This window comes from Heterocephalus glaber, unplaced genomic scaffold (genome assembly GCF_053883595.1).
Source record: "Heterocephalus glaber isolate CG9 unplaced genomic scaffold, H.glaber_assembly_v1.0 deba00001662, whole genome shotgun sequence".
Lineage (NCBI taxonomy): Eukaryota > Metazoa > Chordata > Mammalia > Rodentia > Bathyergidae > Heterocephalus > Heterocephalus glaber.
In genome coordinates, this window is record NW_028258403.1 from 543,010 (window position 1) to 615,098 (window position 72,089).

At 35.0% G+C, this 72,089-nt stretch overlaps 3 protein-coding genes and 2 pseudogenes across 3 annotated transcripts; all 5 read left to right on the top strand.

Moving 5' to 3' along the window:
• Positions 1-1,680: 1,680 nt before the first annotated feature.
• On the top strand, positions 1,681-2,607 carry LOC101698951 (olfactory receptor 4K15). Its single transcript, XM_004865097.2, has one exon. The coding sequence runs from the start codon at positions 1,681-1,683 to the stop codon at positions 2,605-2,607; it is 927 nt and encodes a 308-aa protein (XP_004865154.2).
• A 9,022-nt stretch (positions 2,608-11,629) lies between these two features.
• On the top strand, positions 11,630-12,651 carry LOC101699313 (olfactory receptor 4K5-like; annotated as a pseudogene).
• A 7,758-nt stretch (positions 12,652-20,409) lies between these two features.
• LOC147822305 (U2 spliceosomal RNA) lies at positions 20,410-20,499 on the top strand (annotated as a pseudogene).
• A 4,826-nt stretch (positions 20,500-25,325) lies between these two features.
• Positions 25,326-26,261, top strand: LOC101699672 (olfactory receptor 4K1). The gene has a single exon (XM_004865098.2). The coding sequence runs from the start codon at positions 25,326-25,328 to the stop codon at positions 26,259-26,261; it is 936 nt and encodes a 311-aa protein (XP_004865155.2).
• A 38,360-nt stretch (positions 26,262-64,621) lies between these two features.
• Positions 64,622-65,644, top strand: LOC101715893 (olfactory receptor 4K15). Its single transcript, XM_004865012.3, has one exon. The coding sequence runs from the start codon at positions 64,670-64,672 to the stop codon at positions 65,642-65,644; it is 975 nt and encodes a 324-aa protein (XP_004865069.1). The 5' UTR covers positions 64,622-64,669.
• Positions 65,645-72,089: the final 6,445 nt, after the last annotated feature.

A 72,089-nucleotide genomic window follows, 5' to 3' on the forward strand; every position in this document is an offset into this window, starting at 1 on the left:
AATGGTTACTTTCTGACTGCAGATTTCACAGCTGCCTGGCAAGAAGGACACAATGACTTTAGATTTCTAAGATGGAACAGTCAAAAGGGGAAAAGTCCACTAAGTTGGTAAACAAAGAAATTTGGAGAGACAAGGGCACGATGATTATCATGATGATTATTTTGTTCATGGTAAGAAAATATTTTTCTGTCCTATCAAGATTTCCTGGCTCTCTTCCAGATCTAGGGTACTACATGCAATGAATTAGGTCCATCTACCTTCCTCCAGGCCAATGTATGTGCACTTTCTCAAGTAGGTGAGGTGTTTAAGTGTGGAAAAAAATATTTAAGAGCTCACTCTACATATATGAAAAATGATTATTTCTCAAATTTCAATTGTATTTTATATTTCATATTTTAATGAAGTGCTATTTGTACACAATGTACAGGTCATTAAATAAATGGTAACAACCTTCTGCTGGTGGAGGAGTGCAATGATAAAAAGTGTGAAAACTACTTTTTTAAAGGTAAATTTTCATCTAGTGCTGTATTCAGGCATTCTTTACCATGCATCCTGTTTAATTCCTTCACAGCTATTTTTAGTGAATTAATTTTCATACTCAATTCAAAATTTGAAATTTATCGAAGCAGAATGATTTCTTACAAAAAAGAATCACAGCCTCTTAAAAAGTATTTTAAAAAGGGTTTATCTAAAGTACAGTTGGAAACATCTTTAAAGTAAAATCAGTTCACTTTTAGTTAATATAAAACTAAAAATATATTTGGATCAATAAATATTACTTAACAACATCTATGAACAATAGATTGTAAATAAAATAAAAACACTTCTTTAGAATTATACCATGTGTTTATATGAAATGATAGAAAAGGTATATTGATAATAGAAAGTATGATATTCTGTTTTCTACTTGATTCTGACTGAAAATTACACATTAAATTCACACAGATCCTTTATGGATTTACAAAGAGCCTAAATTAAGAACCATCTAATTAAAATGTAAAAATGTTATATTATTAACTCACACTTATGCAATTAGGTTGCACTAGTGCACACAAAATAACTACTTTCTTTAAATTGAAGACACACTTTAATATTTTCATGTACCATGTTATCTTACATATGCATATTTTCCTCATAGACGAGTCAAAGATAATGTAACTAGCATTTATTGCATACCTATTATAGGTCAGGCATTGTCTTAGGTATTTCACTCATTATAATTTTAAATCCTCACAATAATCTTGTGAGGCATATATCATTATTTCATCCAAACTGCACATTCAAAAACTAAAGCAGATAGTTTATTTAACTCACTCAAGGGCACATCACCAGGAATTACAAGCAGTAGAATGTAAATCCTGTCACTATGATTTAGGAGCTTATCTGTACTATTTATCAGAAATGTCAAAGTTGTGAAGGTAAGTTTGGAAACTGGTAGTTTTAGACTATGTCTCTCCTGTTGGGTTATACAGATGAAAGCCATGGATATTCAGTCTCTACAAAAGAAGTGTTTGTATGCTACATGAATTTTACATGCTTGTGAGGAACTAAAGCAAATGTTGAGTTGCATTTGAATCCAGGCTTGGCTTTTCTCAGCACTCTCACAATCTTATAATATTCTTTCCATTTCCACTTCATTTTATAGGAAAATTTCTGATGTGATCTCAGAAATTTGAAATCATGGACCAATCCAATACATCAGGAGTGACTGAGTTTGAATTGCACAGTCTTTCGGGCTCTCGAGAGTTACAAATTTTCTATTTTGCATTTTTCACACTGTTCTATGTAACCATTGTATTGGGAAACCTCCTCATTGTGCTCACAGTCATTTCTGAACCAGCACTGCACACACCCATGTACTTCCTACTTAGTAATCTCTCTTTCATTGATGTATGTCTATCCACATTTGCTACTCCTAAAATGATTATTGACTTCCTTATGGAGCGAAAGACCATCTCTTTTGAGGGCTGCATGGCTCAGATATTCTTTCTGCATGTCTTTGCTGGTGGTGAAATGATGCTTCTCGTGGCCATGGCTTATGACAGATATGTAGCCATATGTCGACCTCTACATTATGTGGCTATCATGAATGCACATAGGTGCATAGGGCTTGTGGTGGGGTGCTGGCTCATTGGAGTTCTGCACTCCATAAGTCAGTTAGTCTTCACAGTTAATCTTCCATTTTGTGGTCCAAATAAAGTGGACAGTTTTTTCTGTGACCTTCCCCTGGTTATCAAACTTGCTTGCACTGATACCTATATTCTTCAGGTACTGATGCTCTCAGACAGTGGTCTAATGGGCATGCTGTCCTTTGTGGTTTTGCTCATCTCATACATGGTCATCTTGCTGACCATGCGACGTCGTTCCTCATCCAATATGGCCAAGGCACGGGCCACCCTGACTGCTCACGTCACTGTGGTTACCCTCTTTTTTGGGCCCTGCATCTTCATTTATGCTTGGCCTTTTAATGACTTACCAGTGGATAAGGTTCTCTCAATATTTTATACTGTTTTTACCCCTCTCTTAAACCCTCTGATCTACACCTTAAGAAATAAGGAGGTGATAATAGCAATGAGAAAACTGAGGACTCGGCAAGTGAGTTCTTAATTTTCTCCCAACACTCTCTTGAGATAAATCATGGCCCATGATGAAAACCACATTGGTGGACTTCCTTCAATGAATTAGTGCTATGTCTGAAATAACATAAGACACATTTTTCTTTTTTTATAACACCTATTTTAATAAAAGTAAATAGTAAGCAAATCATTATGGATAACTTTCTTGGGACTCACTACTTTATGAAGGAATTGTTACTTAATTCAAAATAAAATTATTTTAAATAATGAAATTCATTTTTTTCATATAAAGTGTCTATTTGTTGATTTTAATTACCTTGATAAATATGAACACATAAAATGCAAAAATAATCTAAGATATTTTAATCACATTTATTCTTAAAGTTTCAAAATCATAATTAAAGGGGAGGGGTTTGTACCTCACTGGTAGAGCATGTACCTAGCATGCATGAGACTCTGGGTTTGATCCCCAGCACTGTAAGCATATGTGTATATACATATAATATACATACAATTTACTTACAGTTATTTTGATATCACATATTAGAAGCAAGTACTTGTGGAAATTGTACAGATGAAAAATTTAGCACAATTCTAGCCATTTTTAGGTGATAGGATATGTTTATTTTAATAACAGATCTCATTCTTTGTCTCCCTTCTCTCTCTTCATATATATATACTTACTATTCAAATTATTTCTATCTGAACTAAGAAAGTCAATATATTAAGATAATTCCTTTGTATAGTATAATAGCTTTCTTTGTAATCTGAAATCACAGTATAAAGTACTCAAATTTAAAAACTAAAAAGTGAACATATGATGCTGATTTTATCTGAATTCAGTAATTAAATAGATTTATATTTACAGTAACCATGCTATAAATACAATCTAAAATACATACAATGGTTCATTACACCAGTATATTCCATTGAAATTTAGAGTTGATCCTCAATCTTCTTGGCTTAATGACCACAATAAAAGTCATATTTTTCCAAATGAGAGTGGATGGTTCATCAACTAGCTTAAATACAAATTTTTGTTCTATATATTCTCCTGCCTATCTCCAGTGCACAACCTTTTAATCTAAATTTACAACAACGCAAACACAGTTGAGAAGACATTTTTTTAAAGCTCTCTAAAAATATAAAATGTTTGTTTTCACTTTTAAAAGAAGGTTACATCTTCACACTTAAAAATATTTATCACTCATAAACTCCAGCTTCAACAGTTAGAAAACTGAGAGAGTCATGTACTGTTACGCCCCGTGGGTCTGGGGGTCTAGGTTCCCCAGACTCACCCTTGGGGGCTCTCTCTCTCTCTCTTTCTCTCTCTCTCTCTTTCTCGTAGAAAGAGAAGTCAGAGAAGGCCAGTGCAAAGCAGAAAGTTTATTGCAGGTATTACAAGAAGCAGTACAAAGCCACTGTTGCAGAGGTGTGGGAGTGCTCAGAGCTGAGACGCAGCGGAGTATGGGCCAGCAATTCTGTTCTTATACAGTTAGGATCCCATTCCCACTACTCCTTGGAGGGTCACTGCTTGATTAGTTAGTAGAGTCACTGCTAGGGGCCAGGTTAGGTGGATGACTAGGGGAATTTGAAAGGGGAAACATTGTTTAGGTACAAGTAACTTATTTAACGAGAGGCTTAGGTGGAACAGTGTAGCTACACAAGAGAGAGGGTAAAAACTTCATACTGCCAGCTCAGTGTAGCTACACTACATGCTGTCAGCTAAGCTGCTGCTGCTTGCTGAGATGCAGAGGCCTCTTCCTTTCTACCTCTTAAAGGAGCCCAATCCTCTAATCTAATCCTCCCTAAGGATCCCAACTGTCCCACAATATCATTCAAGGTAACTTAATTATACACTGCTCTTGATTGAATATATGTCCTTCTAAAAATTACAGATTGAAACAATTTGCAGTATTTAGCACTTGGGAATCTGCTCTTTGGCAGTGATTAGAACAAGAGGGTTGAGCCCTTAGGAATGTATTAGTGAATTTGTAATTGCAGTCCAACAGAGCACTTTCCCTGGGATTCATCTCAGGGTCCTCAGCCACCCAGGCACACAGAAGCCTCTGGAGCTATGATCAAAGTGGGCCAGACTACTGCTTGAGCTGGTAACAAAACTTGGCCTAGACTTTTTTTTCCATTTTTTAATTTTCTCATAATTTTTCCTTTCCCTTCTTTCCTTTCCCCTTTCCCTTCAACTTCCCTTACCCCTTTGGATCTTTTCTTCCTATTTCAAATTATCAATTAGTCTATGTAAATAGGGAACAGTGGATGGGATGAAGGGTGCACAGGTAATGGGGAAAATAACTAAGATACAGGATGTACAGGTACAAGCACCCAACGATAAATGTAAATGTATTGTATACCTAAAATGTACCAATAAATCAATTTAGGCAAAAAAGGAAAAAAAAACTTGACATCATCCATATGGTATCAGTTTTTCATACATGTGGAATACAAAAGTTGCAGGGTCATGACAACTGCCAACCAGACATTAGAAGAAAACCAAGCAGAACACCCTTGAAGGGACAGTTCATGAAGATATGAAAGCAAAGTCAGAAATACAGTGGAGATCCCAGGAAGTTGGAAATGTCAGGAATGTGGAATGCCTGTTGAGGAAATCTGTAGGCAGTGAACAGAGCTAACCCAAGACAGAGGCCATGTGTGGTGTAAGCTGCAAGGCCATAGGTGAGGGCCTGTCCAAACACTTTGGAGTTCACATCTTACCACAACCTGCACTGGATGCTGGACATGGAACTCCAGGAATTAATGTTTGCTTTGCTGGGTTTCAGTCTTCCTTTAGTCTGATTGCTTTCTATCTCCCTATCTCTCCTTTCTTGTATGAGAATATTTAATCTGTGCCATTATTTGTTGCAAGCATTTAACCTACTTTTTATATTTACAGAAGCTTGCAGCTAAGAGTTTGCCTTGAGACTCAGTAGTGACTTTCAACTTGGACTTTTCAGCAATGCTAGAACCATTAAGACTTTGACCACTCTTAGAGATTAACTAAATTCATTTAGCAAAATGAGATGATCACTAGCATTTTGGAAGCCATGGCTTATGTTTAAAATTTGAGCCAAAATGTTTGAAAGGTGATTAGATCATGGAAAGCGATCCTAATCAGTGAACTCATCCATTGATGAGCTCAATAGCTGAATGGACTGTTAGAAGTGGGGCCTAATCAGGAGAGGTTAATCACTAGGAGTGTGACCTAAAAGGATGGATTCCTATTCCTGGCTTCTCTCTTCCCTTCTCTTTCTGGTTGCCTTGAAGTGAGTAGATATCCTGCACCATTACATCTTCCATGCCATTTATTCCATAAAGCCAGATGCCCATGTATTGAATCTATTGAAACTGTGAGCCAAAATAATCCTTTCCTCATTTCAGGTTGTGAAAGTCTGGTATATTGTCGCAGTGATGGGAACATGACAAGTACAAATGAGTAGCATAAAGATACGATTACTTTTAGACTTATGTCATGTATGCATATTAAAAATGTGAGGATGCCATTAAAAGAAGAATAAGAGAGGACCTGGAAGGAAACTCCCAGCCTCCATCCCAGGCTCCTAGTGCAGAGAAACTGAGCCAGTCCCAGAACCCAGAAGGAAGCTCCCCCGCTGCAATCCCAAGCTCCTAGGGCAGAGAAGGTGAGCTGCATGGGCACCAGAAGCACCTCCCCGCCATGGAAATGAGAAAACACTTAAACAAGCCTCAAAAACAGACTTCCATATCACCTACAGCAAACCCAAAGGGAAATGAGATGGAACAATCTAATACTCAACCAGCTGGACTCTCTGAACTGGCAACAAAAGAGGATCTGGGAAAAATGAAATCAGAAATAATTACTCAGATAACAGCAAAGATTTTGCTCATGGAGCAAGACATGATTAATAAGTCTAGACAGGACACAGATAAAAAAATAGAGGATCTGAGGAACATGATGGAATCCCAACATAGGAAACAAATGGAATCCATAAAACACATACAAACAGATCTCTAAGAGATTAAAAACTCCATCGAAAGTCTGCACAGCAGAATGAACCAATGTGAGGATAGAATTTCACATATAGAAGATAAGATTGCAATTAGTAACCAGGAAAAGAAAAAATGTTTTAAAATTGTAAGGGAACAGGAGAAATCAATACAGAAGCTGCTAGATGATGCAAAGAAGAATAACTTAAGACTAATTGGAGTCGATGAAGAAACAGGAGAGAGTGCAGAGGACATAAAAAAACTGCCCACAGAAATGATGGCAGAAAACTTCCCAAGGAGGGGAAAAGAACTTGACATACAGATAAGTGAGGCATATAGGACTCCAGCTAGCCTTAATCAAAAAAAAATCTACACATAGGCATATAATAGTTAGGATTCCAGAAATCCAACAGAAGAACAAAATTCTGCAAGCAGTGAGAGAAAAGAAACAAATCACATACAAAGGAAAGCCCATCAGAATCACAGAAGACTTCTCAATGCAAACCCTCAAGGCAAGAAGAGTTTGGAGTGATGTATTTCAAGCCCTAAAGGAAAACAGCTTCCAACCCAGACTGATGTGCCCTGCAAAATTATCTTTCAAAATTGATGGAGAAATAAGATACTTTCATGATAAAGAGCATCTCAGGAACTTCATGAATAACAAACCACCACTCCAAAAAATTTTAGACAATACCCTAGGAAAAGACAATGAGGATCACAACCCCAGGAAGCCCAGCAGAATGAATCCATTGAGCATGACAAATTAAACGCAAAGGGGGAGAATCCAACAAAAAGAAAAAGTCATGACAAGGCTCTTAAAACTTTGACCTTCATCTCCCTAATGAGTGTATAATTCAGTCTTATTATTGTACTGATTAGTATTTTTCTGACTCTAGAGTTGCACACCATTCCTTGTGCTATACTGGCTATTTATCATCTTCTTATGTGTACATTTTAATTGGGTTGTCTATTAATGAGCTGTAAGAGTTCTTTATATATTCTGGTCATAGGTTATATGCTTTGGAAATATGGTCTGTTTAAGGAGTACTTTTCATTTTAATGATGTCATTTAAAGTTTGAAACATTGATGGAATCTCATTTATCAATGTTTTTCTTTTATACATCATGTCTTTTGTATCCTAGGTAGTTCTTGCCTACCCTGAATTCATAAACATTTTCCCTTATAATTTCTCCTTAAAGTTTTATACTTTTAGGCTTTCTTATTTAGGTTCATAGATCCCTTCAAGTTATTTTCATGTATGGGAATAAAGGGTTGAGGTTAATTTTTTATATACAGATACCAGGTGTTCTAGTGCCATTTGCTGAAAACACTATCTCTTCCCGAGCTCTTGAATTGAGTTTATATTCTATAAAATGCTAATGTTAAATAATCTTTCAAAACTCAGTGGACCATATATGTGTGGTTCTATTTCTAGATTCTCTGTTTTATTCCAATGATCTATATGTCTTTCCTTACACCAACACTGCCTTGATTACTGTAGCTTTAGAAGAATTCTTAAAATCAGGTACTAAACATCTTCCAACACTGTTTTTGTTTTTTTAACTTTTCTAGGTCCTTTGTACTCCTACATAACTTTTAAATTTCAATATCCAATTCTTCATTTATAGCAAGTATACACAGACCTGAATTTTTATATATACCTTGTGTTTTCTGATTCTGCTAAATTCAAGTACAAGTTCTAGGGGCTCCTAGAGATTTCTTATTATTTTCTCTGTAGATGATCATTTCATCTACATATAAAGATTTTGCTTCTGCCATGCCAATCCTATCCTAGTTGTGTCATTTATTGCCAGACTATTTTGGTGGGGACTAGGTTTCAAAGTTTAATGGACAGGCAAAGAGTAAGCATATCTGCCCTTGTTCCCCACCTTAAGGAGAAACCATTGTATCTTCACCATTCATATAAGGTGTTCTCGCTGGAAGCATGGAGTACATGTCTTTAATCTGTTGAGAAGGTTCTGTTCTACTTCTAGTCCCCTGATAGCATTTACCATGAACAGCTGTAGAATTTAGTCCAATACTTTTTCTCTAACTAGTGATAGGATCATATGGCTTTTTCCTTTCCTCTGTTAAAATGATGACTTTTGGGGGTGGATCTTCCAATGCTGAACCAACACTGCCATTCCTATAACAAAACCACTTTCTACATCCTGCCAGATCTGACTTCTAGTAGTTTGTTTTGTTAAACAAATTTCTATCTATGTTCATACTTTTTTCTTCTCTTATCTTTATCCATTTTTAGGATTAGCACAAAGTTGATTTCCTAAAATGAGGGGAGAAGTGTTCCTTCTTTTTTCTTCTCTAATTGTTTGATATAATTTATCAGTTAAAATGTTTATGAGCCTGCTGTTGTCGTATAGGTAGGTTTTCATGCTAGGAATATATTTTCTTTAATAGATGCTATTCAAATTTTTTATTTCCTCCAAAGTTAGTTTCATTAATTTGTCTTCCAAGGTACTTCTTAGAAGTTGTCAAATTTATTTCAAAACAGATTTTTATAATATGCTTTCTATATCCTTTTAAATTCTGTAAAATCTGTGGTAATGTCTCCTAGATCTTAATATTGTAATTTCAAAAATGTATAACTGATATTGTGTAACAAGAAGAAAAGGTCTAAAAGAGCAGGGGAATTGAGAGGGGTAGGGGAAGGGGAAAAAAGGGAAAGGAAAAAATATGAGAAGAGGCAAAAAATGGAAACAAGGTCTTTGCAAATAGGGAAGGATGGAGGGGGTTAAGGGAGGGCAAGTGAATGGAAAAATAATAAAAATGAAGAGACTCATATAATGGTACAAGATCCCAATGATGAATGTAACTGTATTTTATACCTAAAATGTACCAATAAAGTTAATGGGATAAAAAAATAAGATATCTGATTTCCTAACCAGTATAGGAAACAAAATTGAGACAAAACAGTCCACTTGATAGAAAGAAAAGATAAAGGGGGAGAAACAGTAAAGATAAAGCATAAGGTATTGAAAATAAGATCTAATTGAAAAGGGAAAGAGAATTACTAAGTGAGATTTAATTTACTGGCTTTTATTTTTTATGTTGTTTTAAAAAATTAGTCCTAATTTTGGTTTCTCATATAAAAGAGTCCATGCAATATTTAAGCCTGTATGTCTGATTCATTTCACTTAACATTATACTTTCAGGATACTTTCATTTTCCTACAAATGACTCAAGTTGACTTTTCTTTACGGAAGAGTAGTGCTCCATTGTGTGTAAATATCATACGTTCCTTATCAATTCATCTGTTGATGGACACATAGACTGATTCTAAGATTTAGTTGTAAATATGGGTATGTATGTAAGTAAGGAGATAGATCTTTCTCAAGTTTAAGGGGATTAAGAGACAGGAGGAAGGACAGTGTAGAGGTAAAGGGAATAAAAAAGGAATTAAGATGTGTTATGTAGACATACAGTTTCTTACAAGGAAAGTAAGCCTTATAAACTGCCACCATGCAGTTAAAAAAAAATCCATACTGAGCAATATGAAAACTGAAAGCTGAAAAAGTTTATGAAGAAAGATAATACAGTAACAAAAGCCTTACTAATACCAACCCAAAGCATTTTAATGTGAAAAGCATTGTTAGTTATCATTTAGGTGAAACGTGTTGTTAAAAATGTTCTCCGAGATTATATTATTTTTCTAAACATATAAAAGTGTTTCTTGATGTACATGGTGGTCACATCCTGAAATTCATCGGAAATCAAAATGTACATGGTGGTCACATCCTGAAATCCATCAGAAGTCAAAATGTAAACAGCACTGTTTACCTAACATCATAACTTAGCAACACAGAGCTAGAGAATATCAGGTGGTTATCTGCCTTTTTACATGGCTGATTGTGAACTGTGGCTAGCTCTCACAGCCTAGTATGGCAAGAGGGTAAAACCCATATCACTGGTCTGGAAAAACATCAAAATTTGAAGTATGTTTCTAATGAACATATGGTGCCTTTCCCCTATAATTAAGTCCATAAATCATAAGTGTAAAATTACATTGTACTCCATAAATAATCATAATATTATAATAAAATGCTATGTCTATAGAATAGTGGAAACATAATAATCTATTTCTAATGAACATAAGAAAAGAAAGATGTATTGTAATTGCCATAGTTATCACCTTAAAAAACTTCATAAGTGAAATATGGTAAAGGTACAAATTCCCAATTCTGAATGTCATCATATTGTATACCTAAAATGTATCAATAATCTTAATGAACAAAAAATGAATTTGACCATAATCAAGGTAAGTTATTATATATACATATACATATATACATATATATATGAAATTATAGGGATGATTAATTGATACACTGTGTTGGTGATATAGACCTTGATAATATGGATTTAATAGTATCTTATTAGTCAAAATTGTCTAAATTGTGTATGACTCCTGCAGCAGTAGTGAGGTAAATTATCATTCAGACACTTAACATATAAAGAATATCTACTACAAAAAAGAATATCTACTTCAATTTGATTATTTTCATAGTAGAATGGCTTTAGTTACCTCTGTATGGTATATATTTTTATGCTATCTTTTTAAAAATGAAAAATTAAAGGTCTGAAAAAAATTATTAGCCAAAAGTTATACAATTAGTGTGACTTTATACAATATACTTTAAGCATATGTCTCTTAGAGAATTAAAGAAAATGTTGTATTTGCAAATTTGTTTAAATTAATGATGGAAAATGACCATATGACCAACAGACCTGAATTGACTTTACCATTCTACAAAACCAGTGGAATTGGAATTTTAAAGTGTTTCTTTAGTCTTCTTCCAAAAAAGTTTATGAGTGAGGTTGTTTATGATTGTGTAGCAGATAAAGACTACCCAGAAACTCCAGGGGTTCTGCTGAGACTGATAACATTATTAAGCATTGTTTAAACATTCTGGTAAGCTCTTTCCTATTGTCCAGATATAGTAACGTGGTCTTTTAAAATTTCCTCTCCATTTTTAGTAGTATATGTTTGTGAAACAATGAATATCTTCATCATGGAGTATTTGTACTTACATATATCACATCGTGATCCCTTTCCATGCCCAAGTTTGCAGCCTGGATCCATGGGAAGTCCAATTTTTCAGTGGTGTCTGAGTTTGTGTTGCTGGGACTCTATCTCTCAGGAACTCCAATTTTTCTTTTTTCTTTTCTTCTCCATGTTGTATGTGGTCATTGTGTTAGGGAACCTTCTTATTATCATCGCAGTGACATATGATGCCAGCCTCCATTCTTCCATGTGTTTCTTCCTGGGAAAACTTTTCTTTGTTGATATCTGTCCGGTTTCTTTTTCTGTACCTAACATGATTGCAGATTTTCTGAGTGAACACAAGACCATATCATTCAGTGACTGCATAGCCCAAATTTTCTTCATTCACCTTTTTACAGGAGGAGAGATGGTGCTACTGGTCTCCATGGCCTATGACAGGTATGTGGCCATATGTAAACCCCTGCATTATCTGATCATCATGAACCAAAGGACATGCAATATCTTGGTAATAATCTCCTGGGCTGTGGGTTTGGTGCACACATTAAGCCAATTATCATTTACTGTGAACCTGCCTTTTTGTGGACCCAATGTAGTAGACAGCTTTTTTTGTGACCTTCCTCAAGTGACCAAACTAGCTTGTCTGGACTCTTCTGTCATTCAAATCCTAATTGTGGTTAATAGTGGCATTCTTTCCCTAAGCACTTCCTTGGTCTTGGTAAGCTCTTATATCACTGTTCTTGTTGCAGTCTGGTTCAAGTCTTCATCTGCAATGGCCAAAGCATTTTCTACGCTGGCTGCCCATATCACAGTAGTGATATTATTCTTCGGACCATGCATCTTCATCTATGTGTGGCCCTTTACTATCCATCCTGTGGATAAAGTTCTTGCTATCTTCTACACCATTTTCACTCCCACCCGAAATCCCATTGTTTACACCCTAAGAAATAGAGATATGAATGCTTCCATGTGGAAAATTGGAACCCATTGTCTGAACCCTTCAAATTCCTGATATGCCTCTAGTAGTGAGGAATTCCTTTTGTTATAGTGAAAGTCTTTCAAATTCCTCAAATTAATGATCTTCAAATATCTACAATGTATCCTGGTGTCATATCTCAAAAGTTGGAAAAGTAATAAAGTTCTTAATGGGTACTGACAAGTTTTTTTCCCCTAGGTATCACTTAAGCAAAAGTTCAATAGTGATAATTGAAAAAATATCCATGGTGTATATGAGTACTATTTATATAAATATAATTTTAAGAAATTACTTGAGAAGTATATATGCATTCACTGCTGTGGTTATGGAAATGTTAATATGATGGGAAAAAAGGAATGGGGATCCAATTTTTTGTGGGCATACATTTCAGCCTTTTTTTTTTTGGTTGTATGAGTTTCTTTACTGACTTTCCTGAAAAATCTATACACATGCATAGTATTTAAGAATATGAAATTTAATTTTCCAAAGTTCAGTGGATAGCCAATCTACTGTTTTAATATTAGTGCATGGGCTTAAGTGCAGATTGTCAGGTTATGAGATCCCTTACCCAACATCAATTACATATTTCTCATATAGTTTGTGCCACTAGCAGTGCTTTCAAATATGGAATATTCCATATTCAGAAGCTTCCATTTCAAACATTTGGAATTAATGGGGTTTTTTTTCTGATTACTTAGGATATTTTCAATTTCCTTTGAAATTTAAGTGTTAGGATTAAAAAGATGAGAATTTAGGTGAACAATTTCAACATCAACATTTTAATCAGTGATATTAATGAGTAGTTTTGCTGCTTTGAATTTGAGTCAAATGTGAACCACATAGCAAGGAAGAACCAATGTTAAATATCCATTTAGTTGGTGACCTGGAATCTACAGCAAGATCTCTATCCTGGATTTATGGATGATTAGAGAATTGATTAGTGCATTTTACGTTTCTGTTTCAAAATCTTTCAACTAATAAAAGTCAAATAGACTAATGTTTACATTAGCCTTCCTTTCTGCCAAGAATAAAACCACTAGCTTTGCTATTTATTATTGGCCTTCTCACCTTCTCAACTCCAGTTAATTGTTTTCTGAATTCATCCCTAACAAATAAAACGTTAAATAAAATATTGCAGAAATCTTGATGATTTCCTTTTCTGCCACATCATTTACTTTTTGCTCTCTCTGTACTATTTTGATTCTAAGATTTAATGTGATATGTTTTTTCTTATTCTCAAAATGTACTTTAGAGTAAGGGTAGCATAAAATTACTTTAAATTTAGTGTAAATTTATATACATCAGTTACTTCTCTAAGGAACTTAAACACATTCATTTCTTTCTAATTTTGGAATTTCTTCACTGATAAGAGAGGAAACTTGGCAGATTGAATCTCCAAGGAGGGCAGGAAGAAAAGATCTTGCCAGAGTCATGGGTCTTTGATCAGGTAGACTGCCTCATGTTCAGTTCATGGATTGAAGCTTTTCTTGAATGAAAGAATATATACTGTATGATTTATTCTAGTCAATTTAGAGTACCAAAGCATTAGAGAAGGGGATTTATTTCAATGCTAAGTGAATTACTTACTTTAATTTGAAATTAGCCTTCTTTGTAGGTGTTTCATAAAAAGGTTGTATTAAACTTATTAAACTATGAGAATCAGTGTACTACGAAGTCCAGCAATTATGTAATCTTGTGCACTGTGGTATTATTTATTAGTCAGGCATTCATAACATATTTTGGTTCAGCCATTTTTGAAAATTAGACAACTATCATAGCTGTCCTTCCCAAGAAGGAGCATGCACACTCATAGGATCTCATATATAGTATAGGTATGATTCAAAAATTTAGTTTCTTTGTATCAATCAAATATGAACAACTTTTTGTTTTTAAGTGTGTTACGTAAAATTAAAACTTGGTAGAAGACGAATATTGAAAAAAGTGATAGTAATTTCAGTTTTGTTCAGTTGTAAATTTTAAGGTGAAGGTAGATATTTTTAGTTTGAACAGGATAACATTTTACCGTGATGTTGGTAATAAAGTTACATATGGTATGATAGTGAATTGATCTTAAATCTTTGTAATACCAGAGACCTTGAGATATTATAAGCATTAAGCAATGCTCTAGATAGCACTGACAAGAAGGAAATATTTGCTTAAAAAAATCCAGATTTTCCCAGATTCCTTGAATTGTTTTCATATGTTCTCACTTGGGTTTCTTGTAAGCAAATGAATTACTTTTGCAAGGTATAATTTATTTACATAAAAATTATCTTCATGTATTTTCATAAAATGATTATTATCTATGTTTAAATAAAATTCTTCTAAAGATTATTTATCTAGAATCCTAGCAAGTTATTGTGTAATAGAAAAAAACCTCATTTTGAGGGCCTCCCCAGAGCTGAAGAGATGAGCTGCACAGGCAACAGCAACACCCCCCCCACCCCCACCCCCCACCATGGGTATGCTGAGCCAGTACCTGGATCCACCCCACAGAGGTTCAGTGGGTCATAAAGGATATTGTTCTGAGCTCAAGAAGATAGAGCAGAAGTGAACAACAGAAAGTGGGCCTCTCTGAGGCTCCTTGAAGAAAACTGAAGCTCACTGGAAAAGTGAGGAAAACCTCCGCATTGAAGGTACATCAGACCACCTTAGTTGGTAAGTTGGAGGGATATTCACCTCCCATCAGATGCTGCAATAACTTCAGGGTAAGGGTACCTGGAACCTGCAGTAGAACCTTGCAGTGTTCAACCCAGCAGGAAGTCAAGGAGCTCAATTTGGGCCTTGCAGCCAGAAATCAGCCTGAATCTCAGGGTGTGCTACTGGCTTGCTGAGACTCATTGACTTATATTGGTACACATGCCCACATTATCTATTGTGACAGCAGACACATTCCCTGAAGGAGTCCCTTTATTTTTATTTTTTATTTCCAAAGTTATTTTTTCTCTTATTTTAATTTTTTTCTCTTTTCAAATTTATTTTTTCTTTCTTCTTCCTCTCTCTCTCTCTCTCCCTCTCTCTCTCTCTCTCTCTCTCTCTCTCTCTCTCGCTCTCGCTCTCGCTCTCTCTCGCTCCCCTACCTTGTTCTTGATCTCTTTCCCTTCTTTTTTTTGTACCAGGGATCAAACTGATCCTTGTGCTTGTGAGGCAGGCAGCAGAACCACTGAGCTAAATCCCCAGCCCTCTCTCCCTTTTTGTTCATGTGACTGTCCTAATTCAGATTTCTTTTTTCTTTCTACTCTCTTTTTCCTTCTTTTCTATTGTCATTAGTTTTAAAGGAAAGTGAATACAGTTTCTAGCTTCCCCATTGCTATTAGGTTGTTCTATTCTTGTTTTTCCTTCATTTTGTTTTTTCCTCTTGTCTTCAACAGTTTCCTAGTGTTTGCACGATCTTCCTGTATCCTCTGGCCTCACTTCTAACCTTTCCCTATCCTTGTACCTAACTATCCCTCCCTCCTCAACTCCTTCTAAGCCCTCATCCATAGGGGTAAGGTTGTTATATTGAATAGTTCATTCACTATAAACATAGTTGGGCTGATCCTCAATTTTGATTTAAGTCACACAGTTAAAGGTGATAGATTAAACTACCACAAATTGTCATTTTCTAACCTGTGCTTGATGCTATTGTTTCTCCTGATTGTATCACTTGGGCTATGGTGTTATGATTGATCTAATCAGTTGTCCTTCCTGGTATACTAAAAACTAGATTGCCTAAGAGTCATTAGAGACTCAAAACCTAGAGACCAACTATATCTGGAAGATATCTCTGAGAAGCAATTATTCTGTAAGGGTTCTAAACAAAAGCAACAAGTATATTTACAATGAGCAATATTGAAGTATCAATCCAGGAATTAAAACAAAATCAGCACCATCAGCAAAATAGAAATGAGAAGCCACCTAAGCAAGGCGCAAACCCAGACTTCCAGCTCACCAAAGGCAAATTCTGGAGAAAACAAGGCGGAAAAATATGATAATCAACCACCTGGACACCCTGAACTGATAGCATGGGAAGTAACAAAGATGAATGAGGCTCTAGAAAAATTCAAAACAAATAATTTCCCAGATAACTACAGCGATGTTGAGCAGAATGAAAGAATGAGTAGAGACTGTAGAACAGAAACAGATAAAAAAAAGATGGACTCAGGGCCATGGTGGAAGCCATGAATGCCCAGCATAAGAAAGAAATGGAAACCATGAATGCCCAACATAGGAAAGAAATTAAATCCATGAAACAAAATCAAACAGATATCCAGGAGATTAAAAACTTCATTGAATGTTTATGCAGCATAATGAGCCAATGTGAAGATAGAATATCAGATATAGAAGATAGAATTATGGTTAATGACCCTGAAAGAAAGAGATCTTTTAGAAATAGTAAGAGATCATGAGAAATTGATTCAGCAGTTCCTAGATCATACAAAGAAGTATAACATAAGACTGATCAGAGTCAACGAAGAAACAGGAGAAAGTACAAATGACATAAAAATTTATTTACAGAATTAATGACAGAAAACTTCCCAAACAGACCAAAAGAATTTGACATACAGATAAATGAGGCATATAAGACTCAAGCTAGCCATGATCAAAAGAAATCTACACATAGACATGTAATAGTCAAGGTCCCAGAAACCCAAAAGAAGAACAAAACACTACAAGCAGTTAGAGAAAAGAAACAAATCACATACAAAGGAAAGCCCATCAGAATCACAGCAGATTTTCAAAATAAACCTTCAAGTCAAGGAGAGTCTGGAGTGAGGTATTTCAAGCCCTAAAACAAAACAACCTCCAACCTAGATTGATGTATCTTGCAAAACTATTTTTCAAAATTGATGGGGAAATAAGATACTTCCAAGACATAAAACACCACAGAACCTTCATGAATACCAAAGCAGCACTCCAAACTATTCTAAACAATACCCTAGAAAAAGACAATGAAGGTAACACCTCCATGAGGCCCAATAAAACAAAGCCACCAGGCAAGGCAAGGAATTAAAGGAAGAGGGGCGGAAATAAAAGAACCAACAACAGGAAAATAACATGACAAAGATAAGTGAGTACATATCAATTATAACCATCAATGTAAATGGCCCAATTCACTAGTCAAAACAAATAGAGTGCCAGAATGGATTAAGAACCAAAATCCAACAATAGGCTATATACATAAATACACTTAAGTCAAAAAGGAATTCACAGACTGAAATTCAAAGGATGGAAAAGAGTTCTCTATGAGACAGGAACCCCCCAAAAAGCAGGGATAGCTATCTCATTTGGAAACAAAGTAGATTTCAAACTAAATCTAATTAACAGAGTCAAAGAAGGTCACTACATCCTTGTAAAACAATAATCTAAGAGGAAGAGATGACAATCATAAATATATATGTACCAAATACTAATGCCCCCAACTATACAAAACAAATATTTATGGAAATGAAAAATCAAATAAGTGCTAATAAAATTGTAATGTGTCACTGTCAGAAATACAAAGATAATCTAGACAATAAACAAAAGCAAAATACTAGAAATGAACCGAATTTTTGAACAAATGGACTTAATAGATGTCTACAGAGTGTTCCACTCCAGATGAAAAGAATATACAATCTTTTTGGCTGCACACAGCCCATTCTCCAAAATAGATCACATGGTATTTCATAGAACACATTTAAGTAAATGCAAAGGAATTGAATTTATCCCCTGTATATTATCAGATCATAGTGCAGTTAAATTAGAGATCAATAACATAAGAAACTGCAAAACCCTTACAAACACATGGAAATTGAATAACACTCTGGTGAACAACCAGTGGGTCACAGAGAAAATTAAAGAAGAAATTAGACAGTCTCTACAAGTAAATATTAATGCCAGTACAACATACAGGAATCTATGGGACACAATGAAAGCAGTTCTAAGAGGGAGAGTCATAGCAGTGAATGTCCATATTAGGAAAACAGAGTGCTTAAATAAACAGACTAATGCTGAACCTCAAGTTTCTAGAAAAAGAAGAGCATGACAAACCCAAAGCTCATACAATGGAGGAAATTAAAAAGATCAAAGCAGAAATCAATGCAATGGAGACTATGAGAACAATACAAAAAGATCAACAAATTGAACAGTTGGTTTTTTTAAGGAATAAAAATCAATAAATCTTTAGCCAGCCTTATCAAAAATGAAAGAAAAGGCTCAAATCCTTGCAATTAGGAATGAAAAAGGTGAAGTCACAAAAGATCCAGCAGAAAGCCAGAGGATCATCAATACCTACTTGGAGAAACTATACTAATAAAATGGAAAACACAGAATAAATGGATAGATTCCTAGATACATATGAATTACCAAAGTTGAATGAAGAAGATATAAAATTCTGAATATCCCAATTACAATCAGTGAAACTGAAAATGTAATTAAAACTTTACTAACAAAGAAGAGCCGAGATACTGACTTCATTGGTGAATTCTATAAGATATTTAGAGAAGAAGTACTGCCACTACTCTTTAAACTCTACAATGGAATTGAAAGGGAAGCAATACTTCCAAATTCATTCCTGGAAGCAAGCGATACTTTGATTCCAAAAGCAGAGAAAGACCCAAGGAAAAAAAGAGAACTACAGACCAATCTCCCTAATGAACATAGATGCAAAAATCAATAAGGTACTGGGAAACAGAACACAGAGGGTCATCAAGAAGATCATACACCCTGACCAAGTTGGATTTATTCCAGGAATGCAAGGCTGGTTCAACATACATATATCAATAAATGTAATAAACTATATTAATAGAGCCAAGGAGAAAAACCATATGATCATCTCAATAGATGCAAAAAAAGCATTCGACAAATCCAATATCCATTCATGATAAAAAAAAAAAAACCCTAGAGAAAATTGGAATAGATGGCTTTTATGTCAACCTGATAAAGGCTATCTCTGAAAAATCAACAGCCAATATCATACAAAAATTCTAAAATGAAAGCTTTCGTGCTAAAATCAGGAACAAGACAAGGATGTCCACTATCACCACTCCTGTTCAATATAGTTCTGGAAACATTAGCCACAGCAATTAGACAAGAGAAAGAAATAAAAGGAATAAAGATAGGAAAAGAAAATGTTAAACTGTTATTATTTGCCAATGACATGATACTATACTTAGAAGAGCCAAAAAACTACACCAAAGGAAATACTTAATTCAGAGATTCAGTAGTGTAGCTGGATACAAGGTGAACACTCAAAAGTTAGTGGCTTTCTAGTACACAAAAAACAGACTCACTGAGAGAGAAATTAGGGAAACAATTCCTTTCACAATACCATCCTAAAAAGTGAAATATCTAGGAATCAATCTAACGAAAGAAGTAAAAAGTGTCTACATTTAAAACTACATCACTCAGAAAAAAGAGATCAAACAGGATAAAGAAAATGGAAAGACTTCCTTGTTGGTGGGTAGAAAGAACCAATCTAGTAAAAATGGCCATACTTCCAAACTGCTATATAGATTCAATGCAACCAAAATTGAAAGCCTAACAGTATGTTTCACAGAACTAGAGAAAACAATTCAAAAATTCATTTGGTACCAGAAGGGACCTAGAATAGCAAAAGCAATTCTAGGCAAAAGAGACATGACAGGGGGTATCACAATCCCCTACTTGAAACTATACTATAAAGTCACTGTGATAGAACAGTATGGTACTGGCAAAAAACCAGACCCAATGATCAGTGGAATAGATTAGAAGATGCAGAAACAACTCCAGACATCCTGAGCCAGTTCATCTTTGACAAAAGAGCCAACTATCTTCAGTGGAGGAATAATGGTTTTTGAAAAACTGGATTTCAACCTGCCAAAGATTAAAATTCGACCCATATCTTTGACCATACATTGTTGCATCTCAGCCTTTTGGCTAAGATCAAGTGTAGTATCTTTGACCATACATTAAATTAAAATTGAAGTGGATTAAAGATGTAACTATTAAAATAAACACTAAATTTGATGGAAGATAAGTTAGCTAGAATTCTTGAAGACATTGGGATAGTAAAAGACTTTAGGAACAAAACCTCAGTAGCATTGGAAGTAGCAAAAACAATCAACAACTGGGATATCATATTATTAAAAAGCTTCTGCACTGCAAGAGAAACCACCAACAGAGCTTAGAGATAACCTACAATGCGGGAAAATTTTTATCATGTGTTTCTCAGACAAAGGGCTACTATCTACAATATAGTAAGATCTTAAAAAATCAGAACCCCCAAATATAAAGACCCAATCCAAAAATGGGCATCTGAAATGTACAGAAATTTCTGAAACAAAGAAGTAGAAATAGCAAATAAACACATGAAAAAATGTTCAACATCACTGGTCATTTGAGAGATGGAGATGAAAACAACACTGAGATTCCACCTCACCCCAGAAAGAATGGCTGCTATCAAGAAATCAATAACAAATACTGGTGGGGTCATAGGGAGAAAGAAACCCTTTTTTCATTGGTGGGAGTGTAGACTGGTGTAACCACTACAAAAATCAGTACAGAGATACCTCAAAATACTAAGATTAGAGGTCCCATTTGACAAACCTATTCCTCTGATGGGTATAGCCTAAAAGAATTAAAAGTATCATACCAAAGCAAAATGTGCATACCCGTGTTCATATTGGCACAGTTTGTAATAGCTAACATGTGAAAACAGCCCAATTACCCATCATCTGGAGACTGGACAAAGATGTGTTATATTTTATTTTCTTCTTTAAGGTTGACTACTTGGAATTTACATCAGAAATGTTGAGGTATAGAAAGTACATTATATAAAAATAATTCAAATAACTATTGATATCTTTTGGGAGAAAAACAGATGATTTGTCATGAAGAAAAAAGTGAATGCATCCTGAAATACAGGAAGACTCATCAAGGTGAAGTGAAGACATATTTGTTCTTCACATGACACAAGGTAGAACCAGACAATAAATTAAAGTGCCTTGTGAAGTAAGGAGCATCTTGTTATCAGAAGAAATCACTCTGATGCTAGATGATTATTTGAAGGATTGTGTGATTTCCTTATGGACAGAAAGTTAGAAGTTGAGATTATTTTTCTCACTGACTATTAAGATCAAGTAATCTTTTACTTTCATTTACACCCATTAGTTGGCAGGAAAAGTGCCTTTTCTATTCCTAGAAAAAAATATTTTGTAAAACATAATTACTCCCATTGCAAGGTGACCTCAGATGGCTAAAGGGTAATTAATTTTTTCCACAATGTGATCAATTTCCTGGAATAAGTGGAGAAGTCTTTATATTGCTTTGTCTTATGATATTGTAATTGCATAGTTAGGGCAGTAGGCACAGGTCCCTAAATACCTCAGGGCAGGACCTGAGCTGCTGCTGGCTTCTGCAAAGCTTACTGCAGCCACCAAACTAAAAAGCATTAAGTCAAGATTGCATTACAAATATTTTCATTATAAGCCACATAACAGAAAGTGAGAAGCTTGCAAACAAACTGGGAATGCCAAATTTGGAGGAAATAAGAAAGAAAGAAAGAAGTTATTAAAAGTGTAAGTATGATCAATGCATGGTGAACATATTGTTTGAGTGGGGAAAGAATCTATGAACTGTTTTAGAGGCAAACTCAGCAAGCAGAAGATAATAAAGAGAAAATTATTATTGTCTGAATTAAAGTGGAAACATAATGTGGAAGCAGCAAATTCCTGTTCTCTACTTCTCTTTGTGACTCTTCCCCCACATTCTTTTTGGGTAACATTAATAGGAATTGGAGCATCATCTGATAAACAGAGGAAGTATGTTATAAACATTATCTCTCCCTTCTTATTCTCTTTTATACTTCCCATACAAAAACTATTTAGCCATTAAATATTTATTTATTAACTATTGTATTTGCCTTTAATACAAAGAGGAAAAGCTATGCAAAATAGAGTAGTGGTCTATAGGGTGTCTTTTGTTGCTTTTTACTTCTGGGTTTATAAAGGATCAAGTGTTATAAATTGAGATCAAGAAAAATCATTCATGCTTATGGTATCAAAGCTCTATTGACACATTGTATAGATGAATTTTGATGTAAGATCAAATGTATCTAACTTGGTTAGAATGAGCAAATTCTTTTGAGATAGTTTCTGATTGAAAATATCTGTTTCTGAGGTTAAGTGGCAACAAAAGAGTGAATGATTAACTAATTGAGAAGCTTCATAATCCAAGGAATTGTGAGTACTTTGTGAACATTGTGTGTTTCTAAACATGACTTTCTCTGCCCTTATAATTTTAAAGATGAAATGGCTTTAGAAATATCTGATGCTATCTTCTAAGCTTCATCACACTGGTAGTGACAAATGGTATTCATCATTACAAGTAGGTATCCATCTTAATTATTAAAAATGAGGTATAATACTGAACCTGATATGTTTCATTTGAGTAAGAAATCATAAGTTAGCAGAGGGTTTTCTACTTTTTCCTGCATTTTGAAAAATAAAGACTGACAAACATTATTCCCTGTTAGGTATCAGAAAGATGGAATATTTAGAAAAGTTTTATATTTTCAGAATATATTTTTAAAGGTAGGATAATTTCAAAAATGCATGGCACTACTAATATTATCATATAAATATACTTTACACTTTCACCTCCTTTCTCTCCTGTCTGCTTATTACTTCTTTCTTTTCCTTCTCTCCTCACTACCTCTAGCTTTGTCTCTATCTCTTTCTTCATTCTCTACATAAATGGCTGCTATAGCCCATCATGAAATGGAGCAAGTGAGATCACCTTTTTACAGTTTTAGAAAAGAAGTTGAAAACAGTTAAGGAACTTTTTCTTCCATTACACTGTTCAGGAGCTGAGACTGAACCTAGGTCTGTTCTAATCTACCACTCCAAACAGTTAGCTTTTGTCATTTGTTCAAAACCTCTTCCTGGTTTGTGGCAGGAATCATCACTCAACATGTGACTTATTTGTTGTATCAAGTCAGGAAATGTACTAGTCTAAGTTTTTCTGTGCCTCAGGTCCCTCAAATTTAAAATGTATGTGTTAATGGCAGCTGCTTTTGCAGTATTACTGAGGGAATTAAGTAAGTTAATGCACTGTAAAATGTTTAGGAGAGTGCCTAGAACATAGAGAACATTATACTTACAAAACATTATTTTTAATGTTATAATATCAAGTTATTTTAAGATATTAGTTATGATAGAAATACATGAAAATATTTTGTGATTTATTTAAGTGTTGTATCCTATCACATGATAAAACTCTGAAGTATTTTTTCCTGTAATAATTTTTGTTAAGAAGTGAAACATAGCAATAGTAATGCAAAAAACTGGACATGCTCTGTAACAAGAACAATGCCTTGCTTACTAGCACTCTACCACTGTGCTGCATCCCTAGCCCTTTAAATTATTTTCTGACTTTGAGATATGATCTTGGTAAGTTGTTTAGGCCAGCCTTGAAGTTGAGATTCTCCCTCCTCACCTTATGAAGCAGCTGGGATTATGGGCTTGTGCCACCATGCCTGCTCTTTCAATTCTTTTTAAAAAGTTGCTACCACAAAGTAATGCAAAGATGGAAGTCCCCCAAAAATAGCATTCTGTTTTTAAGTATCCAGAGTAAAATTACATAATGAATACTTGTGAACAGTTTAAATAACAGTTGGTTTACAGTTAGTGATTTAATTTTCACTTCTAAGACTATAATTTAGTTAAATCTAAATAACTTGGTTCCAACAAATGAATGTATAAAATACAGAACATCAATCAGTACATAACAAATAAGTACACAGAGCTAAAACTAAAATCTTTCCTAAGGCATTTCCAGAAGACTAGTTTTCCTCTGAGACCAAATGACCATAAGGGACCCAAATGTCAAAGAAATTTAAGAGACAACTGACAGATTGCTTAGCTTTTCTCTTTTGAAAAATTTTCTCTTTGGAGAACTGAGTCAAACATGTATAGAGGGAAAAGACAAAGAAAAAGACTAATTGGTGTCATTTGTACATTTATAATTGATAGGCCTTTATTTGGCAAAGGTGAATTTTTATTAATCATTTTTAAAAAGGAAGTGTCCTTGACCTTCAAAAGCCTTCAATTAAACTGCAAAAGTGTCACTCTCAACTCTTTTCCGTAATATAGCAAATTGTCCCTACCAAACTTCTTATAATACTATCAAATGCTTTATGATTCTAATTTGAAGAACATTAATGTAATCCTTTTGGCTTTGCATATAAGCCTTTTGGATTCACAATTTGCTCTGAGCAGACTTTACTAGTTTAACTTTTCTTGTTTGGTATCCTGGCCTCTCCCTAACCAGACTATGCAATTTATACGTTCCTGAATGTGTGTCCTGGTTTACCTTTGTATCTTTGTTACTCATATTCAGGTTTCAGTAATAACCTTGTCTTTAATTTTTTTGGCTGCAAATTTCAAACACTAAATATTTTTTAAAACTTTAGATGTTGTTATTTAACCCAAAATTTGGTATTACTTTGGGATCTTCCATTCTACAAGTATTTATGGTATTAATGTATCACTCATTTATATTTGCCTATTTTTAAGTTTAAATTGTGTTTTTAATAGGTATATATTCCCAATTATGATAGGTTTCATGTCTGATTATTTTTCTCACAGTCCTCCAATATTTTTAGCAATCATGGAGATTAAATAAGACCACATTGATTTTTATATATATTTCATCAAATTAAATTTAATTAAGAGATGATCATATTTATTTTGCTAATGAAACAGGTATATTTTTATGTCAGTTGTGGTGATATTTCCCTTATTTCTTTTATTTAGGCAACTGTGGATTGGATTCATGTCTCACACTAATGAATCAATGGTGTCTGAGTTTGTGCTTTTGGGACTCTCTAATTCTCAGGAACTTCAGCTTTTCTTTTTTGCCATCTTCTCTATAGTTTATGTGACATCAATATTGGGAAATGTCATGATTATTGTCATAATTTTCTGTGACTCCCATTTGAACTCTCCTATGTACTTCCTGCTCAGTAACCTTTCTTTCATTGATATTTGCCAGTCTAACTTTGCTACTCCCAAGATGCTTGTGGATTTTTTTGTAGAACACAAGACTATCTCCTTTGGGGGCTGCATGACCCAAATATTCCTTCTTCATAGTTTTGTTGGGAGTGAGATGATGCTTCTTGTAGCTATGGCATATGACAGATTTATAGCTATATGTAAGCCCCTGCACTATAGCACAATCATGAACCGGAGGCTTTGTATAATTTTTGTGTCTATTTCCTGGGCAGTGGGTATTCTTCACTCTGTGAGCCACTTGGCTTTTACAGTGAATCTGCCATTTTGTGGTCCCAACGAGGTAGATAGCTTCTTCTGTGACCTTCCCCTAGTGATAAAGTTAGCTTGTATGGATACATATGGGATGGAAATTATAACTCTAACTAACAGTGGCCTGATATCATTGAGCTGTTTCCTGGCTTTACTTATTTCCTATACTGTCATTTTGGTCACAGTTCAACACCAGTCCTCCAGGGGGTCATCTAAGGCACTTTCTACATTAACTGCCCATATCACGGTGGTCATTCTTTTCTTTGGGCCTTGTATTTATTTCTATATATGGCCTTTTAGCAGGTTTTCTGTGGATAAGTTCCTTTCTGTCTTCTACACTGTTTGTACACCCTTGTTGAATCCCATTATCTACTCTTTGAGGAATGAAGATGTTAAATCAGCCATGTGGAAGTTGCAAAACCATCATATAAACTCCTGGAAAGAGTAAGGATTATCACAAGAAAACAGAATTATGAATTGTGATGAAGAGCATCCTGTGAATCAAGTTATCATGGCAGCTGTCTTTGCTACTGATAAAGGGTTATTGAGTTACAGAACTGATTTTCACTCTGAAAGCAAGGGAGTTGCATAAATAGAACAGTTCCTCGTTCTACTGTGAAATACAATTTAATTATTATTTGTTATTCTAAAGTGCAATTTTCCTTCAAAATATTTTTTAACCCTTTTAAATATTTTATAAACACCTTTGAGAATGTAATGAACATACAATGTGATTCATGTCTTTAAAATTTCAACCTCTTCAATTTAACATCTTATTTTATACTTTGTGATAAAATATCCAAACTGAATTTCTCATATTGTCATTCACCTTATTTATAACATTATTTCATATTTTGATATAGTAAAAAATTATATTTTACAACATGGATTTCACATCATTAGTAAGCATTTGTTAGCTGTTCTTTTCCTTGTGTGTCAAATAATGTATTATTATAATTTAGTTACGTAGTTGCCTATTTACCATTTTATTCCTATAAGGTATTTCTCCTTTATTTTTTACATTATTTGGTGCACATTTCTACTTATTATCAAATTTTTTCTAGCTATTTGTTGTCATCAGTGATATATGCATCTATTTTGCATGTTTATTTACTTTAAATGTAAGTTAAATTCATCTTAAATAATTCTACCTCAAAGAATTTGTAAATATCTTTTAAGTTGTTTGCCAATATGACAGATGCTAAATATTTAAATTCAAGGTAGGACATCCAGGGCGTTCAACGATTTGGGAGTTTGCAGGTATGGGGATCCTAAGCAGTAGCTATGGTTTCCAGAAGGCTCCTAGGAGAGAGAAGCTCAGCCAGACCCAGGACCTGGAAGGAAGCTCCCTCACTGCCATCCCAGGCTCCTAGGGAAGAAAAGGTAAGCTGGTCTCAGCACCCAGAAGGAACCTCCCCTGCCACCAAACCAAGCTCCTAGGGTAGAGAAGGTGAGCCACTCGGGTGCCAGAAGCAGCACCCCCCCCCCGGCCCCGCCACCGTGGAAATGAGAAGACACATAAACAAGCCACAAAAACAGACTTCCAGATCACCTACAGCAACCCCAAAGGGAAATGAGATGGAACAATCTGATACTCAAACACCTGGACTGTCTGAACTGGCAACAAAAGAGGATCTGGGAAAAATGAAATCAGAAATAATTACCCAGATAACAGCAAAGATTTTGCTCATGGTGCAAGACATGATTAATAAATCTAGAGAGGACACAGATAAAAAAATAGAGTATCTGAGGAACACGATGGAATCTCAACATAGGAAACAAATGGAATCCATAAAACAGATACAAACAGATTTCCAAGAGATTGAAAACTCCATCAAAAGTCGGCGCAGCAGAATGAACCAATGTGAGGATAGAATTTCACATATAGAAGATAAGATTGCAATTAGTGAGGAGGAAAAGAAAAATTGCTTTAAAATTGTATGGGAACATGAGAAATCAATCCAGCAGCTGCTAGATAATGCAAAGAAGAATAACATAAGACTGATTGGAGTCAATGAAGAAAGAAGAGAGAGTGCAGATGACATAAAAAAAAACTGTTCACAGAAGTGATGGCAGAAAACTTTCCAAGCAGAGGGAAAGAACTTGACATATAGATAAGTGATGCACATAGGACTCCCGCTAGCCTTAATCAAAAAAAAAAAAAAAAAACTACACATAGGCATATAACAGTTAGGATTCCAGAAATCCAACAGAAGAACAAAATTCTGCAAGCAGTGAGAGAAAAGAAACAAATCACATACAAAGGAAAGCCCATTAGAATCACAGCAGACTTCTCAATGCAAGCCCTCAAGGCAAGAAGAGTTTGGAGTGATGTATTTCAAGCCCTAAAGGAAAACAGCCTCCAACCCAGATTGATGGACCCTGCAAAACTATCTTTCAAAATTGATGGAGAAATAAGATACTTTCATGATAAAGAGCACCTCAGGAACTTCATGAATAACAAACCACCACTCCAAAAAGTTTGGACAATACCCTAGGAAAAGACAATGAGGATCACAACCCCAGGAAACCCAGCAGAATGAATCCATTGGGTGTGACAAATTAATTGCAAAGGGGGAGAATCCAACAAAAAGAAAAAGCCATGACAAGGCTCTTAAAACTTTGACCTTCATCTCCCTAATGAATGTATAATTCAATCTTATTATTGTACTGATTAGTATTTTTCTGACTCTAGAGTTGCACACCATTCCTTGCGCTGTACTGGCTATTTATCATCTTCTTATGTGTACATTTTAATTGGGTTGTCTATTAATGAGCTGTAAGAGTTCTTTATATATTCTGGTCATAGGTTATATGCATTGGAAATATGGTCTGTTTAAGGACTACTTTTCATTTTAATGATGTCATTTAAAGTTCGAAACATTGATGGAATCTCATTTATCAATGTTTTTCTTTTATACATCATGTCTTTTGTATCCTAGGTAGTTCTTGCCTACCCTGAATTCATAAACATTTTCCCTTATAATTTCTTCTTAAAGTTTTATACTTTTAGGCTTTCTTATTTAGGTTCACAGATCCCTTCAAGTTATTTTCATGTATGGAAATAAAGGGTTGAGGTTAATTTTTTATATATGGATACCAGGTGTTCTAGTGCCATTTAGTGAAAACACTATCTCTTCCCGAGCTCTTGAATTGAGTTTATATTCTATAAAATGCTAATGTTAAATAATCTTTCAAAACTCAGTGGACCATATATGTGTGGTTCTATTTCTAGATTCTCTGTTTTATTCCAATGATCTATATGTCTTTCCTTACACCAGCACTGCCTTGATTACTGTAGCTTTAGAAGAAGTCTTAAAATTAGGTACTAAACATCTTCCAACACTGTTTTTGTTTTTGCTTTTGTTTTTAACCTTTCTAGGTCCTTTGTACTCCTACATAACTTTTAAATTTCAATATCCAGTTCTTCATTTATAGCAAGTATACACAGACCTGAAGTTTTATATATACCTTGTGTTTTCTAATCCTGCTAAATTCAAGTACAAGTTCTAGGGGCTCCTAGAGATTTCTTAGTATTTTCTCAGTACATGATCATTTCATCTACATATAAAGATTTTGCTTCTGCCATGCCAATCCTATCCTAGTTTTGTCATTTTATTGTCAGACTATTTTGGTGGGGACTAGATTTCAAAGTTTAATGGACAGATAAAGAGTAAGCATATCTGCCCTTGTTCCCCACCTTAAGGAGAAAGCATTGTATCTTCTCCATTCATATAAGGTGTTCTCACTAGAAATATGGAGTATATGTCTTTAATCTGTTGAGAAGTTTCTGTTCTACTTCTAGTCTTCTGATAGCTTTTATCATGAACAGCTGTAGAATTTAGTCCAATACTTTTTCTCCAACTAGTGACAGGATCATATGGCTTTTTCCTTTCCTCTGTTAAAATGATGACTTTTGGGGGTGGCTCTTCCAATGCTGAACCAACACTGGCATCCCTATAACAAAACCACTTTCTACATCCTGCCAGATCTGACTTCTAATAGTTTATTTTGTTTCTATCTATGTTCATACTTTTTTCTTCTCTTCTCTTTATCCAGTTTTAGGATTAGCACAATGTTGAGTTCCTAAAATGAGGGGAGAACTGTCCCTTCTTTTTCTCTTTAATTGTTTGATATAATCTATCAGTTAAAATGTTTATGAGCCTGCTGTTGTCATATAGGTGGGTTTTCATGCTAGGAATATACTTTCTTTAATAGGTGCTATTCAAATTTTATATTTCCTCCAGAGTTAGTTTCATTAATTTGTCTTCCAAGGTACTTCTTAGAAGTTGTCAAATTTATTTCAAAACAGATTTTTATAATATGCTTTCTATATCCTTTTAAATTCTGTAAAATCTGTGGTAATGTCTCCTAGATCTTAATATTGTAATTTTAAAAATGTATAACTGATATTGTATAACATTAAGAAAAGGTCTAAAAAAGCAGGGGAATTGGGAGGGGTAGGGGAAGGGAAAAAAGGGAAAGGAAAAAACATGAGAAGAAGAAAAACATGGAAACAAGGTCTTTGCAAATAGGGAAGGGTGGAGGGGGTGAAGGGAGGGCAGGGGAAGGGGAAAAATAATAAGAACCAAGATACTCATGTAATGGTACAAGATCCCAATGATGAATGTAACTGTATTTTATACCTAAAATGTACCAATAAAGTTAATGTGGAAAAAAAATAAAATAAAATCAACCACTTTAAAATAAAATAAATAAATAAATTCAAGGTAAATGCTAATTCCATATATATCTAAAATTCACAAATAGACAAAATAACATTAATTATCTACAAGTGAGGACCAAGTCTATTCTTTCATTTATCTTCAGAAAAAGAAGAGGGAATGTAAAATTCATTTGTGTTCATAACAAAAGATGAAAAGTACTATCAGGTATTTTTTCACATCCTAGCCAGACCTTTTCTGATGTATTTCTTCCTGAGATTTGCATTATAGAAAGGTCTTGTAGTAGAGACTAAATGACTTCTAAAAATGAAAAACAGAAATATATATAACAGAAAATAAGAAGCCTGTAATTGTTATCACTCCATATTCAGTAGTTTAATTACATTCTAGGATATAAGTTAGTGGCTATGAGCATATAAATTATCTGCATCTCAAGTCTTAGAACAGGTCAACTTTTAGACATAGGCATAGAGTCCTGTTGATACATATTATTTAGGCTTCATTGTTGACTTTGTAATCTTGTTGAACTTCACTTGTAGAATGTCAAAGCATGGTAATGATTACAATATTGAGCACATATTTGATGTACAATAAATATGAAAGCAGTCATAATATTGTTTATAGGTATTTTCCCCCCTTTGTCCTACTGGAGCAAGGCATTGTGTTTACACTTGAAAAATGAGGACATTTTATTGTTCTGATCTTCAGTATTCTCATATGTAAGCTGAAGTTACTCATAACTATTTCCCACTTTATGAAGTATAAAAATTAGATTGTCTCAGTGTTATTACTTCTGTAAAAGAAATTCCAGGACTTCAAGTTGGTCATAAATCCTGTGCTGAAAGGTCTTTGCTACTTCAGTCTGTCAAGTAAATTAAACTTATGATTTGTGTATACATTCCTCTTAACGATTTCCCTTTTTAAATTAAAATGTACAAATCTAACTTTATAATTTTACAGGGGTCATTTATTAGAATCAACTTGAACATTAATATTTATGTGCTATATTAATTTCCTAGAGCTGCTCTAACAAATATCCATCAAAAGATGGCTTAAAAGAATGTAAATTTATTATCTTAAAGAATACCAGTAAATACACCTTTAAAAATAGAAATTAATAGTCTTGTTACAAACGCAAGATTCAACAATGTGTTGTCAGTTAGAAGTCCATTTTAAATATGAAATTTACATAGATCATAAGTAAAATTTGAAAAATATCTTCTATGTATGAATATTTTAATTTACTGTATTATAAATAGCTCAGTACAAAATAAATTATCACAGATGCCCATTCCTTATTGGATGTTAAAACCATGGATAACATTGAAAAAATGAATAAATTTTGATGAGGAAATTGAAAAATAACAATATATTGTTTATTTAAAAATAATTATACGCACATGAAGATATAAATTTTAAATAACAAGATGCTATTTATTTTCCATTTAGGATAATAAGGCTTATAACAGACCTATGTTCCTGCTTAGAACAAATAAAAAAGCCAGGAACAATACAATAAATACCCATTGAAGGGCATTTGATGATTACTGAAGCAATGAGGATGGCAAGGGGAGTGCTTCCCAGGAGGCAAGGGACTTGTGGTAAGCAGACATTTTGCATCTCCTTTTTCCATAAGTACTTTTCTTGCTTGTTTAAAGTGCTGGATCTGGGCTTTCCATGGCAGCAGAGAAAATAGTAGGGTCTGATGGTTTCTTGGAACTGGAAAATAAAACTTGAAAACTCACTAAACTTCAGAGACAGAATTTGTTTTCAGTACTTGTCAGAGTGAGAGGTCAAAGGAATAAATGAGCTCTCATTCAAAAGCTCTGGAAAGACAAGATGCAGAAACTCAAGGGTACACACAGGCTTATCAAAATACAACTCAGTTCTCATGCAGAAAGCCATTACTTACATTGTACCTTTTAGACCACTCTTCCCATCTAGCAGAGGATAAAGTGAATCCTTTCAGAGAAAGTTAATGTTATTTCAAGGTTGATGAGAAGTATCTACAAAATACCTTCATTAAATGTCACAATGGAAATATGTTCCCTAGATTACAACAAAGATATACTCACAACTCTTTGTGTTGAATATACTGAAAATTCTAGAGAGTTCACAAGGGAAAAACAGAAATAAAATATAGAAGATTAGAAAAAATAATGTTTGGAAACAGTGTCATTTGTAGGAAAATGAATGCACCCTGTGACCACAATGATACTCTTTTTAGATTTCTGGCCCCCAGATATATGAGAATAAGTTTCTAATATTTTTTAGCATAAACCTTGTAGCAATATGTTACTATAGGATTGCATATATGTGATAATTCATTAATTCATCAAACTATACACCTAATGGCTTATTATTTTTTAAAATGTTACACCTGAGTAAATATTTAGTAAAACTTAACGCATATCTCAATGTTTATATATATTTTTTCACCTGCTCTTCTCTGTGGACTTCTTAAATCCTTCTACTAGTCTAATGATACGCCTTTGCACAATAGTCCAAAGCAAGCTATGTGTATGTGTGACCTGTGCACCCACAGAGGCCAAACTAAATTTTCTTTCTGATTCTGTTATCTAGTCAAATACTGAGCATTGACAACTAGCAAATTGGATTTCTAGGGGTAGAATATTTGTTGTATGGAGTTAGAAACCCTTTATTGTATTTATATGAAAAGAAAGAAGCAAAGAATTAGCAACAGCAAAATTCTATTTTTTTCAAGCCCACTGGCAGACTTCCATCTCTGGACATGTGAGCTAATGTATACAGGCACAACCACCTTAGACAAGGGAACAGAGGTATGGAGTGAGGTAAATTACTATATGAGGGTAAATGTGGTCATAGCAAGCTTTTGAGTCACTAAATTTTTCCCTGGTAACTTACACCCTCTCTTCAATATTAGGTGAATAATTTTACTCTTCTCATGATCTTGCATTTGGTAAAACCTCAAGTTATGGTAACAACTCTGATAGCAAGATCATATCACTTCACAGAGGAAGCTCTCTATTTGGCTATTACAGTCCATAGGATGATTATCTGAGATTTTTAGTATGGCATTTAAATATTTATTTATGACAAGCCTCCCCAGAAACCAGTGCTCAGGTGCACCGGTCCCAAGAAAAGGCCCCCCCAGATACCACGGGGCCCAACCAGAAGCCACCTGGACAACAGCTTTGCAGGGGAGCAGCCCCCAGCCAGAGGCCTGCCTGGACACCATTGGTAAGGGTGCAGAGGTCCCCTCAGATAACCATCTGTAAATGTGTGCAGGTCCCAGCAAGAGACCTCTTCAGATAGCAGCACAGTGAGTGGATCTAGAAGACCATCATTCTGAGACCAGGAATTGGCATAGAGAGCAGTAGATAGGACACACATGTGTAAATACCGAATAGTTTCTCTGGGGTGAGAAACTGAAAGTTTAAATGAGGAACAAAATGTATGATAGTTAACGTGAAATAGGAAGAAAAGATCCAAAGCAGAAGGGGAAGGGGAAGTGGGATGGACGGGGAAAGGAAAGAAGGGAAAGGGGTAAATATGAGAAAAGGAAAAAAATGAAAACAAAGTCTTTGTAAATAGGGAGGGGTGAAGGAGTTGAAAGGAAGGCAGGGCAATGGGGAGAAAAGTAAGAACCAAGATATATCATGTAAAGGTACAAATTCCCAATGATGAATGTCATCATACTGTACACCTAAATTTATTGGTACCTAAAATGTACCAATAAATTTAATGAATAAAAAATTAAAAGAAATATTTATTTATGCGCATTTGTGACTCCCTAGGAAAAATGGATTTTGGAAGCTTCTCTTATTCTATCGACTGTGGCTCCCCTGGGACTTCTTTTAAAATTGGTGTGTAGAATTTAATCACATTGAGGCAAAGAGCAAATATAGCTGCTGTCAGTCAGAGAACTAAAGAGATTCTGGCTTGAAGTCATTGATAGGGTCAAGGTCACTTGTATTCTTGAGCATGAGGATGTGGCATTTGTATATGAGACTCTAAAATCTGAAAAAATGTCAAACTATGTCTGATTATTATTCTTGCTATTTCATGTGATGGATTGACGCACTTAGGCAAAGGTGAGCCAGTTGATACATAGTTCAGAAAGAATAGAGATGATGGTAGACAATAGATATCCTCAGATACATGTTCATAGTGATCAAGTCTTTTGGCAGCATATAGTTGTTAAATAAATGTTAGCGGAATATCCCAACCTCCATTGACTAGCATCCTGTGATGTTAACTTTACTGTTAAGATGTATCTACTTTACCACAGTGCTTAGGTGATAAATAGCACCTCCTTTAGAGCACTGTCAGGATAAATGAGACAATGCATAAGTGTTTATCACAGTGCTTTGCATGAAGTTGAATAAGTAAATGTCAGTTATTATTTCAGTTCAGAGAAGCTCCTTCCAACATTTTATAAATATAGACTAGAACGTATTAAATTGCTTTTTTGCATTGAGAACTTTTGTAGTTTCTGTTCTTTTGCACTTTCTTGCACCAGAATTACACATGCTTTATGTAATTATCAGTAACATGTCACTGCAAGACAGCTAAGTAAATTGCTTCATACCTAAAAGCCTCTATCTTTTTAATTTGTTATTTAACAATAAAAAGCCTATTTCGTGCTATAAATATGTTTACCTTATTACCAAACTTGCTTCCCTGTCTGCCAAGTCTTATATTGATATTTTGTATTATGGCATCTCCCTCACTCTCACTAAGACCTTTAAATTATGATATTTGTTAATCTGAGCTGAACAAACTAGAATTTGACCCAATGGAGAAACTTCTCTAATTTGACTATTTTCCTTAAAACTTCACATATTTCTAGTAGGAAAACATAACTAATATTTACTTGTCACTTTTTGTTTACAGGGATCTTTCAAATATATATCATGATAAGAATTTAAAGGTTCTGAGAATTGTGGTACATTGTTGAGGACACAAATCCTATCTGTTTTGGTGATCATAATTTATATTTTAGGACTACAGACTGTGTGACACATAATCATAGCAAATGCTTCATAAGTTGGAATGAATAAACAAATGAGTGAACATTATTGCAAAGAGTAAGTAGTGAAGCTAGGAGCTGAAAATCAGCCCTTCTGATATCAAATTGTGTACTATAAATGAAGCAATAATATGCAATAGGACAGCCCTTTGCCTGGCTCCCTCTCCGTGCTTTTTTCTTTTTTTTTTTCCCATAAGATATCTGTCCCGGAAATGCACCATTTGTGCTTCCTGGTGTTCCTGCTCTATGTATCAAAAGTGCTCTGTTCAAACAATGTAACTGTTAGTAACTGATGTTTCTTATCTCTCACCCTCAAAGGTTCCTCTCAACTTCCTTTCCCCAGCTCTATACATACTGACTCCCACTGCAATTCTCAGCTCAGAATTCTGAGTGCACAAACTCTTCTGAGTCAGCCAGCTAATAAAGGTTTTTTCTCCATTTCCTCGAGTAACTTTCAGATTCTTGAGTCTTCAAATTGCTGTAGCTGTAGCAAAGCTGTAACATATGGCTGTAACACTGAGCTGTTCTGCTCTGCCACACCACTATTCTATTATGGCATCCTATGGAAATTTTCGCTGGTCTTTCTATGATGGGTGATCATACAGTCATAAGAAATCCGATTACCTACCATGGAAAAATACCTCTTGAATGGTTTTAGAGAAATTCTATTTATAGTTATGGAACTAAAGGAAGACAATTCAACCAAAATAATTGCAGGCAAGGTAAAATGGATTTAGATAAGAAAACTTTGGTTTATTATATTTATCGTTTTGCAAACTCTTGTCTGGGCATAAAGATAGAGCTTCAGTACAGAAAGATATTTCAGAAAGCACAAAATTTAATAACAACAAAATCTTGACTCCAATTGTTATAGTTTTAATAATCTTGGTATTTGAAACTCAGGCTATGTATGAAGACTCTCTCTCAATCTTCTGTCAGCTGTAACTTTAACCACACAGGGAGCTCTTCCCAGCTCTTGAGAATTGGCCATAAGTTTCATTTCAAAGGATATTTCTTGGAGCTCTCTGATTATTTCAATTTTATTTTCAATGATAAAAGAATCACCATAGATTTATATAATATATACATGAATACAGACTTTGGAAAGCAACTTTATAGACATATTTCATTTGAGAAAATAAGCAAGGTTTAATTTTTAGTGCATTTTAAAAGTGAAATTACAGTTTCCTAAAATTATAAACATAGTTAAACCTATGAGGCAGAATGTTGTTTAAAATACCCAATAGTTAGGAAATATCAATACCTAATAATGATGCATTGTCTTATGGCCTTGTAATATTATGTTTATTTTAGAATCACAGTATCTATTTCACTTGCAAAATGACAAAAGATTTATCCTTATTCATTTGAATTATTTGTCTTCCCTCAAAATAACTCCAGCAACCCTGATTCAGATAATGGGTGGAACAAGTCAGTAGTTACTGAATTTATTTTATTGGGTCTGTCTACCTCACAGGAACTCCAACTCTTTCTTTTTATCTTCTTTGTTTTTAGCAGTGTTGAGAAATATCCTCAGCATCCTCATGGTAATTACGGAGCCTCTCTTATATTCCTCAATGTAATTTCTTCTTAGAAATTTCTCCTTCAATGTTGTGTGTCTGGCTACATTTGCCACTCCCAAGATGATTGCAGATATCCTCCACAAACATAAGACCATCACTTTCCATGAATACATGTCACAAATCTTTTTCTTGCATGTTTTGTGGGTAGTGAGATGGTGCTTTTTGTTGCCATAGCCTATGATACCTATACTGCTATATGCAAACCTCTGGACTACATGACCAACATGAGCAGAAGGATCTGCATTGTTCTGGTGAATCTTTCCTGAGCCATTGGCATCCTTCAGTCAGCCAGGTACCTGGCATTCACAATTGATCTGCCTTTCTGTGGACCTAACAAGATAGACAATTTTTCTTGTGACCTCCCCCCTAGTGACTAAGCTTGGCTGCTTAGACACCTATGTCTTGGAAATCCTGCTGCTCACTAACAGTGGTTTGTTCTCACTTATTTGTATGCTCCTTTTGCTCATTTCTTATGCTATCAACCTTGCTACTGTCCATCACCAAGCCTCTGGTGGAATGTCCAAGGCACTCTCCACACTTTCAGCCCACATTACTGTTGTGGTTCTGTTTTTCGACCCATTAATCTTCATCTAAATTTGGCCCTTTCAAAGCTTTCCAGTTGATAAATTTATCTCTGTGTTTTTACTGTCTTCACTCCTTTCCTTAATCCCATGATTTATATGCTGAGGAACAAAGATGTAAAGGAAGTCACGAAGAAGCTTGGTTCTAAGCATGTTTTCTTGACAGCTGTGATAAAGTAAAGCAAATCCCTACTTCTTGGTCACTGTAATCAATACATATGCTTATTATTATGTTTTACAACAATTAGACTTTCATTATTACAGGGCTTAAATGTGATGTTCTAAAAGTTGTCAAATCCAGTGCAGGATAACATTATGATACTAGTTCACCTCTGCACTCTCAATTCAAGCTAGGAGATTTTTATTTTGTTTGTGTCAGCATTTAATTTATATTTGTAATTTTTGAACTCAATGTTATTGTGTTTTCTATTTATTATGTAGAAGACATTGTAAATCCTTAACACAAATAAATATTCTACATGTTACCACACTTGTGAAAGTAGGAAAAGGTAAATATTCAAGTATATGCAGTAAGAGTCATAAGGAGGTTATAACACACAAAATAGATTTTTAGATAATTTTAGTCTAATTTCTTACAAATGAGGCATTTGGAATTACAAAATGTGAAACTGGTGGAGAATTAGAGTGTCCTTTTCTAAGTCTCAGCTTATATAAATCATTGCACTCTGAGAACATGCATTTTTATATTTAGTTATCCATGTATGAGATTACTTCATTGGATGTTACTTCAATAAACTAAAGTTAATTAAAAGTGGGTTGTATGAATATCATCATAATGAATAATACAAAATACTGAATATAGAGTCAAAAGTTACAATGCCCTGTTTCATAATAGATTTCAAACCAATCAGCGTAGCCCTGAAAAGTTCATGAACATGCAATTAAAGAACATAAGTGACATTATAAACACACAGTTGAATTAATAATCTCAATGTGGTAATGTTGTTCTTTTTTCACTTCAAAGAAACCCAATGCATTTCATTTGTTTTTATTTAATGTATGCCACATATTTCACAAACATGAAGGAGATAAAAGAATATCTCTGGCCTCATTAAAGTAACTATATATGAAGGAACCATGGACTCACAGAAATACTGCCTCAAAAGAGCTTAATACTAGGCATGATAGTTCCAGAGAATGGTATGAACAGGAGAGGATATTTTGTTGACCAACTATCGGAAAGACACAGACTAACATTAACTTAATGAGTTTACCTCACTTTAAATTTCAACTCACAGACCCAGACCCAAAAACCGCAGGTGGTTAATATTTTCAAGAGCTAAAACTTGGAAACAGCCCAAGTGCCCATCAACTGGATACTGGATAAAGAAAATGTGGTTTTTTAAATAAAATGGAGTACTACTCAGCCATCAAAAATGAGAAATTAGAGACATTTATAGCTAAGTGGATGCACATTGAGGTGATACTCTTAAGTGAAATAAATAGGACACACATGTGTAAATATCAAATAGTTTCTCTGGTGTGAGAAACTGAAAGTGTAAATAAGGACTAAATGTATAATACGTAATGTGAAATAGGAAGGAAAGGGGCAAAGGGGAAGGAAATGGGAGGGCTAGGAGAAAGAATACAAGGGAATGGGATTAATATGAGAAAATGGAAAAATAGGAACAAAATCTTTGTAAATAGGATTGGAAGGGTTGAAGGGAGGGCTGGGCAAGGGTGAAAAATAAGAACCAAGAGAGACTATGTAAAGGTGCAAATTTCCAATGATGAATGTCATTATATTTTATACCTAAAATGTACCAATGATTATAATGAATAATCGATAATGTAAAATAGGAAGAAAAGGTCCAAAGGGGTAGGGGTATTGGGAGGGGCAGGGGAAAGGAAAGAAGGGAAAGGAAAAATGATGAGAAATGGAAAAAATGGAAATAAAGTCTTTGTAAATAGGGAAGGGTGGAGGGTGTGAAGGGAGGGCTAGGAATGGGGAAAAAATAAGAACCAAGATGCATCATGTAAAGGTGCAATTCCCAATGAGAAATGTAATTGTGTTGTATACCTACAATGTACCAATAAAAGAATTTAACACACAAAAAAAAGAAACAAAGAAATTTTTCCTATTACAGTGAAAAATAAAATAGAAAAATCAAATAGGCTTAGCATCACGACTGGAATAAAAGTCAAATTATTAATGAGAAGTTTTGGTAAATCTGCATTAAAATTAAAAGCTTTGGTTATTTGATTAACATGTGCGAGGTTAGCAGACTATGGTCCTGACCAGGAAATATCTACCCGAGTAACTTTTTTTTTACTTTTTATTTTTAAGTTCTTTTATTGGTACATTTTAGGTATACAATGTGTTTACATTTATCATTGGGTGCTTGTACCTGTACATGATGTATCTTGGTTCTTAGTTTTTCCCCCATTACCTATGCGCCCTTCACCCTGCCACCCTTCCCTATTTACATAGACTTCATTTCCTTTTTTTTTTCTTTTCTCATAATTTTTCCTTTACCTTCCTTCCTTTCCCCTTCCTTTCCCATCACCCCTACAACTTTGGACCTTTCTTTCTATTTCAAATTATCAATTATTCATTTTAATCATTTTAACCCTTTTTTACACTTTCAGTTTTTCACATTAGAGAAACTATTTGGTATTTATACATGCGTGTCCTATTTATGTCACTTAAGAGTATGGCCTTGATATGCATTCATTTAGCTATAAATGACTCTAGTTTCTCATTCTTTATGGCTGAGTAGTACTTCATTTTATTAATAAAATCACTTCTTTATCCAGTTTCCAGCTGATGGGAACTTAGGCTGTTTCCAAGCTTTAGCTATTACATGCTGTGCTGCTGTAAACATGGGGGCATATATATTGCTGTGGTGTGATTCTTTTAATTCTTTTGGAAAGATACCCAGCTAGGGAATATCTGGGTCAAATGGGACCTCTATTCCTAGTTCTTTGAGGTATCTCCATACTGATTTCCACAGTGGTTGCACCAGCCTGCACTCCTACCAGCAATGGAGAAGGGCTCCTTTCTCCCCACACTCCTGCCAGCATTTGTTATATGTTGATTTCTTGATAGCAGCCATTCTTTCTGGGGTGAGCTGGAATCTCAGTGTTGTTTTCATCTGCACCTCTTAAATGAAAAGTGATGTTGAACATTTTTTCATATATTTATTTGCTGCTTTTACTTCTTTTTCTGAGAAATGTCTGTTCATTTCAGATACCCATTTTTGAATTGGGTCTTTGAATTTGAGGGGTCTGATTGTTTTCAATTCTTTATATATTCTAGATAGTAGTCCTTTGTTTGAGGTACTGCTGCTAAAATTTTTTTCCTATATTGTAGGTTGTCCAATATCTCTGTTGGTGGTTTCTTTTGCAGTGCAGAAGCTTTTTAATAAGATGAGATCCCAGTTGCTGATTTTTTCTGCTAGTTCCCGTGATGCTGATGTTTTGTTCATGAAGTCTTTTCCTATGCCAATGTCTTCAAGAGTTCTACCTAACTTATCTTCCAGAAAGTTTAGTGTTTCTGTCTTAATATTTATATCTTTAATCCACTTTGATTGTAGTTTAGTACATGGTGATAGGTATGGGTCTAGTTTCAATCTTTGGCAGGTTGAAATCTAGTTTTTCCAACACCATTTATTAAAGAGGTGATCTGTCCTCCAATGATGGTGGTTGGCTCCTTTGTCAAAGATGAGGTGGCTGAGTATGTCTGGAGTTGTTTTTGCATCTTCTAATCTATTTCACTGTTCCTCAAGTATGCTCTTTTGCCAGTACCATGCTGTTTTTATCCCAGTAGACTTGTAGTATAGTTTCAAGTTGGGGATTGTTTTACCCCCTGCCATGTCTCTGCTGCTTAGAATTGCTTTAGCTATTCTAGGTCTCCTCTGGCTCCAAATGAATTTTTGGATTGTTCTCTTTAGTTCTGTGAAATATGTTATTGGGATTTCTATTGGCATTGCAATAAATCTATATAGCAGTTTTGGAAGTATGGGCATTTTCACTATATTAGTTCTTCCTACCCAGAAAAAGGGGATGTCTTTCCATTTTCTTACATCCTCCTCAATTTCTTTTTTTGGAGTGCTGTTGTTTTCAATGTAGAGGTCTTTTGCTTCCTTTGTTAGGATGATTCCTAGATATATCATTTTTTGGGATGCTATTGGAAAATAATTGTTTCCCCAATTTCTCTCTCAGTGAGTCTGTTATTTGTGTACAAGAAGGCTCTTGTTTCTTGAGCTTTGACCTTGTATCCAACTACTCTACTGAATTTGTCAATTACATCAACAAATCTTTTGTTAGAGTTTTTTGGGTCTTCTATGTAAAGTATCATATCATCAGCAAATAATGACAGTTTAACTTCTTCCTTTCCTATCTTTATTCCTTTTATTTCTTTCATTTTTGTAATTGCTGTGGCTAATGTTTCCAGAACTATATAGAACAAGAGTGGGGATAGTGGTCATCATTGTCTTGTTCCTGATGTTAGCATGAAAGTTTTCAGTTTTTGACTATTTAGTATGATCTTGGCTGTTGACTTTTCATAGATACCCTTAATCAGGTTGAGATAAAGACCTTCTGTTCCAATTTTCTGTAAGGTTTTTATCATGAATGGGTGTTGGATTTTGTCAAATGGCTTTTCTGCATCTATTGAGATGATCATATGGTTTTTGTCCTTGACTGTTAATATGGTGTATTACATTTATGGATTTACAAATCTTGAACCATCCTTTTATGCGTGGGATAAATCCAACTTGGTCAGGGTGTATGATCTTCTTGATAACACTCTGTATTCTGTTTGCCAGAATCTTGTTGAGGATTTCTGCATCTATGTTCATTAGGGAGACTGACCTGTAGTTCACTTTTTGTGTTGGCTATTTGCCTGGTTTTGGAATCAAAGTATCACTTGCTTCCAAGAATGAATTTGGAAGCCTTTCTTCTCTTTCAATTTCCTTGATGAGTTTAAAGAGTAATGGTGATACTTCTTCTTTAAATGTCTTGTAGAATTCAGCAGTGAAGACATCAGGACCTGGGCTTTTCTTTGGCGGTAAACTTTCTATTACATTTTCAATTTCACTAATTGTAATTGGGATTTTTAGAATTTCTATATTTTCTTCATTTAACTTTGTCAATTCATATGTATCTAGGAATCTGTCCATTTCTTCTGTGTTTTCCATTTTATTAGAGTACAGGTTCTCGAAGTAGGTATTAATGATCTTCTGGATTTCTGTTGGATCTGTTCTGGCTTCACCTTTTTCATTCTTAATTGCATTGATTTCCACCTTTTCTTTCCTTTTTTTGATAAGATTGGCTAAAGGTTTACTTATTTTTTCAAAAAAACAACTCTTTGATTCATTGATTTTTTTTGTATCATTCTATTAGTCTCCATTGCATTGATTTTTGTTCTGATCTTTATAATTTCCTCTTTTGTATAATCTTTGAATTTGTTATACTCTTCTTCTTCCAGGTGTTTGAGGTTTTGCATTAGGTAATTTATCTGAGTTCTCTCTGTTTTCCTAATATGGGCATTCACTGCCATGAATTTACTGCGTAGAACTGCTTTCATTGTGTCCCATAGATTCCTGTATGTTATACTGGCATTGTCATTTACTTGTAGAAACTGTTTAATTTCGTCTTTAATTTCCTCTGTGACCTATTGGTTGTTCAGGAGGGTGTTATTCAGTTTCCATTTGTTTGTGGGGGTTTTGCGATTTCTTATGTTATTGATCTCCAGTTATATTGCACTATGGTCTGATAATGTAGAGGGGGTAACTGTAATTCTTTTACATTTACTTAGACATGTCTTATGAAATACCATGTGGTCTACTCTGAAGAATGATCCGTGTGCAACAGAAAAGAAAGTGTTTTCTGATTTTGTGGGGCGGAATACTCTGTAAACATCTATTAAGTCCATTTTGTTCAATAGCTTGGTTTAATTCTCTAATTTCATTGTTAATTTCTTGTTTAGATGATCTGTCTATTTGTGCGAGTGGGAAATTGAGTTCCCCCACTACAATTTTGTTAGTACTCATTTGGTTTTTCATGTCCATTAATATTTGTTTTGTATAGTTGGGGGCATTTGTATTTGGTGCATATATATTTAGGATTGTCATCTCTTAATCTTGGATTGTTCCCTTCACAAGGATGTAGTGACTAACTTTGTCTCTCTTAATTAGTTTTGGCTTGAAATCTATTTTGTCTGCAAATAATATTTCTACACCTGCTTTTTTTCTGGGTTCCTGTGGCATGGAGAACTGTTTTCCATCGTCTTACTTTCAGTCTATGAATTTCTTTTTTAGTTAGGTGTGTTTCTTGCATACAGCATATTGTGGGATTTTGCTTCTTAATCCATTCTGCCAGTCTATTTCTTTTGATTGGTGAATTGAGGACACTAACATTGTTGGTTATATTTGATAGATATTGATTCATCCTTGTCATGATGTTTTACTTTTGTTGGCTATTTTACTTACTTTCCCCCTTTCCCTTTAGTTTCTTACTTTGCATGGTGGCTTCCCTCAGTTGGGCCTCATGGGGTTGTGACCTTCATTGTTTTTTTTCTAGGATATTGTTTAGAATTGCTTGTAGTGCTGCTTTGTCTTTCATGAAATTTCTCAGGTGTTCTTTGTCATGGAATTATCTAATTTCCCCATCAATTTTGAAAGATAATTTTACAGGATACAACAGTCTAGGTTGGAAGTTATCTTCTTTTAGGGCTTGAAATACTTCACACGAGGGTTTCCTTAACTTGAAGGTTTGTGTTGAGAAGTCTGTTGTGATTCTGATGGGCTTTCCTTTGTAGATGATTTGTTTCTTTTCTCTAAGTACTTGTAGGATTTTGTTCTTCTGTTGGGTTTCTGAGATATTGACTATTATATATCTAGGTGTAGAATTTTTTTGATCCTGGCTAGTTGGAGTTCTATATGCCTCACTTATCTGTATGTCCAATTCTCTACCTCTGTCTGGGAGATTTTCCACTCTTACTTCTGTGAACAGGTTTTTTATATCAATTGTACTTTCTCCTGCTTTTTCATGGACTCCTATCAGTCTTATGTTATTTTTCTTTGCATATTCTAGAGGCTGTTGGATTGATTTCTCACATTCCCTTACTATTTTGAACAAATCTCTGTTTTCATGGTCCTTAAGTGCAATCCTGTCTTCTATATCTGATATTCTATCTTCAGATTCCCTTAATCTGGTGTGGATACTTTCAATGGAGATTTAATCTTTGGAATATCTGTTTGAATCTGTTTCATGGATTCCATTTATTTGTTATGTTGGGTGATCATGGTTTCCATTTCATTCTCATGCTAGACATTCATGGTTTGCAGCATGTTTCTGAGCTCACATATTGTTTATCTGTTTCTGTTCTGGAGCTTATAATCATGTCTTTCACTCTGCTTACCATTTCTGTAGTTTTCTGGGAGATTATTTTGCTTTAAATTTTTCTATAGCCTCATTCATCTGTTTTGTTACTTCCTGTGCTATCCGTTTAGGGTGTCCAGGTGGTTGATTATCAACCTTTTCCATCTCATTTCCCCCAGAGTTTACCCTGGGTGGGGTGGAAGTCTGAGTTTGTGCCTTGTTTAAATGTCTTCTCATTTTTGTTTTTGGTACTGTCCTAGGTTTAATTCCTGGATTGATACTTTGAAATTGCTTATTGTAAGTATCTTTGTTGCTTGTAATTAGAACCCTTATGGAATGATTGTTTCCAGAGATGTCTCCTAGATATAGCTGATCTTTAGGTTTTGAGTCTTTAATGACTCTGAGGCTATCTCAATTTTTAGACCACTGACCAGATTAATAACACCACCTTAGCCCAAGTGATACAATCAGCAAACAGTAGCATCAAGCACATTTTAGAAAATGACATTTTGTGGTAATTCTTAATGTATCATCTTTAACTGTGTGAGACAGGCAGTGGAACCACTGAGCTAAATCTCTGGTCCCAGCACCCAGAAGGAAGCTCCCCTGCTGCCATCCCAAGCTCCTAGGGCAGAGAAGGTGAGCTGTGCGGGTGCCAGAAGCACACCCCCATGGAAATTAGAAGACACGTAAACAAGCCTCAAAAACAGACTTCTGGATCACCTACAGCAACTCCAAAGGGAAATGAGATGGAACAATCTGATACTCAACCACCTGGACTCTGAACTGGCAACAAAAGAGGATCTGGGAAAAATGAAATCAGAAATAATTTCTCAGATAACAGCAAAGATTTTGCTCATGGTGCAAGACATGATTAATAAATCTAGAGAGGACACAGATAAAAAAATAGAGGATCTGAGGAACATGATGGAATCCCAACATAGGAAACAAATGGAATCCATAAAACAGATACAAACAGATTTCCAGGAGATTAAAAACTCCATGGAAAGCCTGCTCAGCAGAATGAACCAATGTGAGGACAGAATTTCAGATATAGAAGAAAAGATTGCAATTAATGAGGAGGAAAAAAATTGCTTTAAAATTGTAAAGGAGCATGAGAAATTAATCCAGCAGCTACTGGATGATGCAAAGAAGAATGACATAAGGCTGACTGGAGTCAATGAAGAAACAGGAGAGAGTGCAGATGGCATAAAAAAACCTGTTCACAGAAGTGATGGCAGAAAACTTCCCAAGCAGGGGAAAAGAACTTGACGTACAGATAAGTGAGGCATATAGGACTCCAAATAGCCTTGATCAAAAAAATCTACACATAGGCATATAATAGTTAGGATTCCAGAAATCCAACAGAAGAACAACATTCTACAAGCAGTGAGGGAAAAGAAACAAATCACATACAAAGGAAAGCCCATCACAATAACAGCAGACTTCTCAATGCAAACCCTCAAGGCAAGAAGAGCTTGGAGTGATGTATTTCAACTGCTAAAGGAAAAACCAGCCTCCAGCCCAGATTGATGTACCCTGCAAAACTATCTTTCAAAATTGATGGAGAAATAAGATACTTTCATGATAAAGAGCACCTTAGGAACTTCATGCATATCAAACCGGCCCTCCATCTTTAACTGTGTGAATTAAATCAAAATCGAGGACCAACCCAACATATTTTTATAGTGAATAAACTCTTCAATATAGTATCTTCACCCTTCAGATGGGGAGTTAGAAGGAGGTGGGGAGGGAGGTATGCATAGGTAACAGGATAGGGGAAGGTTAGCAGTGAGGCCAGAGGACAAATGTGAGAGAAGGAAAAAGAGAATAAAATAAAACTAAAGAAGAATTCCAAAATAGGGCCAGAACAGGAACAAAAAGGGAGATGAAGAACAATGTGGGAGGGCAAGAGAGTGAGTGTGAGAGAAGGGGAAGGAAAGAGAAAAGAAAGAAGAAAAAAAAGAAGAGAAATACAAAAATTTGCAAAGAGTAGGAAAAAAATTATAAACAGAAAAAAAAGAACCAATAATACTAATTTTGGAAATAAAAATAAAAATGAAAATTAAGGGCCTCCTTCAGGGTATGTCTTTGTTGTCACAAGAGACAACATGGGCAGCAGTGTGCAGATATAGGTCAATGAGTCTCAGCAAGCCAGTCACAGACCCGTGAGATTCAGGCAGATTTCTGGCTGCAAGTCCCAAGTTGAGCTCCCTGTTCTCCTGTAGGGTTGAATTCTGCAAGGCTGTACTGCAGGTTCCAGCTGCCCTTCCCCTGAAGATAGTCCAGGTTCCAATGGTAGGTGATGATCCCTCCAACTTACCCAGTACGGTGGTCTGGTGGTCTGGTGTCCCCTGTGTCTTTGTAGTGTAGAGCCAGGTAGTGGTACAGCAAGAGGCCAGAGGAGCGGGGGTGCGGGTTTGGGGGGTCCTGCAGATGCCCTCATGGCTAAGTGGATTACAGAATCTCTCCAGAGTCCGAGGATGTGCCTGGCACAGGCTGGTTCCCTGCAACCCTACCTGAGTAACTTTGATAGAGACTGATACTGTTTGTTTCATATGAGTGAAAGGCATCATTTTCTTACTTCTTTATTAAGAAATAAGACAAAAGGATAAAACTAACAAAACTGAAAATGTGGAAAACATAAAAGATCGAATCAACCAAAACTTACTGAATGATTTTCAGAAAGCAATTTTGTACATTTATGAAAACATATTGAAAAAAAAAACAATGAGAGGGAGAAGACTATCAGGAAATACAATAACAAATTATCATCCCAGAATTCTATATAAACCAAAAACATCATTCTAAAATAAAGAGAAAATAAAGTCATTTTAGGATACAAAATCTGAAGCAATTTATTATAGCTAACTCATAGTGTAAGAATTATTAAAGGTATTCTTCAATGAAAAATAAAAATAATACTAAGTACAAATACAGATTTCTTCTATTAAAAATTAAAAGCACCAGAAATGATAAATATGTAAGTAGAAAGTATTTCATATATATGTTTATATATATGTAATCTTTCTAAATTGTTATGGAATGTTCAAAGGAAAATAGGAACACTACTTTGTGGCATTTAAGCATAAGAAATAAAATACTCATAAAAAATAAAAACACTGACAGAAGATAAAAGAAGCATACAATTTTAAGGTTATTATGTATAAAGTGGCATAATGTTACTTGACGATAGACTATATTAAATTAAAATCTACACTTCAAATTTCAACATAAGTACATAAAATATTTATATATAATAAACAAACAAAGGAGATGAATTAAAGAACAGAAATAATCAAAAGAAAGTAAAGAAAATAGGAAAAGGAAAGGGAAACTGATGGGAAAGACTGAAATATAGTAAAACGATTGATGGAGGGAGGGAGGAAGGGACAGGGTAGAAAGGGGATATAAGTAGAATTAAAATGTATTACATGCATGTGCCAACTGTCCACCATAAATGTAATCATTACGCTCTGCAAAGACATGTTAATAAAATTAAAATTAAAATATATGATGTCCTCAATCTTATCATATCAATAACTGATTGTAAGTGGTCTAAGTACACTTATAAAAATTCAGATATTGTCCGATTGTATTTAAAGAGCAAGAAAGTAAAGTGGCCTAATAAACCCAATAATGGAAATAATATGAGAAACTGAAAGAAATAACAATGAAACAAACCCATGGAAGTTCGGAAGAGCAGTGACACAGACAAAAGAATACAATAGAAAAATATAAGATAGTAGATATAAACCCACATATAGATTACATTACATGAAAATGATCTAAGAATTCCTCCAAAAGGCAGACATTTTCAGAATGAACAAAACAAACAAGACCTAACTATCTGGTGCTTACAAGAAATCCTCTTTAAATATAAAAAGACTACTGTGTAAAAGTAAGAGAATGGAAAAAAGACATACAAGGCAAATAATAATTAGAAGGTAGTTGAAGCGGCCATATTAATACCTGATTCTTTAGGTTTCAGAACATGGCCAAGGTGTAAAAGGAAATATATCATAATATTAAGGGGTACACTCCATCCAGAAGACATGCCAATCCAAATTTGTTTGAAGATAATTTCAAGGCTTTAAAATAGAGGAAATTATATGCAATACTTTCTAATTTAGACTGTGTCTTCATTACTGGGCAAGGTGATGATCGGAAATGGTTTTGGAATCTCAGGGAAAGCTCCTGTTGTCTCTGTGTTTTCAGTTCCCAGTCTGTTAAGTGCATCTACAGACAAATCTGCAACCCTAGAAGAAACAGTGTTTTCTGTTATTCACCTACCTTCAGTAATGCATATATGGCACTGGGATAGAATACCTGACACAATTTAAAGGAAGAAATATTTAGCTTTGCTCATGGTTTTAGAAGTTTAGACCATGGTTGGTAGGCTAAGGCAAAAATATCATGATAGAGGATATTCTGGAACAAAGCAGCTCACTTCATGGCAGCTGTAAAATTGTTCAAGAGAGGGGGCCGGGAATTTAGCTCAGTGGTTCTGGCACCTGCCGTGCAAGCATAAGGTCCCCAAACCCCGGTACCGCCCCCCAAAATATGTCCAAGAGACATATACCCTCCAATGAGACACACCCAGTGGCCCACCTCCTCTACCTGGGTCCCACTTCCTGTCAGCACATTTAGCTATGAACATCAGTGAATTCATCCACTGATGAGTATAGTGTCCCTGTGATTAAATCACCTCTCTCCAAGTCTCTTCACCCAGTCAAGATGACAATTTAGATTAACTGGCACAATATGCTTCTTCTACTAATGCTAGCAGCCATCTTTCTTTCTTTCTTTCTTTCTTTCTTTCTTTCTTTCTTTCTTTCTTTCTTTCTTTCTTTCTTTCTTTCTTTCTGCACAGACACAACCTGCTTCTTCGAGATGCTTCCTCTACTTGGAGGTATACTTTCCACAAATCCATTTGCTATTGATGGTACTTCTCTCAAGTAGCCTACAGATCCATTCCAGACCAATGCCAGAGAAGCAATAGTGACATATTTTGGCCTTGGAATCCATAAGCATATCTGTGTGGTTTGGTACTCCTTGTTCCTACAGTTTACTCACCTGGTATAGAAGCAGTGGCAGTTTTGTGCAACCCGTGTTCTCCAGCCCAATCAGCTTTCTCTGAATAGACAGCTGTGCAGGTTCTGCAGAATTTGGACAAACAAAACCAGTAACCACTTTGAATCAAGTTGTAGCTCCTGTAGAATCTAGTAATCTTTTGATGATAGTGTACCAAGAGGACAATTTCCAACAGAAATCTCATCAACCGATGCTTTCCAATAGTCTTATGTAGATACTTCAGAGAAACAAATTTTTATGAGGTCACTTATGTTTCTCATTCTCTTGCACTGTTGTCTCATCTCACTGCTCTTGGTTCAAACACAAGGGAAGTCTTTAAAAAGCCTTATTTGTACATTAAACATCACAGAACATGTGCAAAACAGAGGACTCAAATAAAAACCTTTAAATGTCAATTGTCATAAAATGTGATGGTATTGTGTATATTTAAAATGCTCCAGTAGTACTATTGCAGATACCAGAGTTATTATGCTCCAGTACTGGATTCACTTTGCTTATAAATAGCTATTTGTGTATATCAGTATTTGTAACTTTAACACATTGTTATATGGGAAATATTACTGGAGAAATAAGTCAGCTATTTTTAAAATGCTGTCCTAGATCTTGAAATGAATAATCTAAAATCATTCTAAAAATTGTTACTGGAAAACTGTAAGGTCAAAATTAAAGGTTTTATCCTGTCTTAAATTTTATCTGTCAAAAGAAATATTCTATTTATACCTGTTTCTATTGTTTTACAAATAGAGAGAGTACACTGGTCTGTAGAATAAAGCTAATGTTTTGTTATAGATTACAGGTGAGCCAAAAATTTCTTCCTAGCAAATTATATTTCCTAATTTTAAAATTATGTAAATACAAAATCTTGAGAACAAATATTTGTAGTAGCTTCATTCATAATCACAAAAATAAATAAATAAATAAAAGGAAGACCAAGGTGTTCTTCAATAGATAAACAGATAAATAAGCTATGGAACATAATACACTGGGATACTATTTAATAACAAAAAAGAATGAACTACTAATCCATGTAACAATCTATGGAACTACTAATCAAATCAACAAAAATAAGTGAATACTAAATGTATAATGTATAGTTAGAAATAAAAAATAATTCAAAAGGATACATATTATAGAAACCTACTTGTATAATTTTTTTTGTTTTAAATTCTTTTATTGGTACATTGTAGGTATACAACACAATTACATTTCTCATTGGGAATTGTACCTTTATGTAATGCATCTTGGTTCTTATTTTTTCCCCATTCCTAGCCCTCCCTTCATGCCCTCCACCTTTCCCTATTTACAAAGTCTTTATTTCCATTTTTTCCATTTCTCATCATTTTTCATTTCCCTTCTTTCCTTTCCCCTGCCCCTCCCAATACCCCTACCCCTTTGGACCTTTTCTTCCTATTTTACATTATCGATTATTCATTATAATCATTGGTACATTTTAGGTATTCAATATAATGACATTCATCATTGGAAATTTGCACCTTTACATAGTCTCTCTTGGTTCTTATTTTTCACCCTTGCCCAGCCCTCCCTTCAACCCTTCCAGTCCTCTCTATTTACAAAGATTTTGTTCCTATTTTTCCATTTTCTCATATTAATCCCATTCCCTTCTATCCTTTCCCCTAGCCCTCCCATTTCCTTCCCCTTTGCCCCTTTCCTTCCTATTTCACATTACGTATTATACATTTAGTCCTTATTTACACTTTCAGTTTCTCACACCAGAGAAACTATTTGGTATTTACAAGTGTGTCCTATTTATTTCACTTAAGAGTATCACCTCAATGTGCATCCACTTAGCTATAAATGTCTCTAATTTCTCATTTTTTATGGCTGAGTAGTACTCCATTTTATAAAAAAAAACACATTTTCTTTATCCAGTTTCCAGTTGATGGGCATTTGGGCTGTTTCCAAGTTTTAGCTGTTATAAACTGTGCTGCTATGAACATGGGCACACATATATCACTGTGGTATGATTCTTTTAATTTTGGGGGGAAGATCCCCAGCAGTGGAAAAGAGGGGTCAAATGGGACTTTCAGTCTTAGTTCTTTGAGGTATCTCCAAACTGATTTCCACAGTGGTTGCACCAGTCTACACTCCCACCAGCAGTGGAGCAGGGTTCCTCTTCCCTCACAGCCCTGCCAGCATTTGTTATTGGTTGATTTCATGATAGCAGCCATTCTTTCTGGGGTGAGATGGAATCTCAGCATTGTTTTCATTTGCATCTCTTGAATGACCAGTGATGTTGAACATTTTTTCATGTATTTATTTGCTATTTCTATTTCTTTGTCTGAGAAATGTCTGTTCATTTCAGATACCCGTTTTTAGATTGAGTCTTTAGATTTGGGAGGTCTGATCTTTTTAAGTTCTTTATGGATTTGAGATAGTAGACCTTTGTCTGAGGAAGAGCAGGTGAAGATTTTTTCCCACATTGTGGGTTGCCTCTTCACACTGCTGGTTTCTCTTGCTGTGCAGAAGCCTTTTAATAAGAAGAGATCCCACTTGTTGATTGTTTGTGCTAGTTCACGGGTAACTGAGGTTTGTTCATAAAATCTTTTCTTACACCATTGTCTTCAATGGATCTACCTAACCTCTGTTCCAACAGGTTCAGTGTTCCGATTTTAATATTCAGATATTTAATCCATTTTGATTTTAGTTTAGTGCATGGTGAGAGATATAGGTCTAGTTTTAATTTTTGGCAACTTGAAGCCCAATTTTTCCAGCACCATTTATTAAAGAGGATATCTTTCCTCCAGTGAGGATGTTTGGCTCCTTTATCGAAGATGCGATGGCTGAGTGTGTCTGGAGTTGTTTCTGCATGTTCTAATCTGTTCCACTGGTCCTCAAGTCTGTTTCTTTGCCAGTACCATGCTGTTTTTATCACAGTAGCTTTGTAGTATAGTTGCAGGTTGGGGATTGTGATACCCCCTGCCATGTCTCTGTTACCTAGAATTGCTTTTGCTATTCTGGGTCTCTTCTTGTTAAAAATGAATTTTTGGATTGTTTTCTCAAGGTCCATGAATTATGCTGCTGGGATCTCAACTGGAATTGCATTAAATCTATATAGCAGTTTTGGAAGTATGGCCATTTTCATTATATTAATCCTTCCTACCCAGGAGCAGGGGTTGTCTGTCCATTTTCTGATATCATCTTCAATCTCTCTTTTCAGAGTGCCATAGTTTTCAGAGAAGAGGTCTTTGATTTCTTTCGTTAGGCTGATTCCTAGGTATTTCAGGTTTTTGGATTCTATTGTGAAAGGAATTATTTGCCCTATTTCTCTCTCAGTGAGGCTGTCATTGGTGTAGAGGAAAGCTATTGATTTTTGTGTGTTGACCTTGTAACCAGCTACTTGACTGAATTTGGTTATTACGTCTAGAAGACTTTTGGTGGAGTTATTGGGGTCTTCTATATAGAGTATCTTGTCATCTGCAAATAATGACAATCTGACTTCTTCATTACCTTTCTCTATTCCTTTTATTTCTTTCTCTTGTCTAATTGCCGAGGCTAATGTTTCCAGAACTGTACTGAACAGCAGTGGTAATAGTGGACATCCTTGTCTTGTTCCTGATTTTAGTGTGAAGGATTTCAGCTTTTGACCATTTAGTATGATATTGGCTGTTGGCTTTTTCATAGATGGCTTTTATCAGTTTGAGGTAGAGACCATCTATTCCAATTTTTTGTAGGGTTTTTATCATAAATGCATGTTGGATTTTGTCAAATGCTTTCTCTGTGTCTATGGAGATAATCATATGGTTTTTGTCCTTGGCTCTATTGATATAGTGTATTACATTAATTGATTTTCATATATTGAACCATCCCTGCATCCCTGGGATGAATCCCACTTGATCAGGATGTATGATCTTCTTGATGATCTTCTGCATTGTTTGCCATTATCTTATTAAGGATTTTTGCATCTATGTTCATTAGTGAGATTGGCCTATAGTTCTCTTTTTCAGTTGGGTCTTTCTCTGCTTTGGGGATCAAGGTGATGCTTGCTTCCAGGAATGAATTTGGGAGTATTGCTTCCCTTTCAATTTCATTGAAGAGTTTAAACAGTAGTGGCAGTAGTTCCAATCTAAATGTCTTGTAGAATTCAGCAGTGAAGCCATCAGGGACCAGGCTTTTCTTAGTTGATAAGTTTTTAATTACATTTTCAATTTCATTCGTTGATATTGGCTTCTTTAGAAGCTTTAGGTCTTCTTCGTTCCACTTTGGTAATTCATATGTATCTAGGAATCTGTCCATTTCTTCTGTGTTGTCCATCTTATTGGGGTATAGGTTCTGGAAGTAGGTATTGATGATCCTCTGGATTTCTGCTGGGTCTGTTGTAGTTTCACACTTTTCATTCCTAATTGCATGGATTTGGGCCTTTTCTTTCCTTTTTCTGACCAGGTGGCTAAAGGTTTGTTAATTTTGTTGATTCTTTTGAAGAACCAACTCTTGGCTTCATTGATTTTTTTGTATTGTTCTCTTAGTCTCCATTGCATTGATTTCTGCCTTGATCTTTATAATTTCCTCCCTTGTTTGAGCTTTGGGGTTGTCCTGCTCTTCTTTTTCTAGAAGCTTGAGGTTCAGCATCAGGTTGTTTAATTGGGCTCATTCTGTTTTCCTAATATGTGTATTCACTGCTATGAATTTCCCTCATAAGACTGCTTTCATTGTGTCCCATAGATTCTGATAAGTTGTATTGTCATTGTCATTTAATTGGAGGAACTGTCTGTTTTCTTGTTTAATTTCCTCTGTGACACATTGGTTATTCAGAAGTGTGTTTTTTAATTTCCATGTGTTTATGAAATTTTTTGAGTTTCTTTTGCTATGAATCTCCAATTTCATTGCACTATCGTCTGATAATATACAGGGGATAACTTCAATTCCTTTGCACTTACTTAAACATTTTCTATGTGTGAGTATGTGGTCTATTTTTGAGAATGACCCATGTGCAGCTGAAAAGAATGTGTATTCTGATTTTGTGGGGTGGAAGACTCTGTAAACATCTGATAAATTCATTTGTTCAAGAGTTCGATTGAGTTCTAGTATTTCATTTCTTATTTTTAGTCTAGTTGATCTATCTATTTGTGACAGTGGGGTGTTGAGGTCTCCCACTACAATTGTTTTAGTGCATATATAACTTTTCATGTTCGTTAGTATTTGTTTTATATAGTTGGGTGCACTAGTGTTTGGTGCATAGATATTTATGATTGTCATCTCTTCCTCTTGGATTCTTCCCTTTACAAGGATGTAGTGTCCTTCTTCATCTCTCTTAATCAGTGTTGGTTTGAAATCTACTTGATCTGCAAAGAGGATAGCTACTCCTGATTTTTTTCGGGTTCCTGTTGCATGGAGTATTGTTTTCCACCCTTTACCTTTCAGTCTATGAGTTTCTTTTTGAATGAAGTGTGTTTCTTGTATGCAGCATATTGTTGGATTTTGCTTCTAGACCCATTCTGCCAGTCTATTTCTTTTGATTGGTGAATTGAGACCATTAACGTTGGTGGTTATAACTGAAACGTATTGACTTGTCATTGCCATGACTTTTTCTTTTTGTTGGGTTCTCCCCCTTTACATTTAACTTCTTGTCATGCCAGATGGGTTCATTCTGGTTTGTTTTCTTGGTTTGTGATCCTCAATGTCTGTTCCTAGGATATTGTGTAAAATTCTTTGGAGTGCTGGTTTGGTATTCACCAAGTTCCTAAGGTGCTCTTTGTCATGGAAGTATCTTATTTCTCCATCCATTTTGAAAGATAGTTTTGCAGGGTACATCAATCTGGGTTGGAGGCTGTTTTCTTTTAGGCCTTGGGATATGTCACTCCAAGCTCTTCTTGCCTTGATGGTTGGTGTTGAGAAGTCTGCTGTGATTCTGATGGGCTTTCCTTTGTATGTGATTTGTTTCTTTTCTCTGACTGCTTGGAGAACTTTGTTCTTCTGTTGAGTTTCTGGAATCTTAACAATTATATGCCTATGTGTAGATTTGTTTTTTGATCAGGGCTATTTGGAGTCCTATATGCCTCACTTATCTGTATGTCAAGCTCTTTTCCCCTGCTTGGGAAGTTTTCTGCCATTATTTCTGTGAAGAGATTTTTTTATGTCATCTGCACTCTCTCCTGTTTCTTCATTGAGCCCAATCAGTCTTATGTTATTCTTCTTTGCATCATCTAGCAGCTGCTGGATTGATTTCTCATGTTCCCTTATAATTTTGAAGCCGTTTTTCTTTTCCTGGTCATTAACTGCAATCTTGTCTTCTATATCTGAAATTCTGGCCTCACATTGGCTCATTCTGCTGTGTAGACTTTCAATGGAGTTTTTCATGTCCTGGAAATCTGTTTGCATCTGTTTTATGGATTCCATTTGTTTCTTATGTTAGGATTCCATCATGTTCCTGAGCTCCTCTCTAGATTTATTAATCATGTCTTTCACTAGGGGCACAATTTCTCCTGTTATCTGAGAATTTATTTCCGATTTCATTTTTTCCACGTCCCCATTTGTTGCCAGTTCAGTGGGTCCAGGTTGTTGAGTATCAGAGTGTTCCATCTCATTTCCCTTTGGGTTTGCTGTAGGTGATCTGGTAGTCTGGTTTTGAGACTTAGTTATGTGTTTTCTCATTTTGACTGGGGCAAGGGTCTGTTGACACCTGCACGGATTACCTCCTCTGAGCTGGGTGAGGTGGGACAGGGGCCGGGAGCAGTGGTAGGGATGGTGACTCAAAAGCCCTTTCCTGTGGGCCGGGAGCAGTGGGAGGGTTGGTGGCCTTGAAGCCCCTACCTCTCGGCTGGGACTCAGTACCTTTGTCTGCTGGTCTGGTGTTCTCTGCGTCTTTGTAGTGTGGAACCAGGTGGCTGCCTGTCTGCAGCGGGGTGATTCGGTGTCTTCCATGTGACTCAGGACCTCGTTAGGGCATGCACAGTCCTTCCTGTGTGCAGCATGCTGCGCGTGACTGGGGACCTCGGTAGGGTGTGGGCAGACCTGCCTGTCTGCAAGGGGCTGATTTGATGTGCTCTGTGTGACTCAGGACCTCGGTAGGGTTTGCACAGACCTGTCAGTCTGCAGCAGGCTGATTCGGCACGTTCTGTGCTACTACGTGTATAATATTTTTGGGAAAAACCAAATCTGTAGAAACAAAAAGCACATTTGTGGTTGTTGGAAGTTTGAAGAGGGAGGAGTAATCAATTGAAAAAAGGATACATACAGGAATTTATAAGATTATGGAATTAGGCTACATATTACAGTTACCATAGGGGATGTTGTCCAAAGATGCTAGACTTTTTCTGTCCTGCCCAAAGAATTGGCCAGGACAATCAAGGAACAGATAAACACAACCTTTATTTACCATACAACAAGAAAAGGGAAGAGGTGAAGAAGAGAGAAGAAAAGAATAAAAGAGTGAAGAAAAAGAAAAAAGCAAGAAGACATGCATCCTTCTTGCATGATGATAAACAATGGCACAGCAGCAGACTGTAGTGGAGACAAAGTCAGTGGCCACTGTTTTGTTATATCTTCCCAGATCTAGTTTTCCAAAAGCTGCTCTATCCACATATCTTAGACGTGATTGACAGGTCACAACTGTTCTAGATCAAGTTACACACTTATATCCTGTTCCCAGCCTTCAGAATCTTGTGAATGACAGGCTACATCTTGTCTTTCAGCCAGTCTGCCATTGCCCTAATCTCCTACCTTAGTACCAGAGTCTGAACTTTTATTTCATATATCTGAGACCTATTAATTTTCAAATCCTTAATCCCAGTAATTTTCAAGAATTTATCTCACAAAAGCATTTGGAAATGTGAAAGATGAGTCCTATATATTATTTTCTAATATACTGATTTTCAATTAGAAAACCTACTTTTTTTACAATGTGGGGACAATTATTTGGTTATATTTAATTGATATAGGCAACTATAAAAACCAAGCTCATAAATTATATGTAACAGTTTGGCAGAATACTTCATTCATGTTTGGAGCAAATAAAATTAAAATTATATAAAAGTATAAATCATTTACTATGCAATATTTAGAAATTAAATATATAGATATTAGAAAAATAGACATCATTCTTTATGATTCAGGCTAGATGTTTCAGAAATTGATGGCAATGAAATTGGCATATTTGACATTTGTTAAAAAAGAAAATTTTAGGCAAAATTAGTTAATTTTAGAGATGCTTTTTTTTTTTAAGTACCACGGATTGAACTCAGGACCTTGTGTTTGCAAGGAAGACAGCAGAACCACTGAGCTAAATCCCTGGCCCTAGAGACTCTTTTTGAAGATTACTTTCATACAAGGGAACAGAAAAAAGGATGTATCAAGGAAGGATACTGGGATGTATTGATCAAAAAGATGTACAGAAATATTTTAATCACATTATATGACAAGAGACTAAAAAATCCACTTTAATCTATAATAAAAACACAAGAGGTATTGGAAAGAGGTATTGCAATTGAGTAGGTAGAGCATTTTATAAAAAAATTGGAAGATGTGGCCATAAATTTGACAGTACAATCTGGGTCAAATAGCTAATCCCAGAAAAATTCATTCAACTTCTCTATATATTAAGTATGTAGAACTTATTGATTTCTAGTCATTTCTGCACCAAAATTCTATGATATTATAAGGATAAGTTGCACTTCTCTCATTTTTCATTATATTTTTGAATAAAGAATAATCTTAGAGGAAAAATTTGAGCTTCACTTAACATTTTTTCATAAGAATTTGAAGTAAGAGGGTAATTTTTTGCAAAGTAGTTTACTCCCTCTACTGGAATATTTTCTGTAGGAGTTGATGTTTTTATTAGAAAACAGCTTCTTCTGCACAACCCTGGAATACTTGGTGTTAAAATGCCAGCATTTGTACTGCTGTGAAGTTTGCAGAGTCACACAATGTCTTCTCATCAATTTTAGACAATTTGCTGCTTTTTTAAAACTCTCTTGAAACAGAATAGACTAGCCAACAAATCACTCATTGTATTTCTCTCCACTACGTTACATGTTCTTCAACAGGATAAAGCATGGTACTAGTAGAAAAGCAGGCACTCAGACCAATGGAGTAGTGTAGAAGGCACAGAAACAATCCTATGCACTTCAGTCATTGGATGTTTTACACAGGGTCCAAAACATGGAAACAAAGTCTTTGTGAATAAGGAAGGGTTGAAGGTGTGAAGGGAGGACAGGGGAATGGGGAAAAAATAAGAACCAAGATACATCATGTAAAGGTACAAGATCCCATTGATGAATTTAACTGTATTGTAGACCTAAAATGTACCAATAAACTTAATGGAAAAAAAAGACAGTCTCTTTAGCAAGTGGTGCTGGGAGAACTGGGTATCCACATACAGAAGATTAAAACTAAATCCTTTTCACTGTGTATTAAAATCAAATCAAAATGGATAAAATCCCTAGATATAAAAACTGAAACTTTGAAACTTGCTGGCATATAGAGGAAACACTTGAAGCCATAGGCTCAGGTAAAAATTTCCTGAACAGAACTCTAATAGCATAGGAAATAATACCAAAAATCAACAAATGGGATTACAAGTACATCAAATAAAAAAGCTTCTGCAAAAAAAAAAAAAAAACAATCAACAGAATAAAAAGGCAACCAATAGGATGGAAAAAAATTGCTAACTACTCTTCTGACACAGGACTATTATCTAGAATCTATGAAGAATCAAAAGAATTAAAATCCAAAAGAACAAATGACAAGCAAAATTGAGTAAATGAAATGAATAGGCACTTCTCAGAAGAAAAATTACAAATGATCAATAAATAGATGGAAAAAATATCTAGCATCTTTAGTCATTAGGGAATGCAAAACAACTCTGAAATTCCAGTTTACTCTAGTCAAAATGGCAATCATCAAGAACACAGAAAATCAACAAATGCTAATGAAGATATGGGGAAAGTGGAAAATTTCTACAGTGTCGGTGGGAATGTAACCTAGTACAACCACAAAGTAAATAGTACGAAACTTCCTCAAAGTATTAAAAATAAAAATCAGGTATATATCTCCTGTTTATATTTCTGAAAGAATTAAAGACATTGTGGGCCCAGGAATTTAGCTCAGTGGCACCATGCCTGCCTTGCAAGCACAAGGTTCTGAGTTCAATCCCCAGTACCACACACAAAAAAAATTAAACACATCCCATTGTAATGATATGCAATTATCCATGTTTATAGCAGCACTATACAGTGGGTAAGCTCTGTAAACAGATTGGATACCTGTCAACAGATGAATGGATACAAAATGTGACATGCATACACAATGGAATATTATTCACCCATAAAACGGAATGAGATCATGTCATTTTCAGGGACAACGGATGGAAAGTGAGACTATAGTGCTAACCGAAATAGGTACAGAAAATTAAATATCAGAAGTTTTTATATGAGAATCCTTGAATATAAATAAATGGGCAAGGTGGGAATGGTAGAAAAAAAAGAAAGTAGACATTTTAGAAATAGAAAAGAGGACAATAGAAAAGTAATGGAGAGTGAGATACAAGGATCAAAAATGATCAAGATATGTTAAATGCATGTACCAGTTTCCCAGAGTGAATACATGATTATTACGTATTGCAAACATACATTTATAAAAAGGAGAGTCTCAAAACTAAAAAAAAAAAAATTTGTCCTGCTCTTTGGTCCATTTGTGAAATCCTCAAGATAATGCACTATAGTTCTTGCATAAAGTACTTCCGAACAAGTACTTTAAATCTGTTTTCCTTTGTAAAAAGTAAACTTGATGGGGCTGGGGATTTAGCTCAGTGGTTTCACCACCTGCTGCGCAAGAGCAAGGACCTGAGTTTGATCCCCGGTACCAAAAAAAAAAAAAGTAAACTTGATGACTTATCTCCACAGAGATACACAGGAGACGTGAAAGAACTAAAAACTAAAAACAAACTCTCTCAGGTAATGATCCCTAATGAAGGCAATTTGTGCCATCATCACTCATTATCCTCTGGGTCTCTTGGACACTGAAGTCCAGTGACATCAAAGTCCTCATTAGCTTCTAGTCACTGTGATTGGTCTTGCTATATCTATATGCTGGAGATATTGACATTCCGAAGTTTGAAGGGTGAAAACCAAACTAGAAATGCGTGGGTTTCTTGCTTTTGTCCCTAGTCCAGTGGTTCCAGGAAAATTTTGTTTCTCCCAGTAGGAGCTGATATTACAAAGCCAGGGACAGGAATAGAGCTGCTTTCCAGAACAGTGAGGTGAAAATAATTTGGATGGTAGCATTTTCCTAGGACAAATGAGTAAATAATTTGTACTTAAAGCTAAAACAAATACCAGGAGATAGTCCTTTTAATGTGACTACTAACCTTAGTGACATATGATTGTTTTCAATTTCTAGAGGTTTCTGAAAGTTTTACTGCCATCGTTAACAGAAATAATATAGTTACAGTTGGTTAAAGTCTTTGTAAAATTGTGAAACAGAATATTTGTTTGCAGAATACTTTATTTTGTCCTTTAAATCCCCCCCCCCCCAGATTCCTGACTGCTCAAAGGTTCCCCCAACTACTCTGGATTTGGATTCGGATTCAGTATCCAGTCCTATCTCATCTCCTTGAAAACAGCTCATCTTCCGAACAAGTACTTTAAATCTGTTTTCCTTTGTAAAAAGTAAACTTGATGGGGCTGGGGATTTAGCTCAGTGGTTTCACCACCTGCTGCGCAAGAGCAAGGACCTGAGTTCGATCCCCGGTACCAAAAAAAAAAAAAAAAAAAAAGTAAACTTGATGACTTATCTCCACAGAGATACACAGGAGACGTGAAAGAACTAAATCCTTCTCAAGCATTAATGACTATAGATTATAGGATATCTCCACACTTTCCACTTTATTTTAGGTAAGTGAAAGTGTTTTGTTGGTATTATCTAAAGATCACACTGCACACACAAGTATTTATCTTCTATGTAGTGATGACAGTGACTCTCATAACTCTGATGTGGATTACAGGAGACTTCATGTGGTGAGTGGCAAAGCTCAAAAGCTTGTGAAAGAGGCGACTTTGATATGGTAGAGTTTGGTGGTACCTGTATACTACACTTTTGTTTGCTTCACTTCTTCGGCAGGTATAACATCTGAATTATATGCATTCGAGAGATACCTTTGATAGAATTTCAAAAAGGAGCTATCTGAGAATCACCTATCACAACCTCATGAGCATGCATTAATTTTTATTTCAATATTACAGAAAATGAAAAGATTGTGTTTAGATGAACACAAAGCTCATTCTTGTATGTTTCAGAGCACACCACTTAAAATTATCTGAAAAGTATTTATTCTGGCCTGAAATAACACATTATTAATAATGTTTAAATGTACTTATTACAGTTGATTAAAGATATCTCACCTACATAATATTTTAAAATCTTTTTGGTGTCTTTTTGGGAGTAATATGTTAAATATTTTATATTCATTTTGAGCATGATGAGCTTCTTTAGGAACTGTTCAGTGTCAAACATGTGCAATAACACATCTGTGATTTTTAACTGTGATTTTTTTATTCTAATAACTTTGTTTTCCCTACATAACAGTGACTTGAGGGTCGGGGCATAAAATATAGTCAATGTCATTTAATATTGCATATTCCAGGGAGGGAAAGGGGAGAATTGATCAGCTTGTGTGAATGGACTGGAATTGTTAAAAATAGTAAATAAGCTTTGGGGCATAAGTTATAAACCTAAGTACTCTGTCACTAGTGCATAACAAAGTGCCTTGGGAAAAACAAGCCTTTTAATATAAATGAATGAAATAATAATAGGAAAATTATTTAAATAGGAAATAAATTTAAAGCTCCTATTCTTTGCTGCTTTCATCTTATAAACAAAGAAACTCAGTTCTTGGTTGTATCAATTTTCCTAAGCTTTTTCTTCATGAAAAAAAAGTTCTTTCTTTTTGTGAGCATCCCAAGAAGCCAGTGACAGTGGAAGAACAGCTTTGCAGAAGACTCAGAAAAGCTAATGACAGGGTGATTCTTGTGATGACTTCCTTTCATAATTGAACTTCCAGGTTTATTCTACAGCTATCTTTGCTCAAAACTGTTTCCTGCAATACCTTTTTCTGATGAATACCTAGACATATTCCTAGGAGACTAACTTGCTGTACTTAATGCTTTCTTCTTTCTGATCAGGGACATTTGAAACTCTATTAGCATTTTTTATTTGTTTGTTTGGATATTGTTCCCTTTCCTGCCTCAGGAATTTAGTGTAGTATTTATATCAAAGGATCTAGGAGTCAGGACTCCTGAGCAAAGAGAAGAAGGTGAGAAAGAAAAAGAATATCCTAGCTTCTCAAAGACAGAATTGATTAATTTTTCTTGCAATCTGTTCTACCTTGCAACCCCACTTGTTAAACTTTCTGAAAGTACAGAAGTCACCATTTTGATAAAATATGTGGTAATATATGAAATGGAGATTTGAAATATAAAAGTTAGTCCCTGAACTTGAATTTTGAAAGATAAACTATTCATCACATTCCCTGTCCTTATGCATAAGTCTCCAGTGACACTCAAGGAGAAACTATTTTGTTATCATCAAAGAAGGTGTTAATATCAAAATTTTTAAATAGCTAGAAAACAGTAAAATAAAAGATAACCTCTTACAAGAACTGATTTTGACATGGAGAATGCAAATGTTTCTTTACAATTTGTTTTTTATTTTTCTTATTGTCATATAACTTTTGTGAAGTTCTAGTTAGCTTACATAAGTATGACATGAAGAGGAATAAATTCTGGTAAAATAGAACATAAAATAATTAAGAAAAAATTTTTCTCATAATCTGGGTTCCTTATAGTAAAAATTCACCCTTTACAACTGTGATTTTTAAAAGACTCACTAAATCAAAACAAACAATTATTCATAATCCTATAAAATTTCTATGTTTATTAACACCATTGCCTGGGTAAAAAGAAGCTTAAAATTTTCATGGATTGATCAAAAGGAATTAAAACATCAGATTTCTTGAAAAAGAAGAACTCCACGAGGAGCTAAGTTACAAGCTGGGGGATTGTGAAAACTCTCAGTTATGCAAAGATTTTATGTTTTAGTTTAGAGAATTTGTTACTGGAGAAGAAGAGGACATAGCAATCAAAGTGATGATTCTTCCATGAACTTACACAAATGCAATGCTATCTTTATTTCTCCTCTCTTTTAATCTTTATAAACATGAAACATACGTTCACAACAGAGCAAAAAGCACATATTGGTAAGTTCTGACAGTGAATATTCTTAATATATCAATGATATTATAAACCAATATTACCAGCAGTTCATTCCCCTTCCTTTTCATGTTACCTAATCAAGGATAACACCTATTAGGCTTTTCAACATAGTACTTTAAGTTGATCTGTCTTTAAACTTTACATTACTAGGTTCATAGCATTTACTGTACTCTCAATATGAATTCTAATGTTTCAGAAAACCCAGAAACATAAATATATAGAATTTTGAAAACCTGAACTGTAATTGGAAAAGGAAGCCATATCCATTCATTTATTGATCTCTGTTTCTCTCCTGTTCAGGTAACTGGTTATAAGGATCTTCCAAAGTAAATGAATGAGACGAATCATTCTCAGGTGACTGAATTTGTGTTGCTGGGACTCTCTAGTTCCAAGGAGCTCCAACCTTTCTTGTTTCTCATATTTTCACTACTCTACTTAGCAATACTGCTGGGGAACTTTCTCATCATCCTCACAGTGATCTCAGACCACTGTCTTCATAACCCCATGTACTTTCTGCTTGCAAACCTGTCTTTCATAGATGTGTGCGTTGCCTCTTTTGCTACTCCCAAAATGATTGCAGACCTTCTTGTTGAGCACAAGACTATTTCATTTGATGCCTGCCTGGCACAGATTTTCTTTGTTCACCTCTTCACTGGTGGTGAAATGGTACTTCTTGTATCCATGGCTTATGATCGCTATGTGGCTATATGCAAGCCTCTCCACTACATGACAATCATGAACCGCCGTGTATGCATTATTCTTGTCATCATCTCCTGGTGTGTGGGTTTCATTCATACTACTAGCCAGTTGGCATTTACTGTCAACTTGCCTTTTTGTGGTCCTAATCAGGTTGACAGCTTTTTCTGCGACCTCCCTCTAGTGACCAAGCTGGCCTGTACAGATACGTATGTTATCAGCTTACTAATAGTGGCAGATAGTGGCTTTCTTTCCCTGAGTTCCTTTGTCCTCTTGGTTGTCTCCTACACTGTGATCCTTTTTACAGTCAGGAAACGCTCCTCTGCAAGCATGGCAAAGGCCCGCTCCACCCTGACTGCTCACATCACTGTGGTCACACTCTTCTTTGGACCATGCATTTTCATCTATGTGTGGCCCTTCAGCAGTTATTCAGTGGACAAAATCCTTGCTGTGTTCTATACTATCTTTACTCCCATTTTAAACCCAGTTATCTATACTCTGAGAAATAAAGAAGTGAAGGCAGCTATGTCAAAACTAAAGAGTCGGTGTCTAAAGCCTGCCCAGATTTCTACACTCATAAGGAATGTTCTTTTTCTGGAAACAGAGTAAACTTACAGGACTATAACCATTTTAGGTTATTTCTAGTCATTTTTAAATGGAATTGCTGTAATGTTAAAGCTTATCATTTTGATCTATGAGATTTATTAAACTTAAATAATGGGTTAAATTTTCTAATAAGTACAATGAATGTTAGCAAATTTAATCTTTTTTCATCATTTGTTTGGTTCTTCTTGATTTCCTCTTCTTACTTTAAATGTCACATGGTTTTGATATAATGTGTTATTGACTTCCATGTTAATGGTGCCATGGTTTTTTAAAAAGTAGAAATACACTGGACATTGTATGGGTTTAAAATGTATTGTTCATACTCCAACTAATTAAATGAGTTTTACTTGTATGTAAAGAAAGGAACTTTTTAAAACAAATTTAAATTGGAAAAAGAGTGATAAAAATTACTGTTTTGCCAAGCTCTGTGTGCATTTTCCTCTGAATGTGGCATTCTTATAATACAGCTCTGACTCTGTTGTTTCATCATTCATAGGATTTTTACTTGAATGTGTTACTTTACCATGTTCATTTTTCAGTACAAGACTCTCTAATACTTTGGGTTGTATGTACAAGTAAATCAAATGAAATGATTATATTCATGATCAAAAGTGACACTACATTGGTTCATTACAAAGGCTAAAGTGATGAGTAACAATACTAACTCTTCAAGATCTAGAGTAAAGCAAGTGTTTTTCTTGTTTTTTATATGTTTGTTTTTTGCTTTTGATTTTGTTTTTGCAGCAAGTATTACTACTAGGCTTGTCTGTTTGGTTTGGTTTTATATGTATTTTCTTGAAACAAGATCTCACTATATAGCTGAGGGTGAATCCAAACTCATAATCCTCCTGTCTCAGCCTCCTCAGTGCTCCAATTACAGGTGTGTGCCATGATGCCTGGCTCTCTACAGTGTCCAATAGGTAGATTCCAGGATGCCATTGGGCTTTAATAGGGACTGAGTTTTGAGAATGTGTCACCAAGTGATGATCTTATTAGCAACTCCCATCATTTCACAAGTCATAATTTACTTCAATAAGTACAAGAAGCCCTTTAGGTTTTAACTGATGGTGGAGTTAGGCTGAACCATTTCCAAAGTTCTCATTAAGTTGGATAAACACATATTCCAGGTCCCCATATCAAGTACTTCTGTCACCACCTTTCCTTCAGCTAAAATTTTGGAGTCCTTATAGGATTTCCATAGCCATCTGATAGAAAAGAAAACACTGGCTCACAGAAAGGAGATTTACCCATATTGGTGTATGCCAACAAATGGGCTACTACTCCTGCATTAAAGCCCCACTCCCGGTAACCAGAAATTACACTGGTGAGAAAAATTTACTTGATTGTAAAATCTGGATTTAGAATTGTACTTAGATAAAATAAAGAGGAGTTCCTGGACAATAGCAAATGGCTTTACTGGCTCAGTAAGGGCAATAGCAGAATAATGTGGGAAAATCAAAGAAGGAGCTATGCAGCAGAAAAATGAGAAAAGATCAATATGAATCAGTACAGAGTTTGGGGATCTTTGGTTATCACATCAAACCCTACTATATATCATCTTCCAGAGAGAAGACAATCAAGAACAGAAAACAGGATTGCATGCCAACTAATTTTTGTTGCCTATCACAGAGAAGATCTACAATGAGCTCAAGAATGAAATAAACATGGAAGCTATAATTTTGGCCATGAGTGTCCCCATAGTGTTGGGTTCCCTTTAACTAAAATTCATCTCTCTTTTGCTATTATTATTGATCCTAAATATTTGACTTGTGAGCAGAAGAGATTGATCCTTTCAACCTGCCATCCATCATGTCAGTTACAGCAGGTAAATTAGTCCACAGAGATGGTAACAATTTGTCTTTATTAGAAATGATTCTAACTGATTCTGACTCCAGAGATGAGTTTTCTTTCTGCTTGCAGTCCTTCTCATTATTCTAGGACTTACAAGGTCTTATTGACAGACTTTGCATTCCCCTAAGATTATCTCTTATAGGAAATACATTTTACAGTGAAAAATTTGTGATAATAGGTACAGGATCATTGTATGTGCTCTTCCTCCATGAACCACCTTTAGGAAATAATCAAATGCCCCAGTAGCACTCAGAAAAGTAGGTAGGATTGAAATTGCATGCTACAAATCATGCCTGCCAAAGTGCAATATATGATCTGAAGTAACAACATATGGCATGATGCCATGAATACCTAAAATAGTTTCAAGAAATAAAAACAGTTAAGTTTGTCTTCTCTACCCACTATCTTCTGGGATTACTTGTAGATTTTTTTCTTTTTTTTATCATAATTCCAGATTTTGCTGGAATGAAATCTTGATTCCCAGAACAACATTTTTATTAGAGAATACACTATCACTTCCACAGAGCAAAATCTTTTGACTGCTGGGCTGGGAATGTAACTTGAGGCCCTGGATTCAATTCCCCAGTTCTGCACAGTAGCAGCAGCAACAACAACATACTCAAAACACAAATGGAAACTTTGTCTATTACCTGGCCACATTAGAATTCTCAGCATAAAATAAAGCATGGGAAGTGAAAATGAATGAATGAATGGATAAAAAAGACAAATTATTGGCAAAACCAATATCTATAATTATTATTAGAAATTCAAATTGCATGTCGGCAGTAAATAACATGGATGAAATTTAATGAATTCACTAGAATTTCTTTTGGTGTTTCCATAGTTACTCAGTTGCCACAACTTAACCTGACCCTTTATTGTTGAAAAAGGTGTGAGTTACCCAACCATGCATTCAGCCAGAACTAAGTGAAAAACTGGACTAGGTGAAAGTAATTTAGCATGGATGTTGAAGGAAAGAAGGAAGGAAAGAAGGAAGGAAGGAAGGAAGGAAGGAAGGAAGGAAGGAAGGAACTAAGGAATTTCAATTATGGCTTGAATCAATAACATTATTGTACTATAATTTAGTCCAGCAACTTTCTTGTAATAAGTTTTTTAAAATTGTGTGATCAATCACTATCTCGAAGACTCTGTAACAGAGTAGATGTACCACAGAGCATAGGCAGGAGACAGCAAATCTTGGTGATGCACTGTACTACCTGCTCCCATTGGCTTCACACAGTGGACAGTTTTGTGCAGATAGGCAGTAATCTCCATCAAGCACATGTGGTAGAACATCTCTGTTTCACTGTGTCAGGGCACAGTCTAACACCAGGCAACTCTGCTCCAGTACAGTCACAGCCAAAACTGAGAAAGTGTTAGCATCCCTAGAGGTCGTCATCAACCAGTAGGTGTGACAGTTAGTGGGGAAAGATTTCAGGGTCAAATTTTACATAGTTCATAGAAGCCATTTGAGGCACATTGGCTCTTAGTTCTTCTAGCGGCACCTAGTGACCATGTCATTAGGACTCCCCATCACTTTACAAGTCAGTTTCCATAAATAAGTACAACAAACCATCATGGTTTAATGATGAAGTTAGCCTGAAGCATGTCCCAAAACCCCCCTAAAGTTCCATAAACAGTTACTCCTGGTCCTCAAGTCATGCTCTTCTGTCACTTATGTACATTTCCTGTGGCTGAAATTTTTGGAGTCATGATAGCATTACCATGGCCAGCATTATTTTACTTCATCAATTCCTTCACTTTTTCTTACTGGGATTATATCCCAAATATACTATCATCCCTATTCAGCTATCTGTTCAAAACAGTATCCAAAATACACTATTAGACTGTTTCATAGGGGTTGGCAATTTGATGAAATCTAGCTAAGACACTTTTTAAATATAAGGCTGAAAATTTATACTTGATTTTTGGTACTTTTTACAATTTTGATGGGCAGGATTTTTATTATTATTCATACTAAAATATTTCCAATTTTCTATTTATACTTGTTTTCTTTCTCCTTTTCACATGAATTTATTTTCCCTTATGCATGAATATTTTCAGGTTATATTATTTTATTCCTATCATAGATATTTTTGTTCACAAAGCATACTTTGACTACTTTCTGGCACAATGGAATGCTTGCACACCAGTCTGTTTTTCTTCTGTATCTACCCATTTGTGTCTGAGTGACATGAGTTATTCTGGTGTCTATGACTCAAACCCAGGACTACAGAGTTTATCCTATACTTCTCTTGTGCATGTGTAGTTTTCCTCAAGGGCAGTGAAAATTCTAACTTCCACACTCTGCCATCCATTTTTTTAGTGTTCCAATATCACCATACACAAAAATCAATTTCATATGTTTAATATATAGCCCAATTAGAAATAAGTTTACTAACTATTGGAAATATTCATATAAAATTACTTTTTTTTCACCTTCAACCTTCCAGTTAAAGCATGAATTCCCTAATTACATGGGACAGCTCCTTCTCAACTCCCTCACAGTTTTCAGCTCAGTTATGTCACACTTTTTTCAGTTTTACTGATGTAAAATTGACAAATAAAGTTTGTGTATATTTAAATTATGTAATGTGTTGTTTTGATATATGCAAACATACAGGTTGTGAAATGGAACCATAATCAAGCGAATTGACAAACAGTTACTTTTTGAGGATGGTGAGAACTCTGAAGATCAACTCACTTAAAACACTGCTTTAGTACAATTATAAACTATAGGCAGCATGCTATGCATTAGATTTTTCAGAGCCAAAACTCTGTGCCCTTGACCAACATCTCATTTCCCTTACCACTTCACTCCTGACAACTACATTCTACACTCTGTTCAGCAAGCTCACATTTTAGAGGTCTCACACACAAGTGAGTTCCTGCAGTATGTGTCTTTCTGTGTCTGATTTTTATTAGACTAATGTCTTGTAGTTTGATGCATGCAGTCATTAATGACAGGATTTCCGTGTTTTAGGCTCAATAACATTCCCATATATATTTTCTTTATCTATTTATTCATCAATGCACACTTATTTTGTTTCCATATCTTCACTGTTGGGAACAATCCTACAATGTTCATGGGAGAGCAGATATTTCTTTGAGACACTGACTTCATTTCCACTGGATATGAAACCAGAGGTGAATTTCTGGATCTTAAGGTAGTTTTAGTATGAAATTCTTGAAGAAGTTCCAATCCAGAATGCTTTCCATTATGGCTATACCAGTTTACTTTCCCATCCAAAATGTTTAAGGTTCTCTATTTTCTACAACCTCAAGACTTCTATCTTTTTGTGATAATAATTGTGGTACAAATATGATGTAATATTTCACTCTGTTTTCTATTTGCATTTCCCTGATGGTTAGCGGTGTTGAGCATATTTTTATTACCTATTGGCCACTTCTATGTCTTCTCTGGAAAAATGTTTCCTCCAGTATTTTACCCATGCTTTAGTCAGATTAATAGAACTTTTTTCTACAGAATTGAATTCCTATATATTACAGATGTATTAACTTCTTACCTTATGTATACCTTCAAATATTCTCTCCACTCCCATAGGTTGTTTCTTTTCTCTTGGTTATTTTCTTTGCTTTGCAGAAGCTTCTTGGTCTGATGAAATTCCATGTGTCTATTTTTCCTTTTGCTGCCTGTTTTGTGAGGTCACATGAAAAGAATACATTGCCAAAACTAATATCATGGAGTTTGATCCTATATTTTCATCTATTAGTTTTTGAGCTTCAGGACATAGGTTTAGATTCATAATCTACCTTCAGTTGATATTTTAATATAATGTGGATATGGTCCAATTTTACCTTTCTGCATGTGTATCTCCAGATTGCTAAGTATCACATATTGAGGTGATTGTCTTTTCAACACTGTCTATTGTGACCATTTTGTTACAACTCAATTGCCCATAAATTAGTGTGTTTCTTTGTACATTCTCTGTTCTGTTTCTTTGACCAATATGGCTATTTTATGCCTTTGTCATGCTATTTTGATTACTGTAGCTTTGTGGTATATTTGAAATCAAGTAACTTGATGCCTGTAGTTTTGATATTTTTGCTCCACATTGCTTTAACTATTCTTAATTCTTTGTCCTTCCATATGTGTTTTAGATTGCTTTTGCTAATTCTGTAAAAAAGCTCTTTGAAATTTTGACAGGAAGTGCATCAGATCTGTAGAATGTTTCAGATGGTATGAATATTAGTATTATTTTTTCCAGTCTTGAATTCATAATATATTTCTGTTTACTTATGTCTTCTTCAATTTCTCATCAATGTTTATAATTTTCATTGTATACAGCTTTCATGTCCTTTGTTAAAATTATTACTAAGCATTTTTGTAACTTTGTAAATAGTATTGTTTTCTTGACTTTTGCTTTGGAAAAGGTTTATGGTGTGTAAAAATTGCTACATGTATACTTTTTTTTCATATTGATTTTGTATCCTGCAAATATTTCTTTGCTTATTACTTCTAAAAATTTTTTTTTCTTTTTTTTTTTGGACTTTATCCATAGAATGTCTTTTCACATGCAAGCAAAAACAATTTAAGTTTCTTTTCTGGTTTGTTTTATTTCTCCTCTTCCTCCCC

Excerpts from the sequence above, each read along its gene's own strand:
- LOC101698951 (XM_004865097.2), top strand. The coding sequence starts at position 1,681 with ATGGACCAATCCAATACATCAGGAGTGACTGAGTTTGAATTGCACAGT.
- LOC101699672 (XM_004865098.2), top strand. The coding sequence starts at position 25,326 with ATGTCTCACACTAATGAATCAATGGTGTCTGAGTTTGTGCTTTTGGGA.
- LOC101715893 (XM_004865012.3), top strand. The coding sequence starts at position 64,670 with ATGAATGAGACGAATCATTCTCAGGTGACTGAATTTGTGTTGCTGGGA.